This window comes from Mustela erminea, chromosome 12 (assembly GCF_009829155.1).
Source record: "Mustela erminea isolate mMusErm1 chromosome 12, mMusErm1.Pri, whole genome shotgun sequence".
Taxonomy (NCBI): domain Eukaryota; kingdom Metazoa; phylum Chordata; class Mammalia; order Carnivora; family Mustelidae; genus Mustela; species Mustela erminea.
Window position 1 is genome coordinate 72317749 of NC_045625.1, and position 72089 is coordinate 72389837.

At 37.5% G+C, this 72089-nt stretch overlaps 3 pseudogenes; 1 reads left to right on the forward strand and 2 right to left on the reverse strand.

Moving 5' to 3' along the window:
- Window positions 1-34315: 34315 nt before the first annotated feature.
- LOC116570492 lies at window positions 34316-35633 on the reverse strand (annotated as a pseudogene).
- On the forward strand, window positions 35576-37878 carry LOC116570011 (annotated as a pseudogene).
- A 33360-nt stretch (window positions 37879-71238) lies between these two features.
- LOC116570497 overlaps window positions 71239-72089 on the reverse strand; it is a 3011-nt pseudogene continuing 2160 nt past the window's right edge.

Genomic DNA, 72089 nt, shown 5'->3' on the forward strand with positions numbered 1-72089 from the left:
ATGGTATATTTTTTAAACTCCAAATATTTTTGTAATTGTCCTAGTCAGATTTAATACATAATTTCAATAATAATTTTAATTGTCCCAATCTAATTTAATGCATAATTTAATAATAATTTTAATTGTCCCAGTCTAATACATAATTTTTCTCTTCCCCATTAATTTGTTGTACTAAAATCTAATGTAATTTGAATTTTCCTGTGCTTCATGAGCCTATGGATATTAATTGGGTCATTTTATAACAGCAGTTACTTAAATTTCAGTAGAATATGTTCTCTATTTGAGCAGGAATTCCAGTTGCTCATCAGACACCCTCCATCCCCACCCCCATCCTAGGACCCATCCCCTCTTAAGTATTTCTGGGAATTCTTAGGGGCTGGCTCATTTGTGCTCTCTGACAAGTCTCATTGGAGATTTTGGAGACAGTGCTCTTTGCCTCAAAATGAAGTATGTAATCCTGCCTTTCCAGTTATTCCATCTAAGTGAATCCTAGTACTTGATGAAGTAATTCTTTATATGCATTATAGCTAATCAAAGAAGAAAGAATGATAGAATTAAAGTATGCCATTTTGCTACCTGTAAGGAAGTAATGGGTATAGACAGTGTTATCACTGGCTGCTAAGCCTATTTGATAAAAAACTTATGGAGAACTTTTAGGGGTGGCTATGACTGATAACATCTAAACCCACAGATCCGTCTTAGATGATGGAAAAAGAGACAGCCAAACACACATGCTTCCTGATGGGATTCTATAACACAACTTTAAAGTATTCGAACTAAAAATATCCAGCTGGAATCTGCTCAAGCCCCTAGATCTAATTACTAGCTCTCAGGACACTCAAGGGATGTGGGAATGTGTAAAACAACACTATGCTGATGTAATCAGCAAAATTCAGAATGTAAGGATCTTTTTGGGACAAACAATCCTGTTCATTCCATGATTAAATTGTGAAGAAATTTGCAAAGCAGTGGGGAATCTACATGTTGGTGACAAAAGAGACATAGCAACCAAATATAATGCGACCTTATTTCACTGTTGTTTCAAAATCAAGAATTGTGAGCCAATCTGAACCCTGATTGAATATTTGATGATGAATTACTGTTAGTTTCAGGTATGATAACAGTTATGTTTTAAGATAGTATTATTATTTTAGAGAAACACATGGAAATAATTATGGACAAAATGATATGCTGCCTGGGATTTGTTTCAAAATAATGCAATGTGGAATGGAAGGGATAAGAATTTAAATTAAATACTAGCTGTGGGTTAATAATTGTTGAAAATGGGTGATGGGTCTGTGGGGCTTTATTTTACTCTTCGTGTGCATGTGTGAGAAATAATTAGTTAATTAATTTTTGTGACAGGATAGCACAAAACGTACAGTTTAACCATTTTTAGGTGTACAATTTAGTGGCATTAAGTACATTCATGATGTTGTACCCCAACTACTACTCTCTAATTTCAGAATTTCTTCATTCACCCCAAAAGGAATGTAAAAGTATTCTTAAAAAAATTAATAATGAAAGCAGCATCTACTTAAATATATGGATGGCTGCTCAGTTTGTCTTTTTGTCCCCTTTGTCTTTAAATCAAGGGTCAGATGATATGGGATATAAGAAGTCTATTTTTTTTTTTTCATCACGTTAGGGCATTTTCTGAGCTAAAGCCTGGTTATATTTCTCTCAAATTCCTTGCTGATAATGTTCTTTGAATTTTCTTCCAAATTCTGGCATTTATTTACCTTAACATTATATTTTCTTTTAAGTAGTTCCCTTTTTCTACTTAGATATTTTAGCATTTAACTCAGAGGAAGGTATGTAGGATCTGTTAGGTGCCATTTTTAAAAGGAAACACAGTCAGATTTCTTTGGTTGCCCCCTAGAGACATTTTTTCCTGTTCTATAGAGGAATAATATTAAGAAAAAATATTGACATTTACCACTAGGTAAAGAAATAGTATAATTATTAGGTAAGGTGGTCTGATTCTTTGTTCTAACTGGGACTCTGAGCACCCAATATCCAAATGTGAAAACCCTATATCTCCCCCCCCCCCGCCAAAATCCACATATAAATGGACCCATGCAGTTCAAAGCTGTATTGTACAAGGGTCAACTGTATATTTGAAGCTTGAGGCCACAAATTTGATGCACTCCCCTTGACAACACACGTTCATCTGTCAGTTTATGATGTCAATGATGTTCTGATTTGGAGAATCAGTCACAAATTGTGGCCTATTTGACAAATAAATTGAATGATGTAAGCAAAACAGTTAATGTTTAAAAAAAAAAAAAGGTGCTCTAAGATAATTAGTGAAGTTTTGCATGTGCTGTATCAACTGATTTGAGGCCATACTGCTTCTTAAGATAATTGTGTAAAGGACAATGCTTACCTAAGAACAACTGCTGGAATGATTTTTTTTTTTTAAACAAAGTAACACATGACTTTCAGTTCATTACTTTAGTATCACAACCTATAGCTTTTATCTACTTTTTGGGACATGTATCTACTATCTCTGTAAGAGTGCTTAAAGCATCATAAAAAAATAAAATAAATGTGTAAAGGCCATGCAGCCATCGCAATTAGCAAGGCAGAGTTGGAAGGACCTCCCCCCATTCACAAATGAGATATGGAGAAGTTCTTTGCTCAGAAGGAGGAGCAACCACTGCTAGGGCTAAAACTCCCGACTTCTGGTCCATAGTTCTCTCCATCATAACATTATGGAGATGGGTCATCAGGAAAGATTGTGGGCACTTCTTTCTGAATATCCAAGGATATATCCAAGGATATACTCTTTTCTGCAAAGGATAATTTAAATGGAATTTCACCTGTAAAGGACATTTAGTTTTTCTAAGCCAGTGATTCTTACTGAATTTGAATATACTCATCTGAATTTTCAGCAAAGTATGTTTTAACCCTTGATGTGTTTAGCATGTTAAGACCTGGGAAGTAGGTTTTCACAATTCTTTTGAATGAAGAAAAGAAGGAACTAATTTTGATTATTTTAATTTAATTGGACAATTTCACTTGGTAATAGAAATACTAGAAAATTCTGTGTGGTGGGGTGGGGTGAGAGAGAGAGAAAGAGAGAGCGAGAGAAGGAAGTAAGATAGGAGGGAAGGAGAGATGAAGGGTCTCTTGGGCAGAGACAAGGTCTGGGAGGCACACAGTGCTTCCCTAGGGTGTAGAAGACCTGGGTGCCAAATCGGTGATCAGCACTATTCAGCCATGTGACTTGGAAACACATCTAACCTATTCAGATTCTTTAGCTTCTTAAAGGCAGGGGTATTAGTAAGGTGGTCTTGAAGTTCTCTTTTAGTTGGATAGTTCCGTGACTGCAGGAAAGAATGTTGAATCTAAAACAGCTACGGTATTATGAGTTGACAGGAAAAGGCTAGCTTTTGGTTTAGTGTGATACCATGTTGGAAGCAGCATCTATATGACCATGAATGCCAAGTACAGCTGTCTGCAAACTGAGAAAAAGAAGTTGACAGGACATCTATTCTATGCTATTAACTTTATAAAATATGATATCAAACAAAATCCTTGACCTTGAGAGTGTATTCCAATATACAACTGATTCTGAAAAAATTGTGTATAATAATTATGTGTTCATATGTATAATCATGTAGAGAAGAGGGGGGCTGAGAGAAAAATTGGGGAGCTTTAAGTTTAAATTTCTTAGTATCAGCTAGAAGAGGCTGGTTTTTTGTTACAAATACAGCCTTTTCAAATGTGCCACGTGGGACATTTCCATCAACTTTTTCTTTGTTCATCATCAGACAAAAGGAACTCAACTGTTCAAAGTGTAGTGAGTTTTCAGGAAGATTATTCATTTATAGCAGGACAAGATGAAAAATGAACACCAGAGTTTCTCAAATGAGAAGACTAGGAAAGATAATTTAACTTTTCTGAAATTTTTCAAAAGCACCTAAATTTGGACCAGGAAGTCATTCGCATCACTCACCTGTGGGACTGGTTATTCCTCAGATGAAACAGCAGCACAACCACCTAACAACCTGTGCTCAGGGCTGTGGGCTGCTGCTCAAGGGACTGATCAGGGCCTTTGTCAGGATTATGTTCTCCCTCTTTCTTTCCTCTGAAAAGGAATCACTGTCTTTAAATGATACTTCTTGCTTTGTCTTTTGTGGTATGGTTTTATTTCAACTTACACTTCTGCTTGAAATTCAGCGGCTGATAGGGTGTGAAATGGAATCCAGCATGCTGTGCAACATGTACAAGCTGCGTGGTGCCAGGGACCCTGGGGGACAGGTTGGAACCTTCATTAGTCTAGAATTTTTAGCCACAATGAACTGGAAATTACTGATGGTTCATACACAATAGCCAAGCCGTCGTGAGCAATTAAGGAGCTCTGGTGTAATTGACCTGATTTGAGGATGCAGGGCAGCTGAGCACTTCTCCCTGGGGCCAGCTCTCCCACGTGAGCAGAGCAGATGGCCATCTGAGGGATTACAATAACAAGGGCAGCTGAATAGTCAAGTGACCAGTCAGGGTAACCAAAGGGACAGGGCAGTTAGATCCCTTCTGGATGGATGGGCAGCTTATGTCTAATGGGGCTACACCATATGTCCCTGTCTGTGGCACCCCTCTCCCCACTCCCAAAACTGTTTCTTCTGATGCAAAGTGTAAAGGGAAAGTATGTGTCATTTCAACAAATTCCAGTATGTTGGCCCTGTGATGATTTCTGGTAATACAGAGATGAGTGAGGCACTAGGAACAGACTCAAAGAACTTAGGACTTAAAGGAGTTTGAGCAAACATGAATACAGGGGAGTATAATACGAGTTCTACTTTCTAATGCTGCCACAGCACATACCATATGATGAATCCAAAGAAAAAGAGACATCATTTCTTACTAGTGAAGACATGGAGAAGATGTGACTGTTTCCCCTATATAGTCACTAGAAAATGGCTCCATACCTCAGTATGTTGCAAAACCACCATGTAAAGTTTTGTAATACACATTAGTCTGTGTGATATATTCTAAGTAGGAAATGCATAAATATGGTTGAGATTTTAAAATATCCCAGTTGTGTCCCCAGGAACTCGAATTTCTCAATGGCAGCAACCACTTTTACAAGATCTGGTGGATATTTCCAGTGATACTCTGTGCCTGTGCATGTATGAACGCACATATCTACATCTCTTTCTTTCTTTACTCAGAACTTTGATTTTTTTTTTTTAAGATTTTATTTATTTATTTGACAGAGAGATCACAAGTAGGCAGAGAGGCAGGCAGAGAGAGTTGGGGAAGCAGTCCTCCCACTGAGCCTGATACAAGGCTCAATGCAAGGCTTGATGCGGGGCTCGATCCCAGGACCCTGGGGTCATGACCTGAGCCCAAGGCAGAGGCTTTAACCCACTGAGCCACCCAGGCGCCCCTCCCTTTTTTTCATTTAAGATGTATCCTAAGACTCTTTTCTTACCAGTCTCTTTTGAGCTAACTTTAAATGACTATCTTATTCCATTGTATGAGAAGATTTCCCATTATTTTTTTAGCTTGCTGTCTTAGTGATCATTCTGTTGCAAACAATATAGTGAATCTTCTTGCAAATGATTAATTACACTGTGTATACCTTCATTTATAGGGGTAATTTCTAGGAGTATCGTTACTGGAAAATGGGTATTCTCATTTTTAATTTCAAGAGAGATGGCCAAATTGTTTTTGTTGAAGTGATTCATACCCACCAATAATACATGGCCCTATCCACTTACTAATTTTTCACTAATTCAATGTGTAATCAAAGTTTTTTTTTAATTTCTTAATCTTGGTCAGTATGATAAATAAAAATGGCATTTTGTATTTTTTTTTTTGTCTTGTGAGTGGTGTAGGGGAGGAAGAACTTTTCTGCTCTTAGGTTCAGTTTCTAGGTGCTGCAAACTAAACTGACAAAAGACAGATTAACAGGAGAAAAGGCATACAGTTTTAATTGATGTTAATATTTTATATGCATAAGAGTTTTAAAGAAAAGGGTGAAAACCCCAAAAAGCAGTTCGATTTGGGAGCTTCTGTACCATTTAAGAAAGGACAATAAACTGTGGAGAAGTGAGTAGACAAAAGAAAGAGGGTTTGGGCTTCTAAGGCCAATGAGTTGTAGGCAAGACTGGGAAATATACGAGGAAGACCAGGAAATACATGGGACAATATGAGGAGAAAATACATGGAAGAAAAGGGTTATTCTGGCAAGGACTGTGCAGACTCATCTCAGCATTGACTCGTCATCTCCGGTGTTTTGAGGGCTCTCCTCTTCCTGGTATAGGGAGGGCACCTTTCTTACAGGAATTCATGCCCTGCTTTTTAGACAGAGGCAGAAAGTTCTTCCTGTGCCTCCTGTTTCTGACTTGTTTTCAGCCCCAAATAATATGCCAGAGTGGCATATTTTGATCCCCTTCAGTGGAGTTGAGATTTTTTTCTTATATGTAAAGAGCTGTTTTTATGTTTTGTCTATTTAATTTTTTATATATTTCCCCTTCATGTTATTAATCATTTTCCTTTTTTAAAAAGATTTTATTTATTTGAGAGAAAGTGAGAGCACAAGCGGGGCGGGGGCGGGGGGGAGCAGAAGGAGGGTGAGGGAGAAGCAGACTCCCTGACCCTGGCATCATGACTTGAGCTAAAGGCAGATGCTTAACCAGCTGAACCACCCAGGTGCCCCTATTAATCATTTTCTTGTAGGCATGCAAGTTATGTTAAAAAATTAGAAATTAGGCCATTGTGTCAAGTTCTGTTACAAAACTGTCATCATCAAGACAGTAGGGTACTGGCACAAAAACAGACATATAGATTAATGGAATAGAATAAAGAACCCAGGAATGGACCCTCAACTCTATGGTCAACTAATCTTTGACAAAGCAGGAAAGAATATCCAATGGAAAAAAGACAGTCTCTTCAACAAATGGTGTTGGGAAAATTGGAGAGCCATATGCAGAAGAATGAAACTGGACCATTTCCTTGCACCACACACAAAAATAGACTCCAGATGGATGAATGACCTCAATGTAAGACAGGAATCTATCAAAATCCTTGAGGAGAACACAAGCAGCAACCTCTTCAACCTCAGCTACAGCAACTTTTTGCTAGACATGTCTCCAAAAGCAAGGAAAACAAAGGCAAAAATGAACTATTGGCACTTCATCAAGATTAAAAGCTTTTGCACAGCAAAGGAAACAATGGATAAAACCAAAAGATAACGGACAGACTTGGAGAAGATATTTACAAATGACATATCAGATAAAGGGCTAGTATCCAAAATCTATAAAGAATTTATGAAACTCAACACCCACGGAACAAACAATCCAATTAGGAAATGGGCAGAAGACATGAGCAGACATTTCTTCAAAGAAGACACCCAAATTCCCTCAGCTACATGAAAAATTGCTCAATATCACTTGGCACCAGGGAAATACAGATTGAAACCACAATGAGACACCACCTCACACCAGTCAGAATGGCTAAAATTAACCAGTTAGGAAATGACAAGTGTTGGTGAGGATGCAGAGAAAGGAGGACCCTCCTACACTGTTGGTGGGAATGCAACTGGTGCAACTGCTCTGGAAAACAGCATGAAGGTTCCTCAAAAAGTTGAAAATAGAGCTACCCTATGACCAGCAATTGCACTACTGGGTTATTACCTCAAAGATACAATATAGTGATCCAAAGGGGCACCCATCCCCCAATGTTTATAGCAGCAATGTCCACAATAGCCGAATTATGGAAAGAACACAGATTTCTATTGACAAGTGAAGGGATAAAGAAGATGTGGTATATGTATACAATGCAATATTACACAGCCATCAAAAAATGAAATCTTGCAATTTAATGACATGGATGGAACTAGAGGTTATTACGCTGTGTGAAATAAGTCATTCAGAGAAAGTCAATTATCATATGATCTCACTGATATGTGGAATTTAAGAAAGGCAGAGGATCATAGGGGGACAGAGGAAAAAATGAAACAAGATGAAACCAGAGAGGGAAACAAACTCTAAGAGATTTTTAATCATACCAAACTAAGGATTGCTGGAGGGGAGGGGAGTGGAAGGATGGGGTAACTGGGTGATGGACATTGGGGAGAGTATGCACTGGGTATTATATGTAAGAGTGATGAATCACAGACCTGTACCTCTGAAACAAATAGTATATGTTAATTAATTGAACTTCAATTAAAAAAAAGAAATTAGGCCTTTGTGAAATGAGACTCAAATATTTCTCTCAGCCTGTAGTTACTTTTTTGATATAATTCCTGGTATTTTTTGCCTAGCAGATAATTTAACAAAAACCCTTTTGATTAGTCAAATTTATTAATTTCTACATCTCGGGTTTCTGAGCTTTTTGTCTTACCTAGAAAGATCTTCTTTCAAAATTATATAGAAAAAAAGTTTTCCCATAATTTCATGTAGTGCTTTCTTATAAGGTTGATATTTGAATCTTTGATCTATTTGAAATTTGTTTTTTTTATGTAAATGTGAGGTAGAACTCGAGGAAGCAAACCTCGTATCTCAAAACAATTTATTGAATACTCTATCTTTTTTCATTGAAATAAAATACCACATTTATCTTATATTAGGTTATTCTGAGGTTCAATTTTGGACTTTCAATTCTGTTTGAATGATCTGTCTACTCATGTATCAGCATTGTTAAGTACTGTAATTTTATAATAAGATTTAGTATAGGTTAGTGCAATTTTCTCTTCCTCACTCTTTCAGACTTTTCCTGGATGTTCTTGTTAATGTTTTTATAGAAATATTAGATTCAGCTTGTCTTGTGAAAAATAAACTGTTTGTGTTCTTCAGGGTGAGTTCCATTAAATACAGATCAACACAGGGAAAACTGACATCTTGATATGTAATCAAGAACGTGATTCTATATATTTGTCTTTTTGTGATTCCTTAGTACTGTTTTGAAGATTTCTTCCTATGGATTTCCTATTCAATTCTTGTTAAATTCATTTCCTAGGTATTTTGTTTTTTCGTATCCTATTGGTTTTTCTTCCATTATATTTACTAACTTGTTTTTATATATGAAAACTTTTGATTTCTATATATTATTTTTTTACCTAGTGAAATTAAGTAATTTATCTTGCTATTTGAAATTTCTTTTCACTTGATTCTTTTTGGAGTTTCCAGTTAATAATAGCAATGATGAACAAACAATTCCTTCAAATAGATACAAATCTTAGCCTTCATTTTTCCTGTTTTTGATACCTCATTTCTTTCTCTTTTTTTTTGCCATTTCTTCTAGAACAATATTAAACATAAATGTTAAAACAAATTGTTTTGCTCTAGAACTTTAATGAGAAATTTTCTAGTTGTGCTTCCCTATCAAATACACATATGCACAGAGATACAAATACACAGAAATAGCCATGTATTTGTTTTAAAATTTTTTTATGAAGAATAGTTGTTAAAATTTGTAATGCTTTGTCAACAATTATGTAGTTTTGTATAATTTTTTTATCCACGAAACAGAAAATAAATATGGTGAATTATAAGAAGAGATTCCTAATATTAATCTATTTTATAGTCTTTGAATAAAACATTTTATCATGGTTTATTATTTTAGAAAATTCTCCTATATTCCATTTGCCAATATTTTTGTTACATTTACATCAGTACTTGTAAAGGTAATTGATTTGTAGTTTTACTATTTTGTGGGTTCAGTTTTTGATAGGGTTTGGTACTGTTGTTATATTTGCTTAGTAAAGATTATTTGAGTGCTTTCCCTTTAAAAAAAATTTTTTTTCTGGAAGAGTTGAAATAGCTCTGAGGGTATCTGTTTCTTCATAAGTCAAGGGGATATAATATACAGCATGATGATAATAGTTAATAATACTGTACTTGAAGTTTGCTAAGAGAATAGATCTTTAAAGCTCTTTTTCACAAGAAAAAAAATTGTAAACTATGTGCTTTGATGGATGTTAAATCTATTGTGTTGATCATTTTGCTATATGTATGCATATCAAATAATTATGTTCTATGCCTGAAACTAATATAGTGTTATATATTATATTTCAAAAAAAGGTTTGGTAGAATTTCTTGATGAAAGGACCTGGCCATTTACTGTTTTGAAGTAACTTTTTTATATTTTCTCCTTTTTTTTTTTTCTATTTAATTTTTATGTTCTAAATATTCTTCCTATTTCACTTTGATTTCTTGGACTCCCAGTTGTTCCTGAAATTTTATTTTGATTTTGTTTTCTGTCTCTTTCTCTGTGTTTTCTGTAGTTTTTGCTTTATGAGAATGACTACTTGTTATTTGGTTCAAAGAAATTTGTGATTTTTAGATTTTCCCTATGAAGTGTATCCTTTAAATAATATTTACCCTAAATTCAACTTTGTCTGAATTTTTCCTCCATGTAAAATACGCAATAAGCTTTTGCTGAGTTGTTTTATTTTCAACTTATCTGAGCCACTTCCTTTGGGTGTGTGTATCATGGACAGCTTGTGTCCTATGTCCTTTTCCCTGAGCCCACTTTTTACCCCAGTAGTTACTGCAGCTGGCTCTTCGTGTGGGTGATCTGACAGCCTCTTACCTCCTCTGTGATGTGAAGCTAAGTATCTACATACCTGCTCAGCTACTATCATCAGCAGTAATTCATGACTAATAGAGGACAGGTGACCACAAATAAATATTTTCCTTTTCCATGTTTTAGAGGGACAGTTGGTATATTCCCATGGATGCATAGAGGTTTTAGTGGTAATATGCTCCCTGACACACCTTTTCCCTGATTCACCTATCCCAGCCCTTTACTCCTGATCCTTGGGATTACTTCCCCAAATTAACTACCTATATCAGCTCCTTTTTCAGGGAAGCCTAGATTAGAACAGTGTGTCTTTTCAGTTCACAGTGAATTAAATCTTGCTTTGCCCTTGTCTTTTAACATACTATTGTATTTTACTATATGTATGAGACATATGGTGTATTTATTGATATGACATATGTTTATCCTTAATTCTGTTATATTTTATCGCTCCTATATTCTTACCTTCATAAAGTTTGTATTTCTGTGTATATATAGTTTCAGAGATTATGTTTTTGTTTTAGTAATTTTTTTTAAATGTTTATGAGCTATAGAGGAAGTCATCGAGAGGTCATGATCAATGGTTGACCCTCAAGCTAGATCTGGGCAATCCAGCAATTGGAGGCTCCTCAACCCTCCCCTATCCTTGGATGCATGCTCTGCCCACCATTTACACAGCCAAGGGTCCCTTTCAAGGTCATGGCCTTGGAACATCAGTAAGTCCTTGAGAACACCTGAACCCTGTTAAAATCTCTGTATATAAACTCTGAAGATTCTGGCAGTAGCTGTGGAGAGCTACTCATTGTTTCACTGCCTAAGCCTCTTAAGTTCCCTTGCTTGATAAAACTGCCACCTGCCCATCTGCAGTGGCCTGCTTCTGTCTTCAGTCTCTCCTGGTCCTCTGTGTTTGGTTTATGAACCAATAACTATATTTATTGATTCCTTTCTATAAGCAATGGTGGAATTAGTACAATTTTAAATTCTCCGTTTTTATCCCTATTTTGCCACTCAGTTTTTTGTTGAATATATTATTTCCATTAATGTTATCTGGTGTTTTTAAATATTTTTAGACCACTATTACTTGGTTTATTATATGTGAATATCTTTTGATATTGGTGATAATAGTTGAAGAAATCCACCCACATTCACTCTTTCCCATCTTTCCTTCTATCAGCTTTATTAATAAAAGTTTTACAGTTATATTGTCTTTTGTAACTATAGTCTCCATATTATTTTAGTCTTAATTTTATGATAAAACGGATCCAATACTCAGCTTTAATTCTTATGCCATAGGTTTTTTTGTTCATTCTCTGGTAATTTCTGTAGATAACTGTTGGAAAATATATTTAAATTTTTCATTTTAAAAATTATTTGTCTCAGGGTGCCTGGGTGGCTCAGTGGGTTAAGCCTCTGCCTTCGGCTCAGGTCATGATCCCGGGGTCCTGGGATTGAGCCCCGTGTTGGGCTCTCTGCTCAGCGGGGAGCCTGTTTCCCCCCACCCCAACCCCCCCCCCCCCCCGTCTGCCTCTCTGCCTACTTGTGATTTCTGTCAAGTAAATAAACAAAATCTTAAAAAAAAATTATTTGTCTCTTTGGGACAAATATTTTATATTTGGGCTACAGTTGGTCTGGTTATGTCTTACGTCACACTTTCTTCAAACTTCATATGGATTTGCTTTATAGTTTCTTCATATTAAGGCTTGCTATGGAAAAAAAGTCTGAGGCCTGCCTAAATTGTCACCTCTTTTTTGATGGCTTGACTTTTTTTGTTGGTCAAGCAAAGGACTCTTTATTCATCTTTAAAATCCAACAAATGTTACTAGACTTTACCTACTTTATTAATCTTTTTTCGTCCTTGAACTCCAATAATTTTACTAGAGTATATCTTTCTATTGATTGCTAAGATTAGTATTTCCTAAGAATTAATTTATAAGTAAAGGCTTTTATCTGTGAAACTTTCTCTTCAAATTGTTTTCTTCTATTATTTTGCTCTTCTTTCTTTCGGATACCAGTTAACCATATGTTGGCTATTATTTTCCTATCTTTGGTCTATTTTCATACCTTCACTTGGCTCAGTTATGTCCACTCCGCCCTCTGGTATATTTTAAACAATGGCTATTATTCTCGAGCTACTTCCAGTAGCTTTATGTGACTGTTATTGTGTCATTATTATTCTTCCACTTCTTTTTGGATCTTTGAAATTTAAAATTTCACTTTTGTTGTCTTGGTATAGTTTCTTCAAGCTCTTATAGATCTCCTTTGTATTCAACATTTGAAAAACTAATTCAAAAATTTTAAACTTGTAACAAAATACATGATCATAAGATTTCAGTGAGTGTTTTCCATTTGTTTATTCTCCAGTGTGTTTCCTGCATTCATTTATTTATTTATTGCCTTATAATATTTCTGGGTAGATCCTGTGGTGGTACTATTATACTCATTACTGGCCTTTGATTAAGTTTATAGGAGACTTGTTTACAAAGCTAGAGTGTTGTACCAGTTTACTGGTATCCTAATTATTATTTTTTAAAAAATTTTTATTAATATATAATGTCTTCTTTTTAAAGATTTCATTTATTTATTTGACAGACAGAGATCACAAGTAGGCAGAGATGCAGGCAGAGAAAGAGAGGAGGAAGCAGGATCCCCGCTGAGTTGAGAGCTTGCTGAGTCAAGAGCCCGACATGGGGCTCGATCCCAGGACCCTGGAATCATAACCTGAGCAGAAGGCAGAGGCTTTAACCCCCTGAGCCACCCAGGCACCCCTGGTATCCTAATTATTTTGCAAAGAATGAATATGTGCGAGTGACATGGTTTTTTACTTAAAAAAAAAAAAAAAGCCCTTTCTACTTTCATTCCACATTCCTTCTGGATCCCAAGGATCTTCCTTCATGTTCTTCTTCCACAAATCTATCATTTAATATTTATTTTAGGGAGGGTCTATGAGAGATAAACTCTTATAGCCTTTGTAGGTATAAAAAAGTCTTTATTTCACTTCTATTCTTAAAAGATAGTATGGTTGAACATAAGATTCTCAATTATCAGGCATTTTCTTAAAATATTTGAAAGGGATTATTTTATCTTCGTTGACTATCTCATAGATGAACTCACTTGCTTTGATTGTACTATTTCTCCTCTGTTGGTTTTAAGATTTTATATTTTTTTCTAGATATGATTCTGTGATATAACTATGAATAAGTTTATATTTATCTGTCTGACTTGGAGTTTGGAATATGTTTTGATTAGAGGGTGTGTGACTTTCTCCAGTCTTGGAGAATTCTCAGCTCTTCTTTATAGATACTGATTTTCAGCCGTTTCCTTTTTTATCTTTACTGAAATTCTTATGCAATGTATATTGGAACCTGAAGATTATCCTTTATGTTCCCTAGCTGACTTTTTATATTTTTTATTCTTTTTTATTTCACTTTCTCTGTGCTCTAAATGAATTTCACAACTTTTATAGCCCAGTTCTCTCTCTTTCTTTTTTTAGAAGAGTATTTCATATACTTTATTAGAAGAATAGGTCCCATGTTCACAAAACTTGAGTCAAAGTAATTCTTTCCCTCAGCTGACAAATGTTAATTAACACTTTGCCATAGACCAGGCACTGTGCTAACTGTGATTTCAGTACAGGAGGGAATAAGACCATGGATCTCTGCCCTCATGGAGTTTAAATTCTAATGGCAGGTATAGTCTGGTTCTCTTTTACTATGTCAAGTCCAGTATAAAATCCACTTCACGAATTTTTGTTGTATTTCAACTTCTTGTTTTATTTTTTCTCTCTTTGTTTCTTTTTGATATTTATACTTATATTCCCTGTTATAATTGTAAGTATCCTTTAAAAATCTTTGTTAGTTTTCCTTAAAACTAATTATATCTTAAGTGTGTTTATGTTTATCTTCTGATTGTTAGTTTTGTTTTCCATCTTTCCTAGCATTTCTTCACATGTTTTGGTATTTTGATTGAAAAGGTCATTTTCTTCACTCCTCTGTTCCCACTCTTCCATTATTGTGGGCTTAGTACTTGCCTTTCAGGACTGCAATCTGTAAGCAGGTCACATTATTTATCATGTAGCTCCTTCTTCTAAGTGATATTGGGGGAACTGACAGATCCAATGCCAGAGCCAGTGGACAATTTGGCTTATTAGTTTTTGGTTGAGAGACTTTGCCTGTGTTTTCTCCTGTTTCTACACTTTAAGTGACTAAAAGTGGGCCTTTAGACCAAGGTTTCTCATTTTTGAGACCTGGAACTCAGCAATTCACTATTCATATATGGGAACTATTGACATTTTGCACTAAACAATTCTTTGTTGTTTGCGGGCTTTTTGTGCATGTGTGTATTAATTGTAGAATGTTTTGCAAAATCACTGGTCTCTCTATATTAGATATGAGTAGTATTTTTTTTCTTAAGATTTCATTTACTTATTTATTTGAGAGAGAGCATGTGCTGGAGGGAGAGGGAGAGAATCTGAAGCAGACTTCATGATGAGTGCCAAGCCCTACATGGGCCTTGATCTCATGACTGCAAGATTATGACCTGCACCGAAACCAAGAACTGACTGCTCAACTGACTGAGCCACTCAGGTGCCCCATGAATAGCATCTTTATCCTCCAGTGTAGAACCACTGCTCTAGACAATTGGTGGAACCTTTATCCAGAAAGGGAGAGAGCTTCACCAAAGCCTCTTGCCCCAAGTAATAACCTGGTTCCTGTCTCTTTCTTCCTGCAGGCTATCACTGTCTTTTTCAGACTTAGAGGTCTATAGCTCATGGTTTCAGCTGAGCTAACCACTTTATATTTTTCTCCCTTGTCATCCAAGAGATATTTATCATGATTTTGAGATAAAAGTTTTATGTATTTCTATTTCCATTTTTATGTATAATTGCTCATTGTCTGGAGCAGAGATTTTGCATCAGAGTCCAAAGTAATGAAGCTGTCTTTATTGGGAGACTTCACCATTTTTATTTTTATAGGGTGGTTATACTTGTACTCCTGTTAAGTCACCCTCAAACAGCACATAAAGCAAAAGAGGAGCACGTAAAAAACTAGTATTATGTTGTTAGGTTATGATGCTCCTCTGCCCATCATCATCAATTTCTTCTTTTGTGCTAGACATTTCCTTTCAGCACATGAATAGATTCTTATTCTAGTTTACCAACATCCCATTGTAATCTGGCTCCTGCCTACTCTCCAACACCATCTGGTAATCCCCATCATTTAGCCACAATGGACTTCTTTTGTTTTTCACCAACTCAGGCTCATTCCATTTTTTAATTAAGAAAACTTACCTACATATTTATTTTTATTTTCTAAGGAAAATGGTACCACTTTGCCACAGATTGCTTTCAACGAAGGCTGAGTTTACACATAAAAAGATGATGGGGGAGGAGATTACTAAGAAAAGCAATCCAAAGACTATTTCTAGAAAAGCTACAAGCTCATTTCATTTTAGGACACTGTGGTGGTCTTTCCACATCTTTGCTCAATTTGTTTCTTCTGATAATTTAAATATCAGCTTAAATAACACCTTCTGCAGAGGATTTCCCTGACTATCCAGTCAAATATAACTACTCAAATATTTCCTTGCATTGCCCTGTATTGGTTCTCTCTTTATAAGCATCCACTCTCCAGTAGTCTTTTATTTCTTGTATTTGCTTATTGGCCATTTCCATTTACTGTAAAATATGCTCCTTCAGGGCAAAGGCCTTCTAGTTCTTGTTTAAGGCTGTATCTTCAGTGCCAAGAATAAACCCGACATAGAGATTAATATTAAATATTTACTGAACAATGATAATTGCAAAAAAATTATATGTATACATAGTGTATTTGTTCCCTTAATAAAATTCATCCTAAAAGTAGAGACTTGAAACATCAGCCTCTTATTCTCATTCTCTAAAACTTTTAGAGTAATTTCTTTATAAATGTATTAAATGCATCAATAACATCTTGTCACAGCCTAGATCCTTTTCATGCAGAAATGCACAAGTAATCTCTGGTGCACAGTGTCTCACACAGTCAGTATTCTCTAAGAGACGGGTGTACACACAAACTGAAGAAGAGGCTTTCCATAGCTGGTGCTGAATACTGGCTCTTTTCTTTTGTACTTTCTTAAGCATCTGGTATTGAGTGTTCAGGGTACTCCATGTGACAGAATATATTTGGACTTAAAGGTTTTTTGCATTCTTCTTTGTTATTCTTACCAGGTATAAATTGTTCTTAGGAACTAGTCTGAAAATACATAAATGTTTATTAAAGAATAGGTTACATCATGTCACTGGTTTATGTTCCACATGTTTTTGTGGTGTTTTTACAAAGAAACAGCTTTAGGAAAGAAACATGTGGGAGCCTGTGAACAGGTTGCAAAACCAAGAAGTTATATCTGTATTTCAACTTATTTATGTGGACAGTGATACTAATAATACCTAATCTCTTCTGACTTTAGATGATGACTGTGATAATAAAATTAAATAAATGTATGTGCTTTGAACATACCATGGTCAAAATGCAAGTTAGTACTAGTAGCTACAACAAAACCATCACAGTAATATTGACTTAGTTTAATGCTATTCAGTAAAGGCTATAATTTCATGGAAGGCATTTCCTTTTTGCCTCTTGCGGGATGATGTTATTGTTTGAAGAGCTAAAGGAGCCCAAACCCTCAAGATTCTCAGTGCAGATTGGACATCATTCAGTGGGCCAGTGTTGAGAATGACAACCACTTGATGACCATCAATAGTACCTTTCTCTTTATTCCTTTCAGTAGTAAGTTTTCCCCATTGTCTTTTAGCTGCAAGAATGCCATTTTCTACATTTCCTTTCTATTCTTTTCTTCTTTTGGGCAGTGTGTATTGAATCTAAACTCACTGCCAAGAATTTTGAGTGAGTACTGATATGCTTAGGCTTGGTTTTCAAATCAGACAATAACCAAGATTAAAAGAGGTTATTGATGAAAATATTAGAATGCATTATGGAAACTATCCAGATGTAGACTGTACCCTCAGCATGGTTCTTCTGTGATGTAGAATTGTTTGAGAGAAAAGAAATCGTGGAGCCCTTTGTCTAAGGATCACATTTCTTTTAAAAGTCAGTGATATGTCCATACAACTCCAAAACAAACTCATTACTTGAGAAAATACCTGAAAAATGGTGAAAAGGATAAGTTTTAAGATTAAAAAGATGATACTAATGGACTGAATTTCTTTTTTTGTTCTATGCCAGTATACACACTTAGAGACACAAACGTGCATTTAGTTCGACAATTAACAAGGATAATAAGCTCAAGATGAAAATTTGTTTTTCTAAAAATGTTCTCTGAAGAGATCTAGATAGTAAAAATGAAACAGATTATCATTTAATAAGGCAAATTCAGCATTAGTAGTGCTTTAGGTTAAAAAGATGTTATGATATTTTTAATAAAGGAAATTTATGTGTTATTAAGAAACTAATTTTTATTATACATAGTAATTATTCTGTCTTTACTAACACAACATATTGCTATCTTCCCATAATCTCCAAATAGATTTTAACATATGTCATGGCGTGTGATAAGCTATATGAGAAGTTTTTTTTAATGTACTATTCAGTGGTTTATTACTGTGTTTGTAGATTATGTAACCATCACTGCCGTCTTAATACAGAACATTTTTGGCACCTCAGTAAGAAACCCCCAGCTGCTGACAGCTATTAATCTGCTTTCTTTCCCTGTGGATTTGCCTATTCTCACCATTTAATAAAAAATGAACCATACAATATAAAAGAAGCCTTTTGTAATTGGCTTCTTTCACTTAGCCAAATGTGTTCAGTGTTCTTTACTGAAATACTGGTAGCATATATTGATATTTCAGTCCTTTATATGGGTGGATAATATTCCATTGTATGGATATGATTTATTATCAATTATGGTGTTATGAACATTGGTATACAAGTTTTTGTGGGGTCATAAGTTTTCAATTCTTTTGGGTAAGTATCTAGGGATAGAATTTCTGGATCATATGGAAACACTATTTAACTTTTTGAGGGACTGCCAAAGTGTTTTTCTAGAGTGGCTGCATCATTTTACAATTCCAGGAACAATGTATAAGCGTTCCAGTTTTTCTGCATCCTTGGCGGCACTTGTTATTGTTTGTCTTTTTTAGTTTAGCAATCCTGGTAGATGTGAAGTGGTATCTCCTGGTCTTGATTTCCATTTTCAGGATAACTGATGATGTTGACCTTTCCTTGGGAGAATATCTTCCTTGGAGAAATGCTTATTCATATCCTTTGCTTGGCTTATTTGTCTTTTAATGGTTGATTTGTGAGTCCTTTATATATTCTTCATATAAGACATTTATCAGGTATAGATTTGTAAATATTTTCTCCCTTTCTGAGGATTGTCTCTTCACTCTTTTGATAGTGGGCTTTTAAAAACTTGATGTATAATTGACATATAACCACGTATTAGTTTCAGTTGTGTAACATAATGATTCAATATATATATGGTGAAATGACCACTACAATTAGTCTATTGATAGGGTATTTTGATGCACAAGACATTTGATTTTAATAAAGTATGATTTGTGTATTTTTTCTTTTGTTGTCATTTCCAAAAAACTGTTGCCAAGTCCAAGTAAGAGATTTATTCTGAAGATTTCAACGAAGAGTTTTATAGTTTTAGCAATTTTGTTTAAGTCTATGAACAGTGTTAAGCTAGTATTTGCATATTTTGTGAGGTGAAGGTGTAACTTCGTTCTTTTGCATGTGGATATTTAGTTATTTCAGCACCATTTCCTCCCTCCCCCACCTCTGTATTGATCAGGGACCTTTGCTAAATCAGTTGATCATAAATGTAAGGAATTATTTCTGGATCATCAACTCTAGTTCATTTACATATATGTCTGTCCTTACGTGAGTACCATATTGTCTTGATTACTATAGCTTCATAGTAAAATCTTCCCCAACTTTATTGAGATACAATAGACATGTCATGTAATTTCATAAGTTTAAGATATACAATGTGATAATTTGATACATGTATATATTATGAAATAATTACCACAGTAAGGTTAGTTAACACACCATCACTTCACATAATTACCATTTTTCTTTTGTTGTGAGAACATCTAAGGTGTACTCTCTTAGCAACTTTCAAGTTTGTAATACAGTATTGTTAATTATAGTCACTAGGCTTTATATCAGATTCTCCAAATCTTATTTGCCTGTAACTGGAAGTTTATACCCTTTGACCAACATCTCTTTATTTTCCTAACCACTAGGACAATTACTATTCTACTCTCTGTTTCTATGAGTTTGGCTTTTTTATTTCCGTACAGTATTTGTCTTTCTCTAATCACATAGTGTTATGTGATTCCAAATTCCAGCCATGCTGTTGTGAATGGCAGAATTTCTTTTCTATAGCTGAATACTATCCCACTGTTTTGTTGTTGTTGTTCATACATCTGTTGGTGGACACTTATTTCCATGTCTTGACTATTGTAAATAATGTTGTAGTGAACATGGGAATGCAGATAATCTCTTTGAGATTGTGATTTCATTTCTATCAGAAATATAACCCGAAGTAGGATTGCTGGATCATTGGTAGTTTTATTTTTAATTTTTTGAGAAACCTCCTTTCTGTTTTCCCTAGTGGCTGCACCAATTCACATTTCCACCAGCCGTGCACCAGGGTTTCTACATCCTGGCCAGCTTTTGTTATCACTTGTCTTTTTGATAATAGCCATTCTTACAGGTCTCAGTTGAAAACTCATGGTTTTGACTTTCACTTCCCTGATAAGTAGTGATGTTGAACATCTTTCCAGGTACCTGTCAGCCATTTGTATCTCTTCAGGTCCTTTGCCCATTTAAAAATTGGATTATATTTTTTGTGTTATTAAGTTTTATGAATTCCTTATATATTTTGAATATTAACCCCTTATCATATATACATGGCTTGCAAATTATCCCATTCTGTAGGTTACCTCTTTTTTGTTGATTTTTCCTTTGCTGCAAAGATACTATTTCTTTTTATCATCCCACTTGTTTATTTTTGCTTTTGTTTCTTGCTCTTTTGGTGTCATATAAAAAAAATCATTACGAAGACCAATGTCAAGGACCCTTTTCCCTGTGTTTTCTTCTAGGAGTTTTACATTCCAGTCTTAAGTCTTGGCTCCATTTTGAGTTAATTTTTGTGAGTGCTGTAAACAGAGTGCTCCATTTTGAGTTAATTTTTGTGAGTGCCAATTTTATTTTTCACATGTTGATAACTTGTTTTCCCAGCATGATTGATTGAAAAGATTGTCCTCTCACAATTTAGTACTCTTAGCTCCTTTTTTGAATATCAGTTGACCTTATATGCATGGTTTTATTCCCAAGTTGTCAGTTTTGTTGTTTTGGACTATATGTCTGTTTTTATGCTAGTACCATACTGTTTTATCACTGTTGTTTTGGATTATAGTTTGAAATCGAAAGTGTGATGCCTCCAGTTTGTTCTTTCTCAATATTTCTCTACTTGGAATCTTTTTTTGTTCTCTACAAATTTTAGGATTGTTTTTTCTACTTCTGTAAAAAATTGGGATTTTGATAGGGGTTACTTTGAATCTATAGATGGCTTTGGGTAAGATGGACATTTTAACAATATTAATTTTTCCAATCCATGAACACAGTGTAACATTCCATTTGTTTCTGTCTTCTTCAGTTTCTTTCATCAGTGTCTCACATTTTTCAGTGTACATATATTTCATCTCCTTGATTAAATTCATTTCTAAGTATCTTATTATTTTTGATACTATTGTAAATGGAATCATTTTCTTAATTTTTCTTTCAGATAGTTTGTTTGCAATGAAATGCAACTGATTTTTGTATTCTTATTTTGTATTCTGCATCATTACAGAATTAATTTATTAGTTTAACAGTTTTTTGCTTGAATCTTTACGGTTTTCTATATATACAATTGTTCCGTCATCAAACAGACTATTCGACTTTTTCCTTTTCCAATTTGGATGCCCTCCCATCACCACCACCCCCCCCCCCGCCTTCTTTTGTTGCCTAATTACTCTGGCTAGGATCTATGACTATATTGAATAGGAATGGTGAGAGTGGGCGCCCTTGTCCCATTCTTGGTTTTAGAGGAAGAGCTTTCAGCTTTTCATCACTGAGTATTATGTTAGTTGTTTTTGTTATTTGTAGCTTTATTATGTTGAGGTATGCTCCTTATATACACATTCTGTTGAGAGCTTTTATTATGAAAGAGTTTGAATTTTCTCAAATGTTTCTTCTCCATGTATTGAGAGGATCAGAGGAATTTCATCTTTTATTCTAATAATGTGGTATATTCTATTTATTGATTTGTGTATGTTGAACTGTCCTTGCATCCCAGGAATAAATCTCAACTTGTTCATGGTGTTTGATCCTTTTAATGTGCTGCAATGTGATTAGCTAGTATTTTGTTGAGAATTTTTGCATCTATGTTCATTGGGGCTAGTGACTCTAATTTTCTTCTCTTGTAGTGTCCTTATCTGGCTTTGGTATCAGGGTGTTGCTGGCCTTGTAAAATGAGTTGAAAGTATTCCCCTCTCTTCAGTTTTTTGGAAGAGTTTGAGAAGGATTGGCATCAATTTTTCAGTGTTTGGTAGAATTCAGCAGTGAAGCCATCTAGTTCTGGGCTTTTCTTTGCTGGGAGGTTTTTTATTACCGATTCAATCTTTTTAATTGTTATTGTTCTGGTCAGATTTTGTTTCTTTCAGATTTAGTCTTCATAGGTTGTATGTTTCAAGGAATTTATTACTTTTCTTCTAGGTTGTCCTATTTGTTAACAGTCATAGTAGCCTTCTATAATTCTTTATATTTCTGTGGTGTCAGTTCTAATGTTGTCTCTTTCATATATAATTTTGTTTATTTGAATCCTTTCTTTTTATTCTTGATTAGTCTAGCTAACAGTGTGACTTTGCTTACCTTTTTAATAAACTAGCTTATTAGTTTTTATTTTTTTCTATTGTCTTTTTAGTCTCTATTTCATTTTTCCCTGCTCTGATGTTTATTATTTTCTTCCTTATATTAACTTTGAGATTAGTTTTTTCTTCTTTTCTAATTCCTTGAGCTGTAAAGTTTGGTTGTTTATTTGAGATCTTTTGTTTCTCTTAACTTAGGTATTTACTGTATAAACTTTTCTCTTAGAATTGCCTTTGCTGTGTCCAGTAAGTTTTGGTATGTTATGTTTTCATTTTCGTTTGTTTCAAGATTCATTCTGATTCCCCCTTTGACTTCTTTGTTGACTCTTCTGTTGTTCAGGAGTGTGGTATGTAATTTCCATGTATTTGCAAGTTTTCCAGTTTTCTTCCTGTTAGTGATTTCTAGTCTCATATCCATTGTAGTAAAAAAAGATACTTAATATAATTTCAGTCTTTAGTTTCTTAATTTTTGGTGCCTTCTGTTTTGTTAATATTTGCCTTAAATACTTACATGTTCCAATGTTGGATGCATATATATTTATAATCGTTATATCCTCTTCACACTTTTATTATAATATAGTTACATTTTTCATCTCTTATGACTAATTTTGACTGAAGGTTACTTTATCTGAAACACATATTGCCATTGTTATGCATTTCACTCTCTTTTGATTACCATTTGCCTGGAATATCTTTTTCCTGTCCTTTACTTTCAGCCTATATGTGTCCTTAAAGCTAAAGTGAATCTCTTGTAGGCAATATATTGTTGGCTCTTGGGATTTTTTGTTGTTTTTGTTTTTTGTTTTGTTTGGTGTTATTTAGTTTGGTCCATGCAGCCACTCTGTGTCTTTTGATTGGAGAATTTAGTACATTTACATTTAATTTTTGTTAAGTAAAATATTGCTAATCTTTGATAGGTAGAAAATTACTATTGTTATTTTGTTAATTGTTTTCTGACTGTTCACTTAATTCCTTTGTTCTTCCTCTCTTGCTATCTTCCTTTGTGATTTTTCTGTACTGATATGCTTTAATTCCTTTCATTTTATCTTTTGTTTATGTACTATAGGTTCATTCTTCATGGTTACCATGAGGCTTACATAAAACTTCTTATAGTTATAATAGTCTGTGTTAAGCTTATAACAACTTATCTTCAATCTCATACAAAAACTCTACCCTTTTAATTCTCCTTCCTCCACATACTACTATATTATTGAAGTCACACATTATATCTTTTTATATTTTACATCCATTGATAAATTATGATAGCTATAGTTATTTTTAATAATTGCTTTTTAAACTTTTATACTAGAGATAAAAGCGCTTTATATAAACAATTACAGTATTAGGCTATACTGAATTTCACTATATATTTCCTGTTACTAGTGAGCTTTATACTTTCATATATTTTCATGTTGTTCTTAGTGTTCTTTCACTTCAACTTAAAGAACCCCCTTTATCATTTTTTCTTTCGGTAAGGCAGGTTTAGAGGTAATAAACCTCCATGACTTTTTTTTCTCCCTCTGGAAATATATATCTCTTTCATTTATGAAGGATACTTTTGCTGGGAATAGTATTCTTGGTGGCAGGTTCTTATATACCTGTCATTTACAATATAAATAACAGAAGTATCAGTGATCTTTCATTTTGGCAAAACTAAATCTGAGAGATGTGCTTTTAGATCTGCCTCTACTGTCAGAGAGTGAACTCAATTTCACTACCTCTATATAGTAAGTATGAGAGGAATAAATTGTCCATAAGATGCTTACTAGATCTAAAGTCTTATGAATCCTGGAACAACATATATAGAGGCTTATGTACAGATTTCACACATGCCTTGTAGTCACAGTGTGGGAGCCCATAGATGGAAGGATTCACTACTATTTTCATGGTTTCTGACATAGTATTGTTCAGTTACAGTAAGAATACAAGGGAGGTGAGTGTCTAGGGAAAATTAAAAGAAAAATGTTTTATTATCTAATGCATTTGACAAGGTGGAAAATACAGTAGTATTAAGAGAAGTTAATAGCTCTGGAAGAATACGGAATGAACCCAGTGTGAAGTAAACAGAAATGTAATCAAGTTTTTAAAATGTTAGGCAATTAATAACCCTAGGAAAAACAAAGAGTTCTTATAAGAGAGGAATGTAATAGTAGTATGCTAGTTGGTTAATAATTAATAACATTTATACAATAGTAATGTTGTAAATAGTAAATGTAGAAAGGAGGGAGCCAAATGAAGGTGGTAGGAGAATTAATATATCTGTTATATATTAGATTATATAATTATCTCTATAATTATAGATATAATTATCTAATTATTATATATTACTATATATAATATATTACTAATATATTACATATTATATTATATTATTATATTATAATATATTATATATAATATACAATATATTATATATAATATATTATATTAATATTATATTAATAATATATCACGAATATTATATAATATGTAACATATTATATATTAATTATATATTATATTATATTACTATAATATTATATATAATATTAATATATTATTATAGATATAATTATCTAATCTATGATAATATATTATCATAGATTAGATTATATATTATCATAGATTAGATTAGATTATATCTATAATAATATATTAATATTATATATAATATTATATTAAAATTCTTGCCACAAAAATGTTCTGATGACTGATGTCAGGAATTTATTTAATTTATCTATTAGATTAGATAATTATATCTATAATTATCTAATTATTAGATTATATAATAGAATTAATATATCTATTATAGTAGGAAACAATAATGTTTAACATTTGTACAGAGCTAGATATAGCAGTTCAATCATATTGATTGGCATTACAGTGGTAAACATCAAAAGAAACAGCTGAAGAATTAAAAAGGAGAGTCTCTGGAAATAAGGACTATGGTGGAAGGGATGGACAGGGCCAGCTACTTTTCACTGTAAGACTTGAAAACTTCTTTAACTTTCTAAATTTCCTGAAGCTGCTTTTTATTGTAAGCCTTGAAGAACAATTTTACTTCATAAATTAAAACAGTATATTTTTAAAAATCTATTATAAATAATGTACATTCATTTCTTCCATCTTGCAAGGTGAATTTTTGGTGCATTCATTGTTATCATTAATAATATCTGCTGAACAACTTACAGACATATAAAAATTTACACATTTATCATCTCCATTCATCTTCATTAACCTGGGAGTTGAGCAGGACATGTTTCAGTATCTCCCTATTTTATCAATAAGGAAACATAGATAATGTGATTTGCCCAAGGTTAAATAATTAGTAAGTGGTAAGCCAGTAAATAGGCAATGATAAGCCCCAAATTCTGAACTTGCATTTCCCAAACTTGGGTTCTTTCCTTCATAACTATGTCCCTTCATTATTTTTCTCTGGTAACATCAAAATTAATAGTTGTATTTTAATTTACCTTGGAAAAATATAAGAACTTTTCATGGAGTCCTCATGTTAGAACCTCAAAGTGTTACCCAGTTCTAATGGGTTAAAAAAAGCATTTTTTTCCTTGTATCTTTTTTTCCCTTTCTCCTTCATTCTCTCCAAAAATTCTTGCCACAAAAATGTTCTGATGACTGATGTCAGGAATTTATTTAAAAAATTGCTTTAGAGAACTTCATTATTTCTATTAATAAAACTACTATTAATAACAATAATAATCATGTTGTGCCCTTCTCCAGCACCTCTCATCCAGGGATCTCAGAATGCTTTTCAAACATTAATTAAAAATCCTCTCGTTATCCCTGTGAGTTCCTAGGGCAAGGAGAGAGGAGGAAATCGTATCTGCTCTGACATTAATTAAGCTCTCCCTTGGCTTGCAAACTAGGTAAATAGCTTTTCTTCCTCCCATTAACAAACAAGCCAGGTCTCCGTGATGATTATCACAGATGTTCACAAGTGAGAGGAGAAATTACTTCTGCTGGGCACTGAGGAGAGGGACTGACATTATTTGCCAGACTTGGCTGTTGAGATTTTGCTTTCTAACTGTGGTTTCCAGACATGAGCAATCAGCAGCACGGCCTTAGGAGTTTTGCAAATGTACCTGTACGTGAGCCATTTAGTCTCCCTTCCCATAGTTCTGACTTAGGTATGGAGTAGTGCTCAGGAATCTGAATTTTTTTTTTTTAAGTTTTCTTATACTTGAGAATAATTATTTTAAGTGGCATATTCATTATTAATTTCTTTCAAATACTCTAAGTGTCTTTTCCTGTGTTTTGCTCTCTTACCTGGTTAATAGTTTGGGATATGTGTGTCTAGACCAGAGTTTCTTATGGCTTATTTTTTGTTTTAATCTATGATACCTAGGAAACTTGTTAATGATACTGATGTATTGGAATACATAGTTCTTATATACATTTATATTTCTCTCAGGGATATAAAATCTATTTCTACATCAAAGAAAAAATGAAAATGTTATAGCAGAGGGCATGAGGATATAGGACCTTTGGCTCTATGGACCCCCAACATTGTGAATATAAGGTATGTATGGATACTGTGTGTCAGCTTCTGTTTATGTTATTCCAGGATTCATAGGACTTTAGTGCTAGTAAGCATTTTGGGGACAGTTTATTCTTAGCCTGCTTATATAGAGGTGAGGGAACTGAGTCTCAGTTCATTATAGGAGTCCGCACTCCTACAGATCACCACACAGCTGGTGGTGGTGGGTGCAGGCCTGAAAGCCTGTCTCTCAACTCAGCCTCCAAAGCTCCAGGGCTTATCACCAGAAGGACACAGACCACCTCAGTGTAAACATACCTCTCATTTGTCATTCTGAGTCCCCTCTTTTTAACAATGTATGTTAAAAACAGAAGGCTGATGTTGAAAAATGTGATTCTCCAAATCTCAGAAAGTAAGAAAAGGAAACAAACTAAGACATTTGCCTTATTTATGAACTATGTTCCTTCCCTACTTTGTGTCTCTTTTTCTTCTCCCCTGGCTTCTGCAGATGTCTCTGGGGTGGCATGATAGGGACTAGCTGATGGTTAAGAAGGCTGAAGTGGCTATTCAGAGGAATAGAAATGTTTGAGTATAACATGAAAGACTGCAAAACACAAAACAAAAACAAAACAAAAACAAAAAACAACAAAAAACAAAACCATAGCATTTAGTCTACGTTTTATGTGCAGGAGTCTGTAAACCTTTCAGAGACCCTTTCTTCCCAGAATATTTTCCGGGACAGTTTGGTTAGTTCCAGTGTTACAGGTAGAGATACAGGTAGAGATACAGGTAGAGAATCAGTTACTAATTTTTAAGATACCCTATGTCATCAGCAAGTCTGAAACATGAGATCCCAGGGGATCCCTTCACCCCATGGATGATTGGTCACCTGCTTTAGTGGCCTGTAGTCTGGTCGTTCTTCACTGGGTGATGGTGAGAGGCAGGGGACTTTGGGTGTGTGTGTGTAGGGACACCCAATTTTGTGTTCCCTAGATAAGGGAAAGAGGAAAAGGTGCTAATTAACTGAAGAACCACAATGTGAGTAACTGCCTTTTCTCATCACTTTCCGTATTTGCAAGGATATCATGGGCAAGTTCTATCAGTTACATTTTACAGATGAGAAAAGCAAGACTCAGAGAATTAGGTATCTTGCAGAGCTATGAGTGGAATTGAGTCTTACATATCTTTATGCTTTTCGTGCTTTCTTAATACTTGGAAATTTTTTGCTCACAAAACAAAGACAAGTGTCTCTTACTTCAACATCCAGACTCTCCCTGTGTACCTCACTGCCTGCCCACACAAAATTTTCCTAGGTTTTTGGTTGAAGTAAATAGACCTTTCTCTCTTTTATCCAATTCCATTAGCACTAACAGCAGTGAATCACTCAAAAGAGAGAATGCAATCATGAGTGTTTTTCATCTATTCCAGAATAAAAAACAAGTGAAGCCAAACACTGGTATGCTCCAGCAGAGTCCTGTGGCCCAATATCCTGAGCTCAGGTCTACAACTCAGAAACTCATGGATTTCTGGTCCCTGCCAAACCACTGCTTTTGGTAAATAGTGGGTGAGTCATTTAATCATTCTGTGCCATCTTTCCTCCTCCAGCAAAGCAGGGTAATTAGTGTTTGTCACCCATGTATGTAAAAGGGGTGTGGTGAGGGTAACCTCGTAATTATGAGGTTCTGGGCAAATATAAAAAACCCACATGGTGGTAATGTCGCCACTCATCCCAGGTTGGAGATTGGCTTCTTGGGTTGAAGAATTTGCAACCCAGCAAATGCTTGCCACTTGGTGGTTTATAAGCTTGGAATGTTAGAACTGGAAGAAATTCCTAGAGTTACCTAGTATGAACCCCATAGTTTGTAGCTGAGAAGCAAACCTAGAGGGGTGCATGGATTTCATCAGGTCACAGTGAACTTGAGACAGACACGGACTCAAACCCAGGTCTCCAGACTCCTACATAGGATCCCCTTTCCCTCCTCTGTCTTTACCTGTCCTGCTGCGTTTGGGGAGGATCCTGACCCCTGTCTGGAGAGAATGGCTATAGTTGAAAGTAGGTGTGGGATGCAATTGCCGGAGGCTGCCTTTCAGGTTGGACACACACCATTCACTTTCAGCTGAAAACCTCATTCAAATACGACTGGGTGAGCCAGGCAAACCAGATGGGTAATTGCCTGGAGTGTGTAGGGAGATGGTGGAGAGTGTGGTTCACTGAGTACCCAAGGAGGTTTGGCACACTATCATTTCCAGCCATCCAGAATGTGAATGGCTAAACCCCAGTGGTCTGATCCTGTCAGATTAGTTTTATTTAACAGAACCATGCCTCTGAGCTAAGCTGTACTCTGTACTTTGTTATGCATAAACTTGCAGAGATGAAATTTAGTTGGGGAAGTTGGAAAGATGGATGTTAGAGAAACTGTACAAATAGTTGTGTCATTACCTTTATGAGAAAATCATTAAATTTTCCTTCCTTCACATTTTCCTCCTTCCACACATATTTATTTAGTGTCTACTATGCTCTAGATAGTCTAGGCTCTAGATACAGTAGTAAAAAAAATACGTAAGGTTCTTGACTTAGTGGTGACAGGTGAAAAAAGAAAGTAAACACAACAAAAAATGGGTGAGAGAGTTTCATAAAGGGATCATTACTATGAAGAAACTAAAGCAGAGTGGTATGTTGCAGACTGATGGTGCCTCTGTGAAGATAGAGTTTGAGCTGTAGTAAGGGCCAGCCACAGAAAGAGCTGCAGAGACAAGAACAAGTACAAAGGCCTTGAGGCAGAGAGAATTTGGTGAGTTCAAGGAATAAACACAAAGCTATTAGAGCTGAAGTATAATGTGATTGGGAGAGAGCAGTAAGTCCTGAAGCTAGAAAGATAGAACTGGGTCATGTCATTACTGGTTCTTCTAGGCAACAAGAAGGACTTTAGATTTTATTCTGAGTACGAAGGGAAATAAATGATGGGCTTTAAGAATGTGTGTGTGTGTGTGTGTGTGTGTGTGTGCATGTGTATGTGTGGGATATGTTGTGTTACATACATGTGTAACATAAGATTTATGTTTTGAAATGATATTTTCGCAATGGAAGTGATAGTGGAAAAGATAGTTCCAGCAATGGAAATAAGCTCTATTGTATATTAGAACAATCATGAAGGTAATAATGATTGCAGCTGGAAGTGGCTGGTGCCGGAGAGATGAAAAGGAGTGGATAGATTTAAAATCTGTTTTGGAGTTGAGGCTGAAGTAACCTGTTTAGGGATTTCAAGTGAGGGAGGAGAATGAGGGGCAGAGATCAATTGAAATGATGCTGAATGTTGTACCTGAACACCAGGTGGTTAGTGGAGATAATGGCTGGGAAGGAGTTCAGAAGTGCCCAATGGGGATAAAATCAAGGGAATCAAGGTTCTGTTTGGCCATGTTGGGATTAATAAGATGATTAGATATTCAAGTGGAAATGTCAATCACAGAATTACAGTTAATTACAGCTTAGAGTTTAGAGCTCAGTGGAGAGGTCAGTGATGGATATACAAATTCGGTAGTCTTTACAGATAGTATTAAAATTATGGGAATATATGAAAGCTCACCAAGGAAAACACTGGAGATGGAGAACAGTGGGGCTTTGGAGGATCTCTGAGGCATTCCAACCTTTCTTTTTTTGAACTGAAAGACAGGGTCAAAAAAAGAGACTAAGCAGAAGTGATTCAGGTATAAGGAAGAAAAACAGCAAAATGTGGAGTCACAAAACTTAAGGATGTGTTTTAAGGAGGACTGAGTGGCTGACAGTGTCTAATCTTGCCAAGAATTTTAATAAGATGGAAAAAATAAAATAAAATTTTTTAGAAAGAATTTGAATAAGATGAAGAATTTTAGTTGCCAACTAAATTTGGAAATGTGGTGAACTATGGTGTTGATTCTTAATAACCTTGAAAAGAAGAATCAATTTTGTAGGAAAAATAATGGGCTAAGGAGAGTTGGCATGGCAGGAAGTAAAGGCTGGACCATAAATAAGCCATTCGAGAACTTTTGCTATAAAAGGAGAAGGAGAGTACTCCAGAAACTAGAGGTGGAGCATGGGATCAGTGGAGGTTGTATGGGGTCAGTGGAGATGATGATCATAGTGACATCAAGAAGAGTGTGTATATTTGAAGGGAATGATTCAGTAGAGAGAGAGAAATTGATTACTGGAACTGAATAGATACCCTGAAAAGTAGAAAAAGAATGGGGTCTAGAGCACAAGTTTAGGGGTACACAGGGAAGGCATACTTCATCCAATGTAATGGAAGGACAGACAGAGACTGTGGTAATAGATTCAGGGAAGGTGGTGAACTTGATAGTGGTAAGGTAAGGCAGTTTCTCTTTAGTTGCTTCCTTTTTCTCAATTATGAGATAATATCACTAGCTGAGAGTGTATGTGTACATGTGTCTTTGGGGCATAGTTGTGCTGAATGAAGGTCTGAGGGGAGAGAAATTAAAAGTCCATTTTGGTAAGTAGGTGAGCGAATGTATTCTGGAAGTATATTTGAATTATTGAGAGACCTTTGACTCTCTGGTTATTATTTTCAAATAATTCTTGTCTTGATTTTCATATTTAGACCTGACAGCATGGCTCTATGTCTAGTAACATTCAGTTTTTTTAAGTAACATTCAGCTTTATGGAGAAAAGTGTAGTATGACTAGATAGTTGGGTTTAGCCAAGGTAGGGATTTATCCAAAGGAGTGTGATCTAGGAAAAGTGGGGCAAGAAAGTTGAGTGGGTAACTAGTGAGTGATTACAATGATAATATATGGGTTCTAAACATGTATGGAGGGCAGTACCAATTTGAGAAGTGCCAGATTGTAGAAAAGTGAAGCATCAGTGGATTTAGATACACTAGAATGCATAGTAAAATGAAAGGATATATAATAAGACAATACAATACAATATGATCTTTCTATCTAATAGAAATTTGGAAGGTGGTGCATTTATTTGATTAAAGCAGAAAGGATGTGACTAGGTGAGCTGCTTTTGAAGTGAGGTGCAAGAAAAGGCCACACCGAGTGAGGGGGCACAGACTCGCGGGGTTAGGCTCTTGGACACTTTAAACAACATGGTCATTGGATTGGTGACTCCAAGAATGGAAACTGAAGTATAAAGAAAAAATGCAGTTGGTATTTTCCATGCATGATGTAGAGAGACCAGAATATTGGTAGAGAACAGCAAACAAACAAGAACAGCAACAGAACAACAACAGCAATGAGAGTCAGTGGGGAGTAAAAGCTGGGAGCACAAATATCAAAGGAGCATTGACATGGAGATACAGTAAAAGTGATCCACATCATATCTATGAATGATCAGCTTATTTTTAGTGCATTCAGATGATTTTATAAATTGGAGTTCTGTACTTAAAGAGGATCCCTTGCCATTAAGAATTTCAACAAATGTCATTTGCCATGAAATGATAAAGACACCCTAATTTCCTAAGCTGTAGATGCCTTTAATGCAATAAACACCAAAATTAATGAGTTTGTTAAAATATGTAGTGTAATTATTTCATGTAGTACACCTGCTTTCTCTTGATATGAGGCAGTGTTTTCCCTAATTTAAATACTGACAGGCAGTATTTCTTCAGTATCAGTATCTATGTAATATACAATGTATTGTTTCTTGATAACAGTGTTGACCTACCTCTGATTAAAGTTGATACCTTAGAAATAGGTCAGTGATTGCATGTAATGAATACTGTCTTCTGTACTATACAGACAATATATCTGCTTCTCAACCAAAGTACAAAAGTGAATTCTGTTTAATGCAGTATTTTACTTGACTAGAAAGCTGCTTAGCATGTCAGTCTCATAAAAATCCAATCTCTTTGCAATAAGGAGCAGCTCTCCAATATTGTAACAGCTACAGGGGGACAATAAAGGATGGTATGATTATATTTTCTTACCGGGGGTGACCTCTAGTGTGAAACTATGGCATTTTAGCATTCCTTGGGGTTTGAATTAACAGTGCTTTGCCAATTATGACAAATTTGCTATTCCCTCCCCACCATTTTCAAGATCACAGATAATTTGTCTTGGTGGTATTTTCTTGAGCTGCTATTTGATTTTTGAAGTCAAGAAATCTATCTGCATCTTTTTTCCCCTCCCTTACTTGTTTCGGGTCCCCACCTAGAGGTCTTTGCTATTGTATTTTTATAGGTGAGAGATCTATCTCATATTGCTTTTGATGGCCTATTTGACTTCATTCTCAAGCTCACAAGTACCACATTTCAATAGGTATCTTTTCATAGGTGTCCTTCCTAGGCCACTTCTTAAGTTATTGCTTCTCAGTTCCAAATTCATCCTTTTATAACTGTATCTCTGTGCTGGAGGGTCTGGGATTCTGCAAACCATATTTCTGCTTTGCCAGCTGCTTCTATATTAGGGTCAGTCAGTAGGGGTATTAGAGGGTCTAGTTGAGGAAGGAAGGATTTGTTCCTCCCTCTCTACTTCCTGTTCTTAGGAACCTCTCCTCAACAATGTTGCTTCTCCCTGGCAGCAGCATTTCCTTCCTGTAGGTGCAGCTGAATTCACTTGCAGTGTTTTTTTAACACCAGCTAAACAGGGTCCCTATTTTCAGAACCTGAGTTTCAGCCTGATGAGGTTCTTCTTTTAAATTTGTAAATTTTGGCATTTTTTATCTCTTCATTTTCCATTTGAATTTCCGCTCTCCCAGGCCACAGGGAGGGTAGCCACCTTCAATCACCACATTGTTAATACCTTGGAATTCTCTTCTTACTTTTTTAGTTATCTAATTACAACTTTATATCTAGTAAAAATTCTTTATATTACATTCTCTGTGTTAAAATAACTGCTATGATTTCTAATTCCTTATTAGATCTGGACCTGACTGCTACTCTGCTTCTGCTATCCATTTCTTAATACACATGAAATAAAAACCACACATTACTAATAGTCTCCAATCCTTACTTTCAAGTTAATTGTTTTTTGTTGTTGTTGTTGTTTTGGTTTTTTTTTTTTTTTTGGTTTGTTTTTAATGTGAGGGGCAGTATATCTTTGTAGATAAGAATGGGGTTGTTGAATTAGGTAGATCTGGGTTAAATGCCCCTTTCTCTTCCTCCACAGTGAAAAAAGGGGGTGGAAAAATGAAGAATGAGTTAAAATTAACCACATATCCACAGGTTTTCTCTCTTTACACATAAACACACTCACTGAGTAATTTTGTTTTGTTTTGTTTTGTTTTGTTTTTTTTGGTATATGGAACACTTATTTATTTTTTATTCATTTATCAAGCATATATTGAACACCCAAAATGAAGAATGTTGGGTATTTTTTTTTAAACTCAAAAAACATTTTTTTTTTTCATTTAAAAAAGTATTTAGAAAACATAAAACAGGCAACATTTATTCTTTCTTCTCGTCTTCCAGGGCGGGGTCTGTTGGCACCTCCTCCACCGTGGCACTGTTGCTCTCCGAGCCAGTGTTACTATCACTGGTCCCTTCCTCAGCCATACTGTCCCACCCCCTCCTGCCCGCTCTCCTTGTCCTCAGGAGTAGATGTGCCTTCTTCACCATTCTGTTGGCTTTCCGTCGCTTCTTCAAGGTGTGTCTCCTCGTCTCCGTCGGGATGCTCTCGTCGTCCTTCTTTTCGGTCTTACTCGCAGCCTGCTCTTCCTCAGCAACCATGCTGCTCTGACTGCGTTCAGCCTTCTCTGCTGCCCCTTTCTCTCTTTCCTCCTGCCTTTTTCGAGCCTGCTCCTCTGCCTGTGCAATTCAGCAGCAATTTTTTCCATATCACTTCTACTTTTAAACCGCACAGCCTTTTAAGTTCATTGTTAAATGAATCTGTGCTTTCCAGGAATTTCCTCTTCTTGTCCTGGTGTCGCTCCTCTATTTGAAGAAGTTCAGCTTCTAGTTTTCGCTGATGAAACAGTAAGGACTGGACCTGTCCTTTGAGGACCTGCATTCTCGCTGTTGTGACAATTGACCAAACATCCGGCACCACACTCTCACTGAGGATTTCACTGACGAGGCGGTGGTTTCTCTGTAAACAGGCGGTGGCTGTATGCTTCATTGAAAAGCCATCATTATAATCGTCTGGATCTTCAGCAGGCTGGATGCTCATGTACGGCTCTACTTTCTTCATGCGAGACTGTCTCTGTCGACTTTCTTCTTCTAAAGCAGCTTCTGCAAGACTTTTTGCATTTATGTAAGCAAGGTATGCAGGGGAATTATGATAGGCCTTCATAGATTCATTGTACTCTATCTTTTCTGCTTTGTATTCATTTAAATATTCTTGTTTTTCTTCATCAGTGAGATTTCGCCATATGCTACCAATAATCTTGCCAGTCTCCCACAACCTTAGGTCAGGGTTGGAATCTTTTGCTTGGTCCCAGACCTTTCTGCTGACCTCATGTAGGGCATTAGCAGCTTATCTGGTGGCTTTGGGGGTTTTGGAATCATAATACCAAAGGATGCCGTGACCCGGCTGTTGGTGCTTGGTTTCCCCCCAGCCTGTAGTTGTTGTAGGCGAGATGATGGTATGGATTGTAACCCACAAACCCTGGTGTGCTGGGCATTTGTGTTGCAGGAGCTGCGGTGGGGGGTGGGGCATAAGATGGTCTTTTTGACATTTTGGTAGATTAAGTTCTCAGTTCCTTAAGAATGAATCTGAGACACCGCGGGCAGAAAAAGCACCTGCAGCTCCGGCCTCATTTCCCTTTGTCCCCAAGAATGTTGGGTATTTTTACTGAATCTTTTGGGGTGGAGACGGAGAGAAGGAACTTCAGAGACTTTCTTACCAGATTTTACACTGTATCAAGGGAGATAGGGCAGGAGCTAGTGTGATACAGGGTAGAAAATCTTAATAGCTGTGAGAGAGGTATAACCTAACTGTAGTCAAGAGTTTGAATATGGAAACATTTCTTCTAGATGGAAGGTTAGGGATGACTTTGTGGAGAAGATACCATTTGAGCTGGGTCCTCCATTGTAGGTAGGAATTAGAAGACCAGGGTTGGGAAGGGCAGGGGAAAACCAAAGCACTGGAGAATTAAGTAGATAAGAAAGTGTTTGAGTGGCTAGGGAACTGCACATAGATCGTTTTGACTACTCTTAATGGTGCAGCCAGTTAAAGAGTTGGATCATGGGGCACCTGGGTGGCTCAGTAGATTAAGTTTCTGCCTTTGGCTTGGGTTGTGGTCTCAGGGTCCTGGGATAGAACTCCACATTGGTCTCTCTGCTTGGCAGGGAGCCTGCTCACCCGCCCCCCCCTCCCCCCCCCCGCCGCCTGCCTCTCTGCCTACTTGTGATCCATCTCTCTCTCTGCCAAATAAATAAATAATCTTTAAAAAAAAAAAACTCACTTAAAGAGTTGGATCATTAGTGTGGGGCTGGCTCAGAGAGGGTCTTTGATGTCAGGCTAAAGAATCTAGACTTTAAAAAAAAAAGCATTAAAAGGGCTTCAAAAGGGTTGTAGGAAGAAAGAGACCGGCCTGAGTGAGGAGGTCTGATGGCAAATCCAGTAGTCCACACAGGCAGCAAGGGTGATGAGCAGAATTGGGCATTTGCTATTCCACTAGGGCACTCTGAATATTTCCAAGAAGGGGATTATCACTGAGCAGCGACTAAAATTGCTAGATCCAGAGTTGCTGAAGGCATTTGTGTTTCATGGGTCCGAAGAGGGCACTGTAGGTCAGGGGTAGGGTCTTCTAACTAACATAGCCAGGAAGGGCAGCCTTGAATCTCTGCTTTCATATCTCATACCTTTGTCCATGGTATAGCTGCTATTCACTTTTAGTAACATTGAATTGAGCCACATGATGATAACTCTAGCAATATGTGAGCAGTCTAAAAATAAGAGCTTCATTATTTTCAGTTATTTAGTAAGAATTATTTGTGAAAATAAATGAGTGAGGCTTACATCAAAATTAAAGGTTCTGCATAACAAGGTAAACCATCAACAAAATGAAAAGACAACCTACTGAATGGGAGAAAAATATTTACAAATTTTATATCTGGGAAGAGGTTGATTTTTAAAATATATAAATAATTTCTACAACTGAATAGCAAAAAAAAAAAAAATTCAGGTTAAAAATGGATGGATCTGAATAGACATTTCTTCTAAGAAGACATACAGGTGGCCAACAGGTAGGAAAAAGTGCAGTGTTCAACATCACTAATTATTAAGGAAATGCAAATCAAACCATAATGCCTGCTTCACTCCACCCTGGGGCCCACCACCTCCACTAGAAACCACACTGCTCCTATGACAGTGGCTCTGGGATATGCAGATTTCCCTTTGCTGGGAATGACTCCCCCCACCCCCACCCAGGATGTATTCTTGTCTACTGTCAGACACACCTGACACCAGGGCATCATTGTAGGCATGGAACAGAAGGACCGCTTGGGTGATGAGGCCCAGAGCAAGAGTGGCATCCTAACTTTTAAGTACACCATCAAGCATGGCATTCTCACCGAGACAATATAGAGAAGATCTGGTATCACTTCTACAACCCAAAGGAGCACCCTGTGCTGCTGACTCATACCTTCTTGAATGTCAGGGCCAACTGAGAGATGATTCAGATCACATTCCAGATCTTCCACACTCTGCCTGTGTACATGACCATCAGGCTGTGTTGCTCTTGTGTAGTACCACTATTATTGTGGATTATGGGGACCAAGTCACCCACACAGTGCCCACCTATGAGGGCTACACTCTGCCCCATACTATCCTGTGTCAGGTCCTGGCTGGGTGAGACCTGAAATCATGAAGATTCTCAGGGAGCATGATTGCAGGTTCACCACAGTAGCTGAGTGGGAAAACCTGTATGGAGGTCTTCTATGTCTTGGAGCAGGAGATTGGGCCACAGCTACGTCCTCCTCCTCCCGGGTGAAGTTATGAGCTGCTGGATAGTCATGTGATCACCATCAGCCATAGGCAGATCTGGTGTCCAGAGGCACTCTTCTAGTCCTCTCCTGAGTATGGGGTCCTATGGCTTCAACTCCTATAATGAAGTGTGATGATGACACTCTGTACTCTTTTCTTTTTAAACATTTTATTTATTTATTTATTTATTTGTTTGTTTGTTTGTTTATTTGAGAGTGAGAGTGCACAAGCAGGGGGGTGGGCCAGAGGCAGAGGGAGAAACAGATTCCCCTCTGAGCAAGGAGCCTGAGGCAGGACTCCATCCCAGGTCCCTGGGATCTTGACCCAAGCCAAAGACAAATGCCCAAACCAACTGAACCACCCAGATGCCCAACATACTGTACTTTAACTTGGTGATGTCTGCTGAAACCACCATGTATTCTTGCTCCCTTATGGAAACAAGGAGATCATGGCCCTGGTCCCCAGCACAATGAAGATCGAGAGCACTGCTCCTCCTGAATATAAGTACTGAGTATGGATGGGGGCTCCCCCCTGCCCTCACTATCCACTCTTCAGTTGTGGATCAGTAGCAGGAATGCAAGGAGGTGGGCCACTTCATCATCCTCCACAAATGCTTCTAAATGGACTTTGAGCAGTTGCATAGTATTTGCTACATGAGTTAATTCAACAGTGTAAATATGTCCTAGCAATCTTCATGGTAGCCTCATGAAACTGGAATAAGCCTTTGAAAAGAAATATGTCCTTGAAACATGTATCTGATTCTAGCACTGGACTGTAGAACTTTTTGCTATTTTTGACCTTGTATTAAAGTTAACTGTTCCGTTTGTATGTTTAGTATGCTGTATCTATCTTTTTTTTTTTTTTTTTTTTTTTTTGCTGTATCTATCTTTGACCTAAAACCTTAGTACATGTTGCTCGGTCACGTCATGGCTGAGGTAGGAACATGTTTATGGAAGACAAATCTATTGGCTTGATGAGAGTCTATCAGACCATGAGTTTCTTGATCTGTGCAGGGTATTAATGTGTAAGAGCTGCTATTCCAGGATTTCTCTAGAGGCTGGCAAGAGTCCTGAACCAGTTGTCATGTCTGCCCTGCTGGTCTGATAGGGTTAGGAAGGTCCAAGCCTTTGGATTGACCTTTCTTTCTTAGCTTGTGTTTTCCCACCAGAACACCGTGGGTTATTGCTTGCCTTGAGTTGGGAAACAGTTTGTATTTACACATGTAAATTTACTCATCCTTTTAATTTATGTAAGGTGGGGTTTTTTGGTGTACAGTTTTCTATTGTCATGTGAGAAATTTTGGTTTTCTATTGTCATGTGAGAACAGTAAGACCCAGCACTGTGTCTTATGTGGGGAAAATAAAATGCTGCAGTAAACTAAAATAAAACCAAAAAACCCCACAATGAGATATCAGTTCACACCTGTTAGAATGGCTAGTATGAAAAAGATAACACAAGTGTTTGTGAGGATATGGAGAAAAGGAACCCCTTTGTGCACTGTTGGTTGGAATGTAAATTGGCACAGCCACCATAGATAACTGTTGCGGTTTCTCAAAAAATTTAAAATAGCACTACCCTATGATCCAACAATTCTACTTCTGGGTATTTATCTGAAGGAAAGTGCCATAAAACTTGCTTTTGCCCCAAATCCCTTGGGAAGAGTGTTTCACTGCTTGTGAGGCACTGTACTCCCCCAATCTGTAGATTGTTTTTCCTTGAGTGAAGGACATCAACCTTGTTACTAAATTGTATCATTTTTTGTCTTTGTCATTTGACAGTTCCTCAGGAACAGAGGCTGAAATGCAGTTTGTAGGGCAGGGTGTTCATTAGGGATCCATACCTCTGAAGACAAAGGGGTGTCACCACGCAGAGGACCCTGGATTGTGATGTGGTCAAAGTCTGAGCCAGCCCCCACTCCACTTCACCCTAATTTCCAGGCAGCTCTGGAGCCTTCCTTCAAGCCCCATCAGACTTGTTCCGCATTGGACCAATACGGTTGGTTCTTTATATTCCTACTTGATTGCCCATTAGATATAAGCTGCCCTAGACAGATGTGTCCTTGTGCAGGGTGGGTCAATCCATGCGCCAAGCCTTTCCATGAAGAGGGGTTGGAATGGTGCATTCCCTGCCTGCCACAAATACTGCACTTGAAACTCTGTATTTTATTTTTATTTTCAAATTATCTGATATGAAGAAAATGTAATGAATTTTTGGTTCACTGTATCTATGCACAGGCTCCCAGATCCCCTATAGTTTATTCAGTGCGCTGTTCAAACATAATCATTTCCTAGGTGTGCCAGTGAGAGAGAGAGATAGATATAGATATAGATATAGATATAGATATAGATATAGATATCTTTGCTCTTCTGAAGTTGAGAAGAAAAGGCCTTGAATCATCTTAATTTTTATCCTTTCAGTGTCTCAAAGGAGGTAGATATGGCTTGGAGTACATACATTTGATCCCTGAGAAATATGAATATCAAAGGACCCTTGCTGTTTATTTTGGCAATGTTCTGATACTTAAAAGCCACCAGTGACACATATATTCATGGCTTCTTCTTAATTCGGTGGTTCTTGGCAGTAGCAAACAGCATTAAAAACAGTTGAGTTTCATATGAAAGCGACAGGTTCCCAGCATCCTTCCTACTTGGCTGCACCTTTTACTGGGTTTGTGTAACTCTGACCTGCTACCATTCAAAGCATTTTTCTCAACTGTGTTTTGGAATTGATACCTGGATCTTGAAAATTCTCAGTTGCCTCAAGATCATAAATCATTATTTCTAAAACTTGGAAAAATGTCAAATTTACTTGGAACGGGGAAGACTTTTTAAAAGGGTTGGAACCTGTTTGAGAAGGTCCTAAGAGAAAATCACAAGCATCTACCCTCCCCACTCCCCATCCTCTCTCTTCTCCTTTCTTCTCCCCCCCCCTTCCCTCCCTAGATTTACGAATCAAAATCTCCAGGTTGAACCTGTTAGTTTACTGAATGCTCATGTTTGGAAAACACCGTGAAACAGTATGGCATTTAAATAGTCTTTCTCATCATATGTTTCTGCCCTGATTTCCCACTGTTTACCTTCATGCATTACTGTGGCTAGCAAGCCAAGCTGCTCACCACACAGATCATTTAGGAGCTGAGCTGGGGCTTGGGCATACATGAGATGTAGGAGGGAAGGGCTTCTCATTCTGGTCTTTCTCCCAGCCGTTCAGGCTCTGCAAAGTTCTCCACAGGGCATGCTGATATTTTCATTTTTTTTTTTTTTAAGATTTTATTTATTTATGTGACACACAGAGAGAGAAATCACAAGTAGGCAGAGAGGCAGGCAGAGAGACAGGGGGAAGCAGGCTCCCCGCCGAGCAGAAAGCCCAATGCGGAGCTCGACCCCAGAACCCCGAGATCATGACCTGAGCTGAAGGCAGAGGCTTAACCCACTGAGCCACCCAGGCGCCTGATATTTTCATCTTAAAAGGAGTTCCACCACTTGTTTTTTTCCAGGTGAGTGTTGCTTTTAGGGTGCTTATTTTTATTTTTATTTTTTACTTTTATTTTTTTAAAAGATTTTATTTACTTATTTGAGAGAGAAGAGACAGGGATCACAAGTAGCAGAGAGGCAGAGAGAGGGAGGGGGAAGCAGGCTCCCTGCTGAGCAGAGAGCCTGATGTGGGGCTCGATCCCAGGACCCTAGGATCATGACCAGAGCCGAAGGCAGACGCTTAACCGACTGAGCCACCCAGGCGCCCCCTTATTTTTATTTTTAATAAAGAATTTTATAGTCCTGGAATTGAGTACTGTTAACAAATAAATGCATGCCATTTTAATTGTTCTTTTTCGGCTATTCTTAGCCCATTTCAGGATGTTGCTAACTTTTCAAGTTTCTTATATGCACTATCTTTCCCTGTATTTTCTGAAAGTTCTGTTTATGCTCCCTTCTTATTTTTGCTCCTGATACTTTATCATGTTAACTTGTATTAGGTCCTTTGTTTTTCACTTTGCCAGTTTTACCTTTTATAACTTGTATTAATAGCTCATTTTATTATTTATAATCCAAAAGATCTTTTATTCCTATTTTCTAACTGAAATCTAGATTTTTATGAATTTAGGTTATCTCTATTTTGAATTTTATTATTGATGTTAAAACATACATAATTTTTATTAAGGTCATTTTTATATTCATGCTTTACATTTAAAAATATTTATTGTTTCTAAAGGCTTTTTTGCTTTATTTATATTTATTTTCTATTAAAACATATTTATTGTTTTAAAGGAGTTATTATGTGTTTCTTTGTTAATGTTGATTGTTTTCGAACTTATATCTTCACCTATTACATAATCTTTATTTTTACCTATTACATACTTTTAATAACAACTCCTCTTAGATTTTTGTTGTTGTTTTTAGATTTAGTTCTTGATTTCTATATAGTAGCTGGCCAGAATAGACAGCGGAGGGAAGCTCATCACAACAGGTGAGACCAGATGCTCTATGATGGTCACTTTGCTTTTCATCCAATGTGTTGCAACATTCTTACGACATCTCCCTGCCCCCCGGCCCCCGCTCCCTCTGCCATACACACACTTAATCTCACATTGTGAGAAGATACATGTGAGAAGCCTTCTAAAATCAATAATGATTTTATCTGGAGAAATGGCATGTTTATTTCATAAGAGTACTATCACTTTCTTTTGACATTGTACACTATTCAGTAGTAATATGCCCATTGTAAAATCCGTGCTCTAGCAGTTAAGATTGTACTCTTCACTTCCTTTGAGATAGTCTTGAGACTGCCCATTTGGCTGATGAAACCACGAGTCCTACCCTTGTGTAGTAGATGACAGTTCTACTTTTCAGGAGTGGGTTAACATGTGCTATACTCTTGACTCTGGGTGAGGGTGATTTGTCAGGTCTCAGGGAGGCATGCCAAAGAGGCGTGATGCCAAACAGGTCCAATGATTAAGATTTTGGTTTAGCCAGTGGTTACATTGTTTTAGAGCTGGCAAACATCTTGAAATAAGCCTAACTTTCCTCTCTTAAAATGTTGTTATGATTGTAGAAGTCTGACCTTTTCTGATGAGGTTAAGATCCAGTCTGTAGGGAAAGTGCATTTTATTTAAGATTTGAGATATTTTTCCTCTTCTTAATTTTAAGCAACAAACAAAGAGCCTTGAGGAGGTTGTAGTGGCTTGGCTGCCCAGTTCTCTGGGTTGTGTGAAGAGGACCTGTGTCTCTCAGCTCTGCTTCTATTAGCTTCAGGTTCGGTGTGATTTGCTTCAACATATTTATCTTCTTATTGAGGCACCTGCTTTCTGCTTGGATATCAGTTTACATTTTCAAAATCTTCTTGAACTTCAATTTACTCAAAGCACAGTTAATTATTTCTAGGGACCTGTAGCCAAGATTGAAAATAAAATTGGTGGAGATCTCTGTGGAATGATTGAGAAATGTGATGATTGCTTTCTTGTAGACCAGGCGTCAGCAAACTTTTTCTATAAAGGGTCAGATAGTAAACAGTTCAATTTTTGCAGGCTCTGAAGTCAGTTGCAACTATTTAAGTTTCGCTTAAAGCAGAGAAGCAGCCATAGGCAGCTAATAAGTAAATGAATGGATATTTCTGTATTCTAACATCACTTTATTTACAAAAAAAGTCAGTGGGGTGGGTAGGTCCACTGGTTGGTTCGATTTTGCTTAGGCATAGTTTGCTGACCCTTGATGTGTAGACCATTTCTTTAGGGAAAGATGCCTCAACCTAATTTGAAACATTTGTACAACTCTGGGGGATTAAGGATTTCTACGGATTCTTGCTATATCTGCCATTTTCTTCTACTTGAATCTAGGCTGGCCTTGATGACTTACTTGTGCACCACAATGAACTTGAAACAAAATTTTGTCTTTTTTGAAGGTAGTTCCTTTTTTTTTTTTTTTTAAGATTTTGTTTATTTATTTGACAGAGATCACAAGTAGGCAGAGAGGCAGGCAGAGAGAGAGGGGGAAGCAGGCTCCCTGCTGAGCAGAGAGCCTGATGTGGGGCTTGATCCCAGGACCCTGGGAACACGACCTGGGCCGAAGGCAGAGGCTTTAACCCATTGAGCCACCCAGGCACCCCTTGAAGGTAGTTCTTAAGAAGCTTTGGGCTTCTGGGAACAATCTCTGAGCCCCGAGCCACCGTGTGAGAAGCCAACCATGGTGATTCCATGACACAGTAGAAGTTCATTTCCTCATTTTGTTCAAGTCTCTGATGAAAAATGGCCTCTACAGAAAGGCATCTTTGACCAATTTATATCTAAAATAGCATGTCTTTCTCTACTCTTGTGTAAGGGGAGGGGGAAAAAAAAAACTTTGCTCTCCTCAGTTCTCCAGTGGAAGCCATGCAAATTAGACTGAGAAAAGGCAGGTTAATAGGAGAAAGGTGTACAGACTTTATCTGGTTAGTTTTTTATTTGAAAAAGGGGTCTTCCTAGAAAAAAATGAAGACCTAAAGAAGCAGCTGGACCTGAGAGCTTACATACCGTGTCTAACAAAGAGCAGTAGATTGTGGAGATGTGAAAAGACAGAGGGACAGGATTTTAGGCTTCCAAGTGTGACAGACTGTTTGGAAGGTAAATATATGGGGCAAATTAATGGAAGGTAGGGGCCATTTTAGTAAGGTTTTTTTGCGCAGTTCCATCTCAGTGCCAAAATTTTGTTTTCTTCTCAGCCATAACTTTCCAAAGAGAGGGAATTGGGGTGCCTGGGTGGCTCAAGTCAGTTAAGTCTCTGCCTTAGGCTTAGGTCATGATCTCAGTGTCCTGGGATCGAGTCCCATATCAGGCTCCTTGCTCAGCAGAGAGTCTGCTCGTCCCTCTGTTCCTCCCCTGCTCGCGTGCTCTCTCTCTCTCTCTCATAAACAAATAAATAAATATATAAAAACAAAACAAAAACCAACCCAAACTTTCAAAAGCCAGGAGAGGGAATTCATGGCAATCTTCATTTCTCAGAAATTTGTGCTTTTATTCCAATAAGGGAAGCACCCATGAAGGCTTCTTTCTCCTCTTTTGATTCTCATTGCATTCAGCTCACAAAAATCCATATGCAAAAGTGGCATATTTTAGGGTGGCTTATTCTGACCCCCTCCATGGCTTACTCTCTTTCTCTTTTTTCCTGCTTTATATTTTTTCATAGCATTACAGATTTATTTATGTATTTATTTTCTATTTGTTGTGAGTCTCTCCTACTAAGTTGTAAACATGAAAGCAGAGATTTTTTTTTCTACTAGCCTGGCTCATGTGAGGTGTTCAATAAACTTGAATTTTTTTTTTAATGAATGAACCTTATAATTCTTGTTTTATTAATTTTGTATGTATTCAAACTGCCTCTAGTATTTCAGAGAATGAGTTGACATATGAATAATAAATAAAATGACAGCTTTCATCTATTAAATATCTTTTCTTGATTATAGATACTTCCAGAAGCTGGGAGTATTTTCCCTTTTCTTCCCATCACCTCTTTCTGGACATCTAAATGCTTATCCCTAGAATAAATGCCACCTCTTCCTTGAAGTTGATCCTGATTCTTCATTCTAATAATCCCTTACTTTTTTCCCCTCTGTCCCTGGTAAATAATATTTTTCTCCTCTGAAGCCATGGGGAAAAAAATCCCATTTATATCCTGTCTTTTAAAAAGTCTTTATTAAAATTATTTATCAACATCTCTTATTTTCCTTACTATAATAATATGATGATGAGAAGGTTAAAAGCTTTATGTGAATATCTTTGATTTTTACAAAACCAACCTATCACCTTACATATAATGGTGTGTGTGTGTATGTGTGTATGTGTGTGTTTGTGTGTGAGAGAGAGAGAGAGAGAGAGAGAGAGAGGAAACTGGAATGAATGAAGGCATGTATTACTAAATGCAAAACAGAATCTTGAAAATTGACCAAAAATATGTAGGCCTTTTAGTAATACTTTACTTCCTGCTGACTTTAAACTTCTCCCTTCCTAGTCCTGTAACTCCAAATAATATCTGAAAATCACCATGTAAGGAATAGAGTAAAAAACAGTTCAAATATATTAATGAAAATTAGGCCAAAGAATAGAAGGTAAAATAAATAAAGGAATCCTAGCATCCTCATTTACTTACTATCTTTTCTACTCTGATTCTTTGTGGAGTTGTAGGATGATTTCTGATAGATTCATCTTTTTTTGTTTTTTTGTCAAATATTTTTTATTTCATGAGCATTTGGAATGGTTTTCTTACACTGTAAGCTATTCATACCTCATACCCTATAGCTATTCATACCTCATCCCCTACCATGGCACCGATATCTTCTGCTATAAGATTATGTTCAGTGGACAACCTGGTTATTAAAAATTATTTGTAGATCTATGCTAAATCTGGGAGGAGTGTAAATCATTATCAAAAATTAATTTTCTCCTTTGTATGGGAAAAATACGAAATCATTATAATTCCAACGATGTTATCAGTTTCAGTAGAAAATCATTATTGAGATTATTTTAAATTCATTAACAAAAGGAATTTTATTAGAAGATAGTCTGGTCTTAGTCATATTAAAAATAATTTACCCATGCTTTTATTCTCTAATTAGAGTTTTCACCAGTGCAGTATGGTTACAGAAAGCAATATCAAGAAGAGAAAGGGGGGATAAAAACATATTAATCTCTGAGCCAAAATATTAAAAATAATCAGAAATAAATGAGGTTCTGAACCTTCTGAAATTAAACTAAAATGGAATATTAAAAATCACTTCTATTGTGTAACTTTTGAGAATGACTTCCATTTGTACTCCCCTGACAGCAAACAGTGTATGGATAGGAATGAGAAAATTCAGGTGTCACCCATAGAATTCTTGGGCCATGGATAGTGGTTGCGTGTGATCTTTTACTGGTAATGTTTCCAGCTGAATTTAGAGTTTACTAGGGCTGTAAAAAAAAAAAATAGACGATGCTCATGGACTTCCTTACTGGGAATCTTCTAGCAATGGCCATTGATCATCAGTCAGTCCACAAACATTATTGAGCCTCCATTTACCTGAAGAATCTGGTGTTTGATAGGATATTTCAGGCTGTTTGAATCTAGAAAGAATTCAAGTGGTTACTTCCTTGAGGAGCTTACAAATCTCCCTGAGGGCTTAGAAACAAATGAAAAAGTCTAGGAGGGCGGGGATAAGGAAAAGCCAAAAACCCAAGAGATGAGTTGGCAGTTAAACTGGCTGGAGGAAGTCATTTGCTGGGGTTGGTGGGGAGAGGGAGGGAAAAATATTCCAGGTTAAAGGAATACTATTAGCAAAGCACAGGAAGTTAACTGTACATTATTTATATTTAATTTCACTTCACATAATGTTGAACAAAGCTCATAGAAAAACCATAATATGGTAATTATTTGGGGGGAAAACTAAGAAATTAGTGAAAATTAAAACGTGAATAAAATGATAGATGAATGCAAGTTTGAGGTCAGAACAGAATTCTACCAAGTGCAAGCTGCCCTCTATTTATAGGAAAATCAGCCAGCTGTCCAGAAATAAGGAAGGAGGAAGGAAGGAAGGAAGGAGGAAAGGGCTTTGAGTGGTTCTAATGGTTGTCACTAAAGTTCTGCATACAAGTCTTTCCATTTCATTTTTTATGAAAGCCTCCAGTCGAGTGCTGTACAATATGATAGCAACTTGCCACATGTAGCTATTTTGAATATTTGAAATCTGACTACTCTGAATGTGCAGGAGAGTAATATACTAGTATGGAAAGATGAATATAAACTATCTCATTAGAAACTTTATTGCATGTTGAAGTGAAAACATCTTGGATATATTGGGTTAAATAAAATACATTATTAGAATGAAATTCAGCTATTTTCTTTTACTTTGAAAAGTGGCTAATAGAAAATTTAAATTCTGTATTTGGTTCACATTATATTGCTACTGGACAGTGCTACTTCAGGTTCTCTCTTATGACCTATTTAATCCTTAATTACACAATTCTAACAGGATTGTATATATTTAAAAGTCTTCCAGGGGCACCTGGGTAGCTCAGTCAGTTAAGCATCTATCTTTGGCTCAGTTCATGATCCCAGGGTCCTGGGATCGAGTCCCATGTCATGCTCTCTGCTCACTGCTTCTCCCTCTCACTCTTCCTCTGTTCTCTCTTTCTTTCTTTATTTATTTTTCTCTCTCTCTCTCTCAAATAAAATACATAAATAAACAAAAGTCTTCCAGCGATTAGAATCATCATAAAAGAAGGTAGCATTGGGGTAAGTATGATGTGGGGAGTGTGGTAGAGGCTACCATGTTAATAATGATAAAAATGTATTGTTCTTGGGAAGTGTGTAATCATCCAGTGAGATAAAACCTAAAGATTGAGGGCCTATGTAGTTAGCTACTACTACCACAAAGATGCCTAAGGACTCCCAATTCATTGGCTTCTAAAAAGCATTTATCTGTTACTCGTGCCTTTGTATGTTAGTTGCGGCTCAGCTGACCTAAGGTGGGTTTGGCTTCCAGATACAGGTTAAATAAAGTTTGCTCCTATTTCTCTTATTGCTGTAATGGCTACCTGAGTCTTTATTTTGATGATAAAGGTTGGACTGCAAGTGAGCGGGTCGAACTGCACAAGTTTGTAGAACATCTGCTAATATCCCAATGGCTAATGTAAAGCATGTGGTCACACTGAAAGTCAAGGTGTTGGGAAGTACTTTCTCCACCCCGAGGCCATGGCAAGGACATAGATGCATATGCTGTAGTGAAAACCCAAGACAAATGTTTATAATCTGCCACAAGCACCTTCAAAGCCACATGCAGACAAGCAGCTGATACTTGGACAGTGAAAGAGGAAATACAAAATCATTAAAAAACAGGTGTCAGAGCAAACTGAGAAGAAAATTCTAAGTCCATTTGCAGTAAATATAGACAGTTCTAACACCTCAGAGGTGTCTGAAACCTTAACGATAATACTTTCTGTTCTTATTGATAGCTGGCCTATGAAATGTTTTTATTAGGGTCAGCTCAGGAGTAGATCATGTGATTAAGACCTAATCAATATATCATATTCTCAAGTTATCAGTTTTTATGATATATAAGCATCATCTGTATAGTCTTAATTAGCATTTCTGGGAGAAAAACATATTGCTATCCTTTTTCAGATTAAAACACTAACCTCAGCAGAGGTAAGAGATGTGGTTAGGGTCACATAGTTACGTGCATTTCCAGAATGCCACTTATGTATGTAAGACTCTGAATCCTATAGTTTGTTTTCTCACATGGTTTCTGTGGAAAGGAAGAAGGAAGTGATCAGAACTAATCTATATTATCATACAGTCCATTAATTGGAGTTCCTATTGATGACCCTGGTTTGATTTTTTTTTTTTTAAGATTAAGTTATGGTTTGTATGGGTATAGTATGTTTTGAAAAGATTTTTGAAGGGGATCCCAGTATGCCACTCCCAAGTCTGCCACTTGGAGTGAGAGACTCATCACCACAGAGACAGAGAGTTACGCTAAGATGAGTCTGCTTAAACAACCTTACCAAAATAATCCTTTCTTCCATTGGTTTCCCCCATAGTCACAACTGATCATCATTGGAAGCCCAAACACCCTTTCCTTTATTAGAATGGTATTACGCTCCCAAGGCTGACTACTTTGTGTCTCACTTCTTTCCTGTGAACTCCTGTGTACCCAAGACATTAATGAAAGTCGTGTGCCTTTTCTCTTATTAATCTGTCTTCTGCTAGTCTAATTCACAGATCCGCAGTCCGTGAACGTAAGAGTAGTACAGAAGATTTTCCTCCCTCACATTTTCTTCTCAAAAAATTAAAATAATGCTCAAATTTATTTCTGTTTAAAAGAATAAGATTTGCTATAGTTTGTGTGCATTCCTTTATATTTCTTTTTTCCGTGTACAGTGGAGAAACTATTTTAGTAATTTTTCACTGAAATCATTCAGAAATTTTAGTGATATGACCTACAGTCTCTCAGGTAATCTACAAATGAGTTGATGTTGTCTGTAAAACTGTGTAATGAGAGGAGAATACTTGTGGTAAGTAGTAACTAGCAAAGAAATCTTGGGGGAATGAGTTTTTATTTATTCATTAGTTTGTTTTCCTAGAGGGAAAGACAGAGATCCATAGGGTAGGGAGAAGGAGGAAGTAATATCTTGTTTATAGAATTAGAGGGAAGTGAGTTCTTTTTGGAGATTATAAGCTATTCATTCACAGCAGGGATATCTGTTTTAGATTTTTGAGCCAAGAATTAGTGAAGTGGTAGAGACATAACCATAACTATCCCTTACCTTGAGATAGCCCAAATTTGGATCACTCATAGAACATCTTGGAATTCTCTAAGGATCTGCTAAACTTCATACCCTTTACCTCGTGGTATTAGGATAAAGACAGACAGTACCTTTATTTCTTTGGCTTGTGGCAAGAGTGATATGAAAACATTTCCATGCAGTAGAAACTGGGAACTCATGAAAAAACATAAGGCTGTGTGTCTCTTACCACTAAGATGTTATAGAAATACTGAGCTCCATTTCTGAGATCCTGGAAAAATGACCCTTTTCCTCCTGTTTTTCATTTCTTCCTCTGCTGTTGTCTAGCTGTGACCCTGCAGTGTGAAGAAAATGAGGCACTGTACTGTTGCAAAATAATATGAGATGAAGTTGGGTCATGGAGAAGAATGACTCTGCCCTCTTCGTGCCTGAGGTCACCCACTAACACTCCATGCATCTATCTACTTCTCCTGGAAATATGCCACCCTCTGTGCCCCGCCCCTCACTGTATCACTTTTATCAGACTGCTCTTCTTTTCTATTTCTCTTTTTAAAAGATAGTGCCAGTGTTTTTCTCTGGTGATGCTCATGAGTCAAAGTTGTGAAATCTTAAAACCACAAAAATTATTATTTTTGGGACTTTAAATCCAGTGTAACTGTGGAACAGCTTGCCTTTTAAAAATTAATAAGGGAATAATAGGAACAAAAACCCAAGCAACATTTTAGGGTCACAGTTTGGTTAAGCACTGTATTTTTAAAGGGCCAGTGAGCTGCTGGCTGAGCTTCTAGAGATGATGGGTCCTTCTGGGACTTGTCTTTTGACACTCTGGATTTTTAGTTTAGCACATTTTTTTATACCATTGTTTAGTTATTTGAGAGTTGGTGGTTGAAGGTCAAGAAAGGGGGTTTGATGTGAAAGCCTGACAAGGTGAGTGAGATGAGAATAGGAAAACAACTCTACAGACATAATTTCATGCCATCATCTCAAACTTGTTCTCAAATATGTAGATGCTTCTTTTTTTTTTTTTTTTTTAGATTCCAACCAGTTTTTTTCCCCAAATGTATGTATGTATGTATTTGTATGTATTTGCCAAAGAGAGAGAGAGCATAAGCAGGGGGAATGGCAGGTAGAGGGAGAACCAGGCTTCCCACTGAGCTGGGAGCCTGATGCAGGACTTGATCCAGGACCCTGTGATAATGACCTAAGGTGAAGGCAGATGCTTAACAGACTGAGCCACCCAGGCATCCCCCAATTTTATTTCTTAACTTACATGCCAGATAGTTCACTTTTTTAGATGTATAGATCTATGAGTTTTGACATAGGCACAGAGTTGTGAAACTACCACCATGCTGTGGATACAGAACTGTTCCTTCACCCCTAATATTCCCTTGCACTTCCCCTTGGTGATCAGCCATTTCCCCGCTGTCTACCTCTGGCAGTCATTGATCTATTCTCTGTCCCTATGGTTTTGTCTTTTCCAGAATGTTTTATAAATGTAGTTGTGAAGTGTGTAACATTTTGAATCTCACTTCTTTACTTGACACAGCGCATTTGCAGTTCGCCCAATTGTCACACACATCAGTAGTTTATTTTTAGTTTTTTTGATGAGTAGTTTAGTATTCTTTTGATTTGAATGCTACCCAGTTTATTAATCAATTGAAGAACATTTAGATTGTTTTCAGAATTTGCAGCTCAGAGTCAATCTGCCATAAACATTTGCATATATACATATATATGTATATATTTTAAGAATCAGTTTTCATTTCTCTTGGGTAAAACAACTGGAAGTAGGATTGCTAGGTTATTAGATTTCTATTGCTGCTGTAACAGATTCCTACAAATTTAGTCACTTAAAAAAAGCTCAACATAAGCTTCTTTTCTAGTTGGGAAGGTCGGAAGTCTAAACTGTGTTGGCAGAGTTTTAGGGAAGGAGGCTCTAGGGAAGAATTCACTTCTTTACCTGTTCCAGCTTCTAGAGGCTACCCTTATACCCTAGTGACCATGTATCATTCCAACTTCTACCTCTATGGTCACATCTCCTTCTGTGATTCTCCTTGCCTTCCCCTGAATGACCCTTATGATTATATTGGTATACATGAATAATTCAGGATCTTTAACTTAACCACAGCTTTAAGTGCTCTTCAAAGCACTTTTTGCCAGAAAAGGTGACTACTAATAGTTCTGGGGATTTGGACATCATTCTCCTTACCACAGTCAGAAATGTGACAAATGCATGATTAACTTTGTAAGAAACTGTCAAAATAATGCTTTACAGAAAAGTATTTTCATGCTATGAGTTTTTGCTAATAGTTCAGTGCATTAATAACATAGAGGGTTTATTAATCAGGATATGTTTCTCAATCAGTCTGAAATTTTTTTGCTGTATGTCAGAGAAAACCCAACACAGATTAGTTTAAGAAAACAGGGGAGTTATCGGCTTACTTAAATAAAAGGTCTGAGGCTAAAGCTTTGCAAACTTTGGCATTTCTGACTTTAAAGCTCAAACATTTTCATCATTTAGTTTTTCTCTTTCTATTGGGTTTGCATTATTCACAGGCTCCACATGGTGGCAAGGTGGAAATGCTGGTAGCTCCTGATTCCTTTGGTTCAAGTCCCCGGTAACAAATGTCAAGTTATGTGACAGTATTTTCAGCAAAGGCCTCACTGCTACTTATTTTTGTTATTGGATCACATGGGAATCCTGTGAACCAATCACTGTGATGAGAGACTGTGGTGTGCAAATTGGTCTTGGTCCTATGACCCACGCCTGAGCTGGCCTGGGTACTTAACCTGAGGACCATGAGTTGAAAATGAGCCGCCATCCTTGTTAGTATAGTGGTGAGTATCCCCGCCTGTCATGAGTTGAAAATGAAGAATGGATGGATCCAAAAGAGAAAACGGAGGCTATTTCTAGAAAAAGATTAGGGCTGCTAGAGATACATTGGGCAAATATCCACTCTAATTTCTTAAACTTCAAATAGAGCTTTAGAATGAATTATCCTTGAGGAAGTTACTCTCTTAAGTATGTACACCCACTTATACCAAATGAGGAAACTGAAGAAGCATGTTAAATTCAATTAGACCACCAGGGATTGCTTTCAGACTCACTGGGGAGACAGGCAACCAGGGATGTGTGGCAACCAGCTGTGCTGGCTCACGCACAGTCGTATGGGTCTCTTTCCAACTCTATATCTAGTAACTTCGTGTTGATGGCTTGAGATAGGCCACGGTGGAGTATTTACACCACAGAAATTGGCAAAGATTACAGATCAGGGCTTTTTACTCTGGAAAGCCCCTTACTAAACTCTTACCAGCATACCAGGGCTGACAGCCAATAAGTAACTCTACACAATCAATATGATAGCACTGTGTGATAATTTTAAGATAATTCAGACGTAATTACAACAGGAATTGAAAGAAAGGAGATAATCACTGTGTATGTGTCTGTCTCCTTCCCCTTCCCAAAAAATTCATGAGAAGAGGAGGGCTTGAATTAGACATGGCATCAGAGAGAATATGCATCATTTTGAGCCTGGCTTTTGCTTTTGTGGTTAGTACTTTTGGTGTCCTATCCAAGACAATTTTTCATTTTTTACAAAATATTCTATGTTTTCCTCTAAAAACATCAGAGTTTCTTAAATTAACTTTTGTGTATGGTGTGAGATAGAGGCCAAGTTTTCATTTTTTCCCCTAATCCTTTAGTCGAGAATATCAAAAACTCTCCTCTGAATACCATCAAGATATTGTCACTGAATGCTGCATATTCCCCCATTCCTTTTTTTCTCTGGTTTCAATTCCCAGCTGTAGTTCTGTGAAATTCATGAGTCTTCAGCCAGCACAAGAACAGAGGTCTTATGTTCAAAACTACCTGTGAGTCTGGTCTGCCGGTGTGTCTTGCTCTGTAGTCTGTTCTACCACTAGCTGCTCTGATGCTAGGTCATTGATCTGGGCACCATTTCCCCCACGAGGAGCACACAGGAGCCCCTGAAATACTAGCTGAACAAGAGACATTCATTTCAACTTCAGCAGAATCTATGCAGATGTTCCATTTTTTAAATACATCTCGTGCTCACTCCCACTGCACCAAAACCCCACCTCAGTTCCTCAGATTGTCATCTCCTGGGTTTTATTCTGCCCCCTTTCTTCATGGGGTCAGCTGAGGATGAAAGATGATTTTTCTTCCCAGGAAGAGCTTCAGTGTCTTGAGCCGCATAACTTTTTGTGTAATTTCGTGTCAGTTCTCTCTTAGGGCACTGACTCCAAGAGCTGATTGATGTGGATGAGCTTTCCTTAGCTGAGCTGTTCCCTGACGATTCAGTGCCCCACTCTCCCACATTCTTTTCACTTCAGCTTTCAGGGAAAAAGAATTTTTCCTTTCGGTTATTTGCACTCTAATGATACCTCCCTTGCAAAGCCTGCTGAAAGAATAATTTCATAGTTAGAATAAAGATGCACAGGTCCTTGTTTCCTGGTTTATGACCACACTTTTATATGCTCTCATTCTAGATAGGTCGGGGTGGGAGCATCTGAACGAAGGAAGTGTGAATTCTGGCTTTTGTGTTATTTGTTGTGTGACCTTGTGCATTTGACTTAATCTCTCAATAAAGCCTGAGACTTCTCATTTGTTAAATGGACATATTGAAACTATCTCAAAGTGTTATTCTTATGAATGAAATTTGAATGAAATGAAGGTGTCCGAAGCTGTTATTGTATTTCCTGGTACTCAACAATATTGTGCTCATTTTCCTTCTTCTTTGAAAGGGTGATGGGGAGTTTGGGGGAAATCCTAAAGGGGGCATATTATGCCCTGGTAGAATTATGTAACGTGTTTTTTTTTTTTTCCTTCTGGGGAAAACGTCGGGACTAAGAAGTCATGATGTCTCTTCCATTTGTCCAGTCCTGGAGGTACTAACACATGGGATACTCAGCCCATGGAAGAGTCCCACAGAGGACTAAAGTATGGTGGGCTAACCATAAAAATATTTGGTATCAAATTTTAGAGGATAAATACTATGTGAGATTGTCTTCCTTTTTGTGTCTGAAAATTTCCATGTCACTGCCATGAAGCAAATTAACAAGAAGTCTGCTTTAGAGAAAGGTTGAAACCCAAAGCTCTGGTAACCTTGAAAAATGAGCCCCCCGAAGAGGAGTCAAGATGGCGGAGAAGTAGCAGGCTGAGACTACTTCAGCTAGCCGGAGATCAGCTAGATAGCTTATCTAAAGATTGCAAACACCTGAAAATCCATCGGCAGATCGAAGAGAAGAGGAGCAGCAATTCTGGAAACAGAAAAACAACCACTTTCTGAAAGGTAGGACTGGCGGAGAAGTGAATCCAAAGCCACGGGAAGATAGACCCTAGGGGGAGGGGCCGGCTCCCGGCAAGCGGCGGAGCAGCGGCGCACAAAATCAGGACTTTTAAAAGTCTGTTCCGCTGAGGGACATCGCTCCAGAGGCTAAACCGGGGCGAAGCCCACGCGGGGTCAGCGTGGCCTCAGGTCCCGCAGGGTCACAGAAGGATCGGGGGTGTCTGAGTGTCGCAGAGCTTGCGGGTATTGGAACGGGAAAGCCGGCTACAGAGACAGAGCCGACAGTAAGCTCACAGCTCGGGGTTACCTTGAACCGGTCACAGGCTCGGTGAGCTCGGAGCGCGGCCGGAGGTCAGGCAGACGGGAGTAACTGGGCGCTGTTCTCTGAGGGCGCACTGAGGAGTGGGGCCCCGGGCTCTCGGCTCCTCCGGGCCGGAGACCAGGAGGGCGCCATTTGTATTCCCGTCCTCCGGAACTCTACGGAAAGTGCTCAGGGAACAAAAGCTCCTGAAAGCAAACCCGAGCGGATTACTCACCCCGGCCCCTGATAAGGGCGGTGCAATTCCGCCTGGGGCAAAGACACTTGAGAATCACTACAACAGGCCCCTCCCCCAGAAGATCATCAAGAAATCCAGCCAAGACCAAGTTCACCTACCAAGGACTGCGGTTTCAATACCAAGGAGAGCAGCAGAATTCCAGAGGAGGAGAAAGCAAAGCACGGAACTCATGGCTTTTTCCCTGTGATTTTTTTTAGTCTTGCAGTTAATTTAATTTTTTTTTTTTCATTTTTTTTTTCCTCACCTTCTCGTAAATTTTTTTTTTAACTTTTACCTTTTCTTTTTTAACGTTTTTTAACCAGTTTATCTAATATATATATTTTTTCTTTTTTATATTTTTCTTATTTTTTTTAAATTCTATTTTTTTTTTCTTTTTCTTTTTTTTTCTTTCTTCCTTTTTGAACCTCTTTTTATCCCCTTTCTCCCCCCTCACAATTAGGGATCTCTTCTAATTTGGTTAAAGCATATTTTTCTGAGGTTGTTGCCACCCTTTTAGTATTTTCCTTGCTCCTTCATATACTCTTATCTGGGCAAAATGACAAGAAGGAAAAATTCAACACAAAAAAAGAACAAGAGGCAGTACCGAAGGCTAGGGACATAATCAATACAGACATTGGTAATATGTCAGATCTAGAGTTCAGAATGACAATTCTCAAGGTTCTAGCCGGGCTTGAAAAAGGCATGGAAGATATTAGAGAAACCCTCTCGAGAGATATAAAAGCCCTTTCTGGAGAAATAAAAGAACTAAAATCTAACCAAGTTGAAATCAAAAAAGCTATTAATGAGGTGCAATCAAAAATGGAGGCTCTCACTGCTAGGATAAGTGAGGCAGAAGAAAGAATTAGTGATATAGAAGACCAAATGACAGAGAATAAAGAAGCTGAGCAAAAGAGGGACAAACAGCTACTGGACCACGAGGGGAGAATTCGAGAGATAAGCGACACCGTAAGATGAAACAACATTAGAATAATTGGGATTCCAGAAGAAGAAGAAAGAGAGAGGGTAGCAGAAGGTATACTGGAGAGAATTATTGGGGAGAATTTCCCCAATATGGCAAAGGGAACGAGCATCAAAATTCAGGAGGTTCAGAGAACGCCCCTCAAAATCAATAAGAATAGACCCACACCCCGTCACCTAATAGTAAAATTTACAAGTCTCAGTGACAAAGAGAAAATCCTGAAAGCAGCCCGGGAAAAGAAGTCTGTAACATACAATGGTAAAAATATTAGATTGGCAGCTGACCTATCCACAGAGACGTGGCAGGCCAGAAAGAGCTGGCTGATATTTTCAGAGCACTAAACGAGAAAAACATGCAGCCAAGAATACTATATCCAGCTAGGCTATCATTGAAAATAGAAGGAGAGATTAAAAGCTTCCAGGACAAACAAAAACTGAAAGAATTTGCAAATACCAAACCAGCTCTACAGGAAATATTGAAAGGGGTCCTCTAAGCAAAGAGAGAGCCTACAAGTGGTAGATCAGAAAGGAACAGAGACCATATACAGTAACAGTCACCTTACAGGCAATACAATGGCACTAAATTCATATCTCTCAATAGTTACCCTGAATGTTAATGGGCTAAATGCCCCTGTCAAAAGACACAGGGTATCAGAATGGATAAAAAAACAAAACCCATCTATATGTTGCCTCTAAGAAACTCATTTTAAGCCCGAAGACACCTCCAGATTTAAAGTGAGGGGGTGGAAAAGAATTTACCATGCTAATGGACATCAGAAGAAAGCAGGGGTGGCAATCCTTATATCAGATCAATTAGATTTTAAGCCAAAGACTATAATAAGAGATGAGGAAGGACACTATATCATACTCAAAGGGTCTGTCCAACAAGAATATCTAACAATTTTAAATATCTATGCCCCCAACGTGGGAGCAGCCAACTATATAAACCAATTAATAACAAAATCAAAGAAACGCATCAACAATAATACAATAATAGTAGGGGACTTTAACACTCCCCTCACTGAAATGGACAGGTCATCCAAGCAAAAGATCAGCAAGGAAATAAAGGCCTTAAACGACACACTGGACCAGATGGACATCACAGATATATTCAGAACATTTCATCCCAAAGCAACAGAATACACATTCTTCTCTAGTGCACATGGAACATTCTCCAGAATAGATCACATCTTTGGTCCTAAATCAGGACTCAACCGGTATCAAAAGATTGGGATCATTCCCTGCATATTTTCAGACCACAATGCTCTAAACCTAGAACTCAACCACAAAAGGAAGTTTGAAAAGAACCCAAATACATGGAGACTAAACAGCATCCTTCTAAAGAATGAACGGGTCAACCAGGAAATTAAAGAAGAATTGAAAAAAATCATGGAAACAAATGATAATGAAAATACAATGGTTCAAAATCTGTGGGACACAACAAAGGCAGTCCTGAGAGGAAAATATATAGTGGTCCAAACCTTTCTCAAGAAACAAGAAAGGTCTCAGGTACACAACCTAACCCTACACCTAAAAGAGCTGGAGAAAGAACAAGAAAGAAACCCTAAGCCCAGCAGGAGAAGAGAAATCATAAAGATCAGAGCAGAAATCAATGAAATAGAAACCAAAAAAACAATAGAACAAATCAACGAAACTAGGAGCTGGTTCTTTGAAAGAATTAATAAAATTGATAAACCCCTGGCCCGACTTATCAAAAAGAAAAGAGAAAGGACCCAAATAAATAAAATCATGAATGAAAGAGGAGAGATCACAACTAACACCAAAGAAATACAAACTATTATAAGAACATACTATGAGCAACTCTACGCCAATAAATTTGACAATCTGGAAGAAATGGATGCATTCCTAGAAACATAAAAACTACCACAACTGAACCAGGAAGAAATAGAAAGCCTGAACAGACCCATAACCAGTAAGGAGATTGAAACAGTCATTAAAAATCTCCAAACAAACAAAAGCCCAGGGCCAGACGGCTTCCCGGGGGAATTCTACCAAACATTTAAAGAAGAACTAATTCCTATTCTCCTGAAACTGTTCCAAAAAATAGAAATGGAAGGAAAACTTCCAAACTCATTTTATGAGGCCAGCATCACCTTGATCCCAAAACCAGACACGGATCCCATCAAAAAAGAGAGCTATAGACCAATATCCTTGATGAACACAGATGCGAAAATACTCAACAAAATACTAGCCAATAGGATTCAACAGTACATTAAAAGGATTATTCACCACGACCAAGTGGGATTTATTCCAGGGCTGCAAGGTTGGTTCAACATCCGCAAATCAGTCAATGTGATACAACACATCAATAAAAGAGAGAACAAGAACCATATGATACTGTCAATAGATGCTGAAAAAGCATTTGACAAAGTACAGCATCCCTTCCTGATCAAAACTCTTCAAAGGGTAGGGATAGAGGGCACATACCTCAATATCATCAAAGCCATCTATGAAAAACCCACCGCAAATATCATTCTCAATGGAGAAAAACTGAAAGCTTTTCCGCTAAGGTCAGGAACACGGCAAGGATGTCCATTATCACCACTGCTATTCAACATAGTACTAGAAGTCCTAGCCTCAGCAATCAGACAACAAAAGGAAATTAAAGGCATCCAAATTGGCAAAGAAGAAGTCAAATTATCACTCTTCGCAGATGATATGATACTATATGTGGAAAACCCAAAAGACTCCACTCCAAAACTGCTAGAACTTATACAGGAATTCAGTAAAGTGCCAGGATATAAAATCAATGCACAGAAATCAGTTGCATTTCTCTACACCAACAGCAAGACAGAAGAAAGAGAAATTAAGGAGTCAATCCCATTTACAATTGCATCCAAAACCATAAGATACCTAGGAATAAACCTAACCAAAGAGACACAGAATCTATACTCAGAAAACTATAAAGTACTTATGAAAGAAATTGAGGAAGACACAAAAAAATGGAAAAATGTTCCATGCTCCTGGATTGAAGAATAAATATTGTGAAAATGTCTATGCTACCTAAAGCAATCTACACATTTAATGCAATTCCTATCAAAGTACCATCCATCTTTTTCAAAGAAATGGAACAAATAATTCTAAAATTTATATGGAACCAGAAAAGACCTCGAATAGCCAAAGGCATATTGAAAAAGAAAGCCAACGTTGGTGGCATCACAATTCCGGACTTCCAGCTCTATTACAAAGCTGTCATCATCAAGACAGCATGGTACTGGCACAAAAACAGACACATAGATCAATGGAACAGAATAGAGAGCCCAGAAATAGACCCTCAACTCTACAGTCAACTAATCTTCGACAAAGCAGGAAAGAATGTCCAATGGAAAAAAGACAGGCTCTTCAATAAATGGTGCTGGGAAAATTGGACAGCCACATGCAGAAAAATGAAATTGGACCATTTCCTTACACCACACACAAAAATAGACTCAAAATGGATAAAGGACCTCAATGTGAGAAAGGAATCCTTCAAAATCCTTGAGGAGAACACAGGCAGCAACCTCTTCGACCTCAGCCGCAGCAATATCTTCCTAGGAACAACGCCAAAGGCAAGGGAAGCAAGGGCAAAAATGAACTATTGGGATTTCATCAAGATCAAAATCTTTTGCACAGCAAAGGAAACAGTTAACAAAATCAAAAGACAACTGACAGAATGGGAGAAGATATTTGCAAACGACATATCAGATAAAGGACTAGTGTCCAGAATCTATAAAGAACTTAGCAAACTCAACACCCAAAGAACAAATAATCCAATCAAGAAATGGGCAGAGGACATGAACAGACATTTCTGCAAAGAAGACATCCAGATGGCCAACAGACACATGAAAAAGTGCTCCATATCACTCGGCATCAGGGAAATACAAATCAAAACCACAATGAGATATCACCTCACACCAGTCAGAATGGCTAAAATCAACAAGTCAGGAAATGACAGATGCTGGCGAGGATGCGGAGAAAGGGGAACCCTCCTACACTGTTGGTGGGAATGCAAGCTGGTGCAGCCACTCTGGAAAACAGCATGGAGGTTCCTCAAAATGTTGAAAATAGAACTGCCCTATGACCCAGCAATTGCACTATTGGGTATTTACCCTAAAGATACAAACGTAGTGATCCAAAGGGGCACATGCACCCGAATGTTTATAGCAGTAATGTCCACAATAGCCAAACTATGGAAAGAACCTAGATGTCCATCAACAGATGAATGGATCAAGAAGATGTGGTATATATACACAATGGAATACTATGCAGCCATCAAAAGAAGTGAAATCTTGCCATTTGCGACAACATGGATGGAACTAGAGCGTATCATGCTTAGCAAAATAAGTCAAGCAGAGAAAGACAACTATCATATGATCTCCCTGATATGAGGAAGTGGTGATGCAACTTGGGGGCTTAAGTGGGTAGGAGAAGAATCAATGAAACAAGATGGGATTGGGAGGGAGACAGACCATAAGTGACTCTTAATCTCACAAAACAAACTGAGGGTTGCTGGGGGGAGGGGGTTTGGGAGAAGGGGGTGGGATTATGGACACTGGGGAGGGTATGTGCTTTGGTGAGTGCTGTGAAGTGTGTAAACCTGGTGATTCACAGACCTGTACCCCTGGGGATAAAAACATATGTTTATAAAAAATAAAAAATTTAAAAAAATAATAATAATAATAAAAATGTGCCCCCCAAGTTTTGTGGGAATCCCATCCATAGTAGACTGCCTGGCTTGCTCGAACACCTTTGGTTAATAGACAGCCCTAAAGGCATATGATTTCATTTTTGAACAGCTAAAACTATTGAAAATTCCTTTATATTCACTCAAACCAACGCCTTGTGCTGCAGTATTTATTGTTTCAGGACTAGTTAAAGGCAATTTCAACTGTCTTGAATTTTTTGAGAGAAGTACCCAGTGAAAGCTTATAGATTTGATTCTTCTAATGCTCTTTTGTGTGCACCAGAAGGAACTGTCTCATTACAGTGGGCTGCAGCCCCAAGCCCCAGTGTTGTATAGAGTGTTTTGCAGTTCATGTGGATATGTGGGTGGAGAGGGGACTGATGAGGTCACACTGGGAAGCTCATCTAGTACAGAGCCATCGCCACTCCTGGAAAAGCACCACAGAGCCCAGGCTGCCTTGTTGGTAGTTTGAACACCTAATTCTTTCAAAGCATGTCAGTAGTGTTCAGTGATATTTTCCCAGAGGATCTCACCCAAAGCAACTTTTTTTTTCAGTTGCTAATTATCTATAGGAGAAGACAATAATTGCATTTCCAAAGGTCTCCTGTATTTTAGTATTCAGATCCTTGACATAGATTGCTCTTTGAAATTTCAAATACTGATGAAGGAAATGTGCTTGAAAGCAATGCCATTTAAATCCAGGCCTGTTAAAAACCTGGCTGTGAGAGGAGTAACTCTTCAACTAATACTGATTTGTTAATGCACTGATCTATTTCCTGCCCCTTGTCGGAAGCCCCAGGAGAAAGCAGGGATTTGAAGTTGTCGTCAGTAGTTTACTTTAAAGAATAATGACCAGAATAATGAAAATCATCTTTCTGAGGAATGACTTGCTGGAGGTGAGTTTCGGTGAGAAGCAAGCCTGTTAAGGGTGAGCCTGGAATAGGAGGTTGAATTCTGATTCTCCCTCCATGGGGAAAAGCAGTTTCCATGTTTGTTTGTTTCCCATAAAATAATTAAAGCTTCAAATGTAAATAATTAGCTTCAAATGTAAAATAATTAGCTTCAAATGTAAAAGAGTTTTCTAATCGGCAGGAAGCTTAAAGATAATTTTACTCAATCTGCTTCATTTTATAAGGTAAGAAAACTGAAAGAAATTCTTAGCAGTTTATTGGTGCATTCCTATTCTAGGCACTGTTGTGGGGAGTAGGGACATTGTGGACAAGGCAAGGTTGACTGATTAGACCAATTAGAGAGGGATCGTGGACTCATTAGTTAGGTCTGGACTAAACCAGAGCTAGATTAGTAACCCATCCACTGTTTCTTTGACCAACAGTCCTGCTCCCCCCTCACCAACTCCCTTGGAACCTTGAACTGGTTATTCCCCTTCCCTCTTCCACTCTCTCACTTCTGGTTTTGTATTGTCTGAGAAGAACTATGGTTCTCAACATTGTTGATTTCTCCTCTCTGTCAGATCCATGTGTGAGTACACACATGTAATTTTTCATACCGTCTCAGGTATACATTATTCTCCTGAAGTCCATGGGCATCAGGACAAGAAACAGGACATATATGTGATATATGTCAACACACTAGCCACATAAAGAAAACTTTATAGGCCATCCATTTTGTATTGTGGAATTTAGTGGGGTCATCCACAATAAATAAATAAATAAATAAATAAATAAATAAATAGTAAAACATTATTACTATTGGTGAGAATTTTATCAGTCACTCACTGAATCAGTCAAATCAAGAAGCAATTAATACACCAATTTTCAGGCACCATGGCAAGTTACAGAATTTTAAAACATAATCCCCGTTTTACCTGTAAGGAAATTGAGATAGAGAGATGTCAAGTAGCAAGTCCCTTCAGCCTCTATTTAGTGAGACCCAGGGCTTCACCCTAATTTTAGGGCTTTTCTCTCTCAGAGCAGCAACTTTGAAATGTGAAAAATACCTACATATTGGAGACTTTTTTACTGTGTAACGGAGCATGCGTGTTTTAGGATTCTGAAAGTGAGGGAGATCACTAAAGGCTGGAGTGCATAAGGAAAGGGAAAACTTCTTGGATAGATAATCCATCAAAGGATGGGGAAAGATAGGGATAAATGAAGTAGGATCAAAATAGTTAATTTTAATTTCACCCAGATGAATCTAGAAGTTTGGGAATCAGTTTGAAGTGCCAAAGAACAAATTGCTGGTATAGTAATTCCTATTGCTTCAAATTCACTTTTAAATATAGAGGTGTATAATTAGGTAATCAGTGTTTTTTTGTTGTTTGTTTTTTGGATTTTTTCTTTCTACTAACAACTCATATTTTAAGATGGAGCAAAGAAGAAGGTATCTGGGATCTGGTTATCTTAGCACATGTTTATTTATTTGTTAACCTACAAGTAATAAGTGATAATAAGCAATAAATACATTCTCAAGAAACTTAGATTCTGATTGGGAAATTATGACTTCAACCATATCTGAAGAATCCAGAATATAAAAAATATAAAATTTCTTGATAATTTTGGGTCATCTCAATGGTTTTCTCAGACTTCAGTTAGTATGTAAAATAAACAAGATTATACTAGTATTTTTTATAATGGCTCCCGAATACATTTTTACTTGAAACAGATAAATATCACTCCACAATTTTAAGAGGTTAACAATGTGGTATATAACCTTTGAAGGTACTTTATTTAATCTGTGGTTATTTATTTGAAACAACTGAATTGGTCTATACCTTGTGATGATCCCACTGCAAGAACTTTAAAGCTCTCAGTTTACCTTGATCTAGAGCACTGTTGTGTGAATGCCTCAGTGTATGTAAAGTAATTATAGCCTATATTTATTGGGTACCATGCTAAGTACTTAATTAGAATTATCTTTTTTTTTTAAGGTTTTATTTATTTGAGAGAGAGAGCATGGTCAGTGAGGGAGGGAGAGGGGTAACACAGGCAGGGGTGAGGGAGGAACAGAGGGAGAAGCAGATACCCTGCCGAGCAGGGAACCCAGTGTGGGGCTCCATCCTAGGATCCTGAGATCATGACCTGAGCAGAAGTCAGATGCTTAACAACTGAGCCACCCAGGTGCCCCTACAAGAATTATTGTGTTGAATTTCCATAACAGCGACATGTTGTACCACTCGTGTCTGAGTGGTACACTCAGAATGAGTGTTGTACCACTCATTCTACAGGTGAGAAAGTCAGCAAAGGAAATCTAATAGTCAAGTTAAAAGGCAAGATGGTTTGCAGGATTGAACTCTCCAGATTACTCAAGTACAAACAGTTTAGTAATAATGACAAATCATTTAATCTTATCTAATATATTTTTTAATCGAATAATCTTTCATTTGCTCATTATTAAAAGAGAGAAGAGTTGAAATTGCTGAGTACCTTTGGATTACCCTTATGTTTAAACCAATAAACCTTAGTGCTAGAGAGGTGTTTCTCATATAGACTTACTGCTAAGTTTCTACAGTTCTAGAATGTCCATGTTTCAGGAGATTATGGATTGCCTTAGTCTCTGTGATAAGAAGTTATTCCATTGTGTAATAATAATTCTTAAAAATATATTAATATATTAATAGACATATTAATATATTAATTATGTTGTACCTTAATTGCTTTGCATCATTACATGCATTATATGGAAATACATGATACACATTTTATGGAAAACAGTGCATTACATTATGTCATTATATTTAACTAGCTAATTGTGAACCTTTTTTCCTTACTTGCAAGCAACTTGGTGTCCTGTCAGTTCAGAGAAGTTAAGTTAGTTTCCTAATGCTTAACAAGAGTAGGTGAAGAGCCAGGATTTAAGTCCAGGCCTAAATGAATCTAGAAACATGCATTTCACCCCAATTCAAGAGTTACTTTTTAATCACACTCATTTTATCCAAGTTTGAATAATAAATTTATCAAATATATTGGAGTCATTGTATATGTGAGAAGTTATGGGACAGAATAAACTGGATGCACATGACATATCATCATTACCTAGAGAACTATTACCCTGTGCTGTGGTCATATGAAATTATTTATGGAAACTCAGCCAAACAAAACACACAGGGAACGATCCTTTATACATGTAATAACATGTTAAGTGAGGTTTTCTGTTCTATTTTGATTGAACACCCAAGAAAATAGATGCCTTTTATTCTCACCTTCCATAGTGAGGTGTGAATCTACTTGGCCTGAACTACTAAAGAAGATGGTCAAAAGCCAGTTGAAGTCTTCAGCTTTCTGCCAAGATAGAATAACAGGGATCAGTTTTACCTTCCTTTCTGTGAGGCTGGGCATAGTGCCTGTTCTACCAGCCTCTCTGGAAAACCTCATGATATATGAGACTTTGTATAGAGCACTCAAAGGGTATAGTTCAGCACTGAGGAATAATTAGCGCTAGACTGACCATTATTCTGATTCCACCTAACAAATCTTTTTAAAAATATATTTTTATTTATTTATTTGACAGAGAGAGAGAGTGCACAAGCAGGACAAGGTGCAGGCAGAGAGGCTCTCTGCTCAGCAGGGAGCCTGCTTCCCTTCCTCTCTCTCTGCCTGCCTCTCCATCTACTTGTGATTTCTCTCTGTCAAATAAATAAATAAAATCTTAAAAAAAAAATTTAAAAAATTAAAAAAAAAAAAAAAGGTGCAGGCAGAGGGAGAGGAAGAAGCAGGCCCCTCTCTGAGCAGGGATTCCTGATGTGGGGCTCAATCCTATGATCCCAGCATCAGGACCTGAGCCAATGGCTGAGGCTTAACCCACTGAGCTGTCCAGGCACCCCTCATCTAACAAATCTTAAAAGCAGGACCTGAAAGGATTATTATTTAGCCACAATAAAATGCCACTATACAACTATTTGAGAGACTAGAAAAAGCAAATCTAACCATACCAGACAGTGGTGAAGATGTATAGGAATTAGAACTCTCACACACCACTGGTGGGGATATAAGACGTTATACGGACTTTGAAAAAAAGGCAGTATCTTATAAAGTAAAATGTGCCCCAGCCATTTTACTCCTTTGTACTTGCATAGTAGAATGAAAAGTTGTCTTTACAAAGACTTATACTTGAATATTCACAGAAGCTTTATTTATAACAACCTCAAACTGGAAACAACCAAAATCCCCATTAATAAGTGAATAAATAAACAAGTCATACAATGCAGTTCTGTTAAGTGATAAAAAGGAATGAACTATTGAACATTGAAATGAATGAATCTCAAAGTACTCTAATGAAACAAGTCATATAAAAAATAGTACACACTTGTGAATGTGCTTAATACCAATGAAGTATATACTCAAAAGGATCAAAATGATAAATGTTATGGCATATATATCTTTCAATAAAAAAACAGTATATACTGAATGATTCCATGTATATACAAATCTAGAAAATCAACTAATCTATAGTTACAGCATATCATTGGTTTATAGAAGGACCAGGAGGGAAAGGGAAGGATTACAAATGGGTATGAGCAAACTTCAGTGTGATAGACAAGTTTATTATGTTGACTATAGTGATGACCTCATGGGAGTGTGTATATACATATATTTATATATGTCAGAACTTGAATTGTACACTTTATTTAAAAAAATATATTTTTTAATTTATTTGACAGAGATCACAAGTAGGCAGAGAGGCAGGCAGAGAGAGAGGAAGGAAAGCAGGCTCCCTGCTGAGCAGAGAGCCCGATGTGGTGCTCAATCCCAGGACCCTGGGATCATGACCTGAGCCGAAAGTAGAGGTTTCAACCCACTGAGCCACCCAGGCGCCCCCAAATTGTACACTTTAAATGTGTGTAATTTATTCTATGTCTGTTATAGTTCAGTAAAGTTTTTTTTTTTTTTTTAAAGTAACTTCAGCTGATTACCCCCTCCACTTTTAATCTAAGGGATTAAAAAAGTCTGGAGATTAAAAAGAGGACTTCTTTAGAACTTTTGAATGTACTCAGAAATCCTCTTCTCATATTTACAAATGACATATCAGATAAAGGTCTAGTATCCAAAATCACTCAACACCCAAAGAACAAAGAATCCAATCAAGAACTGGGCAGAAGACATGAACAGACAATTCGGCAAAGAAGACATCCAAATGGCCAACAGACATATGAAAAAGTGCTCCTCATCACTCAGCATCTGGGATATACAAATCAAAACCACAAAGAGATACCGCCTCACACCAGTCAGAATGGCAGATTAACAAGTCAGGAAATGGCAGATGCTGGCAAGGATGCAGAGAAGGGAAACCCTCCTACACTGTTGGTGGGAATGCAAGCTGGTGTAACCACTCTGGAAAACAGCATGGAAGTTCCTCAAAAAGTTGAAAATAGAGCTACCCTATGACCTAGGAATCATACTAGGAATTTACCCTAAAGATACAATTGTAGTGATCCAAAGGGGCACGTGCACCTGAATTTTTACAGCAGCAATGTCCAAAATAGTCAAACTATGGAAAGAACCTAGATGTCTATCAACAGATGAATGGATAAAGAAGAAGTATGTGGATGTACGCATGTATGTGTGTGTGTGTGTGTGTGTGTGTGTGTGTGTATACATACATACAATGCAATACTATGCAGCCATCAAGAGAAATGAAATCTTGCCATTTGCAATGATGTGGATGGAACTAGAGGGTATTGTGCTGAAGGAAATAAGACAATCAGAGAAGGACAATTACCATATGATCTCCCTGATATGAGGAGTTTGAGAGGCAATGTGTGGGGCTTGGGGAGTAGGAAAGGATAAAATGAAACAAGATGGGATGGGTAAAGAGATAAAACATAAGAGACTCTTAATCTCACAAAACAAAATAAGAGTTGCTGGGGGGAGGCGGGTAGGGAGAGGGTGGTTGGTTATGGACTTTGGGGAGGGTATGTGCTATGGTGAGTGCTGAAAAGTGTGTAAGCCTGGTGATTCATAGACCTGTACCCCTGAGGCTAATAATACATTCTATGTTAATAAAAATGAAAGAAAGAAAGGAAGAAAGAAAGAAAGAAAACAAAAAAAGAAAGAAAAAAGGAAAAAAAAATTTTTAAAAAAATATTTGACAGAAAGTCAGTCCAGAATGCTAAGAAATGGATAGAAAGTGAATCTTGAAGGCATCGATTGAGCCCCAGCATGAACCCTCATACCTTAGTCCAACCTTATTCCCAGACTTTTTCAGGTACGTATGTCAACAGATTCTCTTTTTTTCAGTCACTTAAGTTATATTTATTGTCATTTACATCCAAATACTTCCTCACAGTATAAGGGGGCTCTCCATCCCTGGCTCCCATTTTCATGCTAAACCACTAAATATATATTACCTTCTCTGTCCTTCAGATTGCCCTTCTATGAGAGGGGATTAAGAAATAGGCATTTACATTGCAGTCCAAGATGGCAAAGGAGTAAGAGAACTTAGTTTTGTTTGCTTGCAGGAATTCAGCTAGATACCTATCAAATCATTCTGACCCTCCTACGAAATCAAGGGGAGATCAAAGAAAAGAATACTGAAACTCTACAAATAGAAAAATGACCTTGTTCTGCCAGGCAAGAGATGCAAAGGAGGGAATCCCATGGAGGGGAGGGAGCCTCCATCAGCTGGCTACAGGCAAGTGATAGAGTAGCAGAACACAAAATCAGAACTTTTAGAAGTCAGCTCTAGTGAGTGATGTCCCTGTCTTAAAGATGACTTGCTGCTGAAGCAGGCAGAATCCCAGGTGAGGCAGTGTGATCTGAGGATCCCCAGGATCACAGAAAGAACAGGGGTGCCTGAGTGTGACAGAGTTCCCAGGCATCAGAGCCTTCAAGACATAGGTATGTGAAAAATATCCCCAAATGGGAGCATGTCCTCTAAGATCCTTAGTACTGCCTTTTCCAGTAGTTGAGTGACCCATTCTCTCTGATGTTCAAGTTATGAGAATTAAATTTGAAATGATGGATGTGCTATATTAAATGTATTAACAAGAACAGAAATTAAACCTTGCAACCTGTAGGGTTCCCTTCCTCTATAATGTTAGGTAGGTCTACAGAAGCTGAAAGTTACTTCTACACACCTATGGTCTGGGAGCTAGGGCAAAAGAGAGAGACTGTGATAGAGCCAGATGAGCCACATTACACCAGCTTCCCTCCCTGCCCCCCAAGTTTGAATACTGGTAAGTCAGGTGGTTCTCAGGGTTTATTTTACTTAACCATTCAGGATAAACCCAAACTACCTTGACTTCTCTATGTCACCTTTCCTTCCTTCCTTTGGATGCTCCAATCTCTTTGATGGTTACTTACTAGGTGCCACTTCATTTAGCCATTAGGCAATTTTGACCTTGATGACTTGGACATGAATGAGGACAAAGATCCTCCTGGCAACTTTGGCCACTTTAGCTTCAGCAAACTGAATAGGGTGTCCAAGAAGAAATCCTTGCATTAGGAAGACTTCTGAGAAGATTCCAATCATCCCCACTTGTGGTGTTCACACCCTTGTGTAATTACACCTCCCCTTAAGCATAGGCTGGACTTAGTGATTTGCCTCTGAGTGATAGAATAAAGGAAAGGTAATAGGATGTCATTTCCATTACTGGTTTCCAAAAGATTGTAACTTCTATCTTGTTTGCAAACTCTCTCCTTGCTTTGATGAAGTAAGCTGCCATGCTGGAGAAGCCCACTTTATAAGGAGCCCCATCCAAGAACCATCAAGGTACTGAGGCTCTCATTCCAACAGAATTTGAGGAACTGCATCCTGCCAGCAACTGTGTGACTGAGTACAGGAGTTGGTCCTTCCCCAGTCAAGCCTCCAGATGAGAATGTAGTAGCCTCAGCTGACAACTTAAATGCAACCTTGAAGCAGAGAATCCAGGTAGGCCTCACCCAAATTTCTGGCCCACAAAAGCCATGAGATAATTAGTATGTATTTTTTCACCCACTAAATTTTGGAATATCCATTAAACAGCAATAGATAATTAAAGTATCCCTCAATTACTATAACCTTGGGGTAAAATGTTGCATGTCTGGGAAGGCAGGCACCATATAGGAGGACAATGTCCCTGGCAACATCCCTGAGGGCACTGTTTTCATGATCAAAGACTATCCCGTATATTCATATGTTGAAATGATATCATTGGGCCTGAGTAGACTCCAGGAAGTAAGGCCTAGCTGACATAGTATCCTACCCGATAAATAAGTTCTAGACTTTGATTGGTTTTTTCACTATTTGTAAAGGCCTGAAGGTTTTCAGAGTAAGTACGTTACACTTTTTATGGAAAAAAAAAAAAAACCCAAAAAACAAAAAAAAAACCCTAAATATTTCATTTAGAGATTTTTATTTATTTATTTGACAGAGATCACAAATAGGCAGAGAGGCAGAGAGAGAGGGGGAAGCAGGCTCCCTGCTGAGTAGAGGGGCCGATGTGGGGCTCGATCCCAGGACCCTGAGATCATAACCTGAGCCGAAGACACAGGCTTAACCCATTGAGCCACCCAGGCGCCCCCCAAAATGTAAACATTTTAAATACAGGACATCAGAGCAGAACCAAATAAGGACCCCAGGATAAAACTGAGAAGGCCACTGTCAGGCTTTCTACAAGGGACTGGTGCCCTTGTAGAACCCAAAAGTGTTAACTACTAAGAGTCGAATGCACTGCTTCCTTTCCCTGAGCACAAGCCCCAGCCCCAGTCCCAGTGCAGCACACAGAAGAAACTCTTCATTAGAAGAAACATTTATTGAGGAGGATTAATATTCTTGGTTGTGCTGAAGGTTGTTCTCATCAGAGGATATATTGTCATGAAAATTGTGAAGCTTTCTCAATAAGGACTGAATGATTTCCTTAGAGAAATTTTTCTCCCTGGAAGTGCTGGAGAAGCATTTTCTGCCTGAGTAGAAGAGTCAAATCACTAAACACAATACTTTCGTCAGGGTCACCCCTGGTGGTCCAAAGGACCTGGCATACTTGATGCACTCAGGTGAGGCTTGGATGAGGCACATACTCCCCAGAGGGCAGAGAAGAAGGGGGTTGACCCCACTTAATAGTTGATCCTTGAAGGCTTCAGCTTTCTGGGGTTGTCTGACCCTGTCTCTGTTGTGTCTGACACTTGTAAGATGGTTCTGGTTAGCATAGGCAGCTTCTTGGCTGCTGGATGTGAAACTTGCCGGTTTCTTTTGTTGTGGGTCAGAGAGAGCCCAGTAGTTGGAGGGAGGTCTCTTGTCAGACCTGTAGTTCCTCCTGCTGCTGGCTTAACTCTGAGGCCTCAGATTCGTACATATGTACGAATGTTCTCTTCTAGGACATTCCCAAAGGAAGTGAGCTTGTGAGCTTCAGGAGGCTGATCACTCCCCAAAGCAGCTACACTTTCAACTGGGTCTTGGTGCTGCAGTAAGGTGGACATGAACTTGGCTTTTTGAGGGGGACATTCTTGATGCCATGTGGTTTTTTTCTTGGAATTTATCCACTGAGAAAATTGCCTCATTTTTTTTTCTGAAGTAACTTTCAAGAGGAAACTATTCGTTCTGTGACAGAGTTGGGGAAGCACTCTCTAATGTTCTGTCCTCAGCATGGTAGCTCTCCTCTCTGCCTGC